Raw genomic sequence first — 72,089 nt, 5'->3', positions numbered from 1 at the left:
GTTAATATTTTTTCAAAATGTGGTATCCATCCTTCTTCATTGTAGTTTGTCTTTCATATTCCAAAGTTATTGTTATCTTAAAATTTTATTTTTATTTAAGCTTATAATTTTCTAATATGTTGTTTATCTTTTATAAGTTGAATTTGTGATTAATTTATATGTCTATTAATTATATATATATATATATATATATATATATATATATATATATATATATATATATATATATATATATATATATTATATATATATATAATTCCATCTCGAGATCATTACAGTCTTTTAATATTTTATTTCAAAAATCCATGTTGATAAAGTTTTAATAAAGAAAAAAAATAGGTTTCATTTTTTAATCTACCACTAATGTAAGCTTTTATTCACACTTTCTAACTCTTGTTGATAAAGTTTTAATAAAGAAAAAAAAAAATATAAGCTTTTATTCACACTTTCTAACTCTTGTTGATAAAGTTTTAATAAAGAAAAAAAAAATAGGTTTCATTATTTAATCTACCACTAATGTAAGCTTTTATTCACACTTTCTAACTCTTGTGCTAACAACTTCCGTGATTTATTTTTTCTTTCACTTTTAAATTTTATTGATGCGAGTAGATCATTAAATTTTTTTTTTCTCACACATGAATATTTTAGTGTGTTTACGTACAATTTTGTTTTACCAGAGACTGAATTCTTATAATGTTTCTTTTTTACAATTTTGTAAGTTATTTGCAGCTAGAATTCTTAATTTTGATAAACAAATTCTTAACAACATTTTTTTCTAGTTTTATAAATTTATATATTTATTTATAACAAATTACTTTATTCAAATTTTATAATTTTTGATAAAATCATGTTGATATAAATTTTAAAAATATATTTAATATAATATTTATAAATTAATTAGAAATAAAAAGTGTGAAAAGTGATTATAATAAATAAGATAATTTAAATGTATTGTAATTATGATAATAGTAAAATTATCATAATAAAATATTATAATTATGATTTTTTTTTATAAAATTAATTTTAATATATTTTTATTTATTTGGTTGAATAATTTATGTAATAAATTTTTGTGTGTAATAAGTTAAAAGAATAAAATTAAATAATAATATGATTGTAGGTAAAAATATTGATTTTTTTAAGAGGCATTGTTCCCACCAATAATTACACATATAACAATATCCAGGGAATCAAATTCTGAGTTTTTTTTTTATTATTTAAAATCTTTCTAAAAAGTGCAGAACAAATAAAAACAAATATCATATATATATATATATATATATATATAAAAGGAAATAATGTTTATATTTATTATTGAATTTTGTAAGGTAATATATTTTAATTGTATTTTTATTTAGGTAAAGTACATGATTTGATGAGTTAAAAAAATGAAACAAATTTATATGAAAGAGGTTATTTTAAAAATAATTTTTTATTGAAATAAATTGAGTTAAAATAATAAAAAAGTAAGAATTATTTTATTTGTAATTTTGTTTGTAATAGTCATCCTTCACTCTTGTCCAGTTAAATAAATTTTGTTAAAAAAAGATTCCAAAAAATAGGATGTATTTTTCTAATTTTTGACTTTAATTTAAATATCTAATAACTTAAACAAATAATTATCTAATTTGACTTTGAATTTAAATTTTAATTTTTTAAATCTATACCTTTTGTGTTTTAAAATTTTTATAAAATTCTATAAAGAACTTTTATATTTTGCTATATTTTAAATTTATATATTTTTCTAAATAAAACCTTTTAAGAAAAAAATCTATACTTTTTTATTATTTTCTTTAAATAATTATTTTATAAATAAACCTAATTTTTTTACATTATGTTACTAATTTTTAACTTTACGTTAACAAAATTTTCAAATATTTCCATCTACAATCATATTATTATTTAATTTATTTTCCTAACTTATTACACACAAAAATTACTTACATAAATTATTTTAACTAAATAAATATACATTTCTCAAAATTAATTTAAAAAAAAACCATAATTACAATATTTTATTGTGATAGTTTTACTGTTACCATAATTACAATATATTGAAATTATCTTATTTATTATAATTAATCTTCAAACTTTTTATTTTCTATTAATTGATAAATATTAAATTAAATATATTTTTTAAAATTATATTCACATGAATTTATAAAAAAGTTCAAATTTTCAATAAAGTAATTTATTATAAATAAATGTACAAATCTATAAAACTAGAAAAAAATGTTAAGAATTTGTTCCTAAAGAAATGAATTTCAATAACAAACATGTTTATAATCAATTAACCCATGGAAACTACCATCCAAAACTAGTTGTATGTTATAAATCATATAACTAGCATTCATCCATTTACCAGTTAAAGGTTTCAAAATTAAGACATAAGGTTTAGTCATGAGTGTGCTTCTCTTTGCTAACTCAAGATTTTCTCTCTCTCTTAATATATTGTTATTTTTCATCATCACGTCGTTCAAGTTCGAATTCCATAGCCCTTTTCTGGAATTCAATAAAAGGGGATTGGAGAGGAATATTGGAAAAAGAGATTAAAAAAAGTGAATACAAACGAATATAAATGTTTTTTCCTCTTAGTGTCACGGGTCTCACACATACTATAGAATTAAACTATGAAAATGCAAACAACACAATTTTTAAGAGTTTTTTTTTTTAAAACACTTCTTGATTGAGGAAAATTGATTAAAAATTGTAAAATCAAGGAGAAACATTAAATTTTATACATTTTAATTAATGAAGAAAGAGAGTACTTAAAAAACATAAAGTATTAAAGAATGATATTGCTCTTTTTTAAAATTATTTATTTAATTCTTAAATGGTGAAAAGTTACCAATTCAGTTTTTCAGAAAATAGTCTAATTAAACTGGTCTTTAATAACATAATTTAATGACAAAATTGGTTCTTATCATATTTTAATAATCAAACAATCTTATCAAAATTTAAGAATGCTGTGTGATGTAGAACTTCTTACATATTTAAGGATTAAAATAATTACATTATATTTTAAAAAGAATTTAAATTTACCTTATCTTTACACCGAATCATTGACTAATTGTTTTTTCCCTGAAATATTTTACCCAATAAATAAACGAGTATATTTAAGGATTAAAATAATTACATTAAATTTTGAAAAGAATTTAAATGAGAAGTAACTTATCTTTACACCGAATCATCGACCAATCGTTTTTTCCTTAAAATATTTTACCCAATAAAAAAAAATTATATTTAAGGATTAAAATAATTACATTAAATTTTAAAAAGAATTTAAATGAGAAGTAACTTATCTTCACACCGAATCATTGACCAATTGTTTTCTCCTTAAACTATTTTACCCAATAAATAAACGATTTGTTACATTTACCTTATCCAATAAAGATAGAATAATACAATGTAATATAATATATATATATATATATATATATATATATATATATATATATATATATATATATGTATAACAACACAACATAAAACACCTATCTGCTCCTTTCCTTGTTTCCATCCGCACTCACGATCTTTGTTGATTCACTCATCCACTGTGTGCCTTGCGATTGCGACAATGGGCGCCAGCAGCGACCCGACCCAAGACGGGTCAGACGAGCAGCAAAAGCGGTCTGAGATCTATACCTACGAGGCGCCGTGGCACATCTACGCCATGAACTGGAGTGTCCGCCGTGACAAGAAGTATCGCCTTGCCATCGCCTCCCTCCTCGAACAGTACTCTAACCGCGTCGAGATTGTTCAGCTCGACGATTCCAACGGTGAGATCCGCTCCGACCCGACCCTCTCCTTCGAACACCCCTACCCTCCAACCAAGGCCATCTTCATCCCCGACAAGGACTGCCAACGCCCCGACCTCCTCGCCACCTCCTCCGACTTCCTCCGCGTCTGGCGCATCGCCGACACGGACGCGGAATCCTCCCCTCGCGCAGTCGAACTGAAGTCCCTCCTTAATGGAAACAAAAACAGCGAGTACTGTGGGCCCCTCACCTCCTTCGACTGGAACGAGGCCGAGCCGCGCCGCATAGGCACTTCCAGCATCGACACCACCTGCACCATCTGGGACATCGAGAAGGAAACTGTCGACACACAGTTAATAGCGCATGACAAAGAGGTTTACGACATAGCGTGGGGCGGCGTTGGCGTGTTCGCTTCCGTCTCTGCTGATGGCTCCGTTAGGGTTTTTGATCTCCGCGACAAAGAGCACTCCACAATAATCTACGAGAGCTCTGAACCGGACACTCCTCTGGTTCGGCTGGGGTGGAACAAGCAGGACCCGAGGTACATGGCCACTATTATCATGGACAGCGCCAAGGTGGTGGTGCTGGATATTCGCTTCCCCACACTGCCTGTGGTGGAGCTGCAGCGGCACCAGGCCAGCGTCAACGCCATTGCATGGGCCCCGCATAGCTCCTGTCATATATGCACTGCAGGGGACGATTCTCAGGCGCTGATTTGGGATTTGTCATCCATGGGTCAACCTGTGGAGGGTGGGCTTGATCCAATTCTTGCGTACACTGCTGGGGCGGAGATTGAGCAGCTTCAGTGGTCGTCTTCGCAGCCTGATTGGGTCGCCATTGCGTTCTCTACTAAACTTCAGATTCTTAGGGTTTGATTATTATTATTCCTGTTTTATCCTCTTTTTCTTTGTTTCCTCCATGTGCAAACCGGACTTTGGGATAATTTAGACTTGAAATCACATCTCTATCTTTGGGATAATTTAGACTTGAAATCACATCTCTATCTCTGTTCCGTTTATTGTTGAAACCGATGATGATGATATGTGGCTTTTGAACGGAAGTAGTTTTATTTGGTGTTTAGTGTGAAATTCAAAGTTTTGCTTAGTGTATTTCTGCCACCTTAGTCTATGAAAAGATCAATTTTGGCGTCACCGGCATTGTTTTAAGTTTTATTGTTTTAAGTTTTCTGGGGCAGCATTGTCCATAAGTTTCTGAAATTTAGTAGCCTAGTTGCAACTGTTGACATTGCTGGAAACTGTAGACAAATTTGACTTATGAGGGTTGAAAACCTTGATATTATTTGGCACATTCTTGTTTACTAGGAAATGATCCGGTATGTAAATGTTTTGTTTGGTGAATCTTTAGCTCAATTAAATTCTATTATATGTGCCATAGAGGTTGTGTTATGTGTTTGTCACTGACTATTTGTTGTTTGGGTTTTGTGCCATTTTCTTGAACTGTAACATAATGTTCATGGTTATGTGGTTCTTGACTGTGTGTTTTTGCTGTTGGTGTTTGTTTCTTTGGATGATGGGTGCATTTCTGTTTTTCTAGATGCTATGATTTCTTTATTGTTTAATCTTCCTGGTGTGTCCTAATTAAGACAAAGCTGATCAAAGAGGGTACAAAGTGGTCTCTGCCGTACCAATTCCCTTTCTTTTCTTTTATCTTTACAGTGTGCAATGTTTGTTTCATTTCAACTGACTATGGTTCTGCTTTAAGATTTCTAGCTTTCCTTTTTGTACTCTAGACTTAAGGTCATTGAAGGGGAAGAGTTTACACTTAAGGTGGTTGAAGGTGAAGTTAAAGGGTTTAGACTTTAGAAAAGCATTCTGCACACAATGTTGTTGCCCGGGGTTTTGGTTTTTTGTTATTATTATAAAAAAATGAAAGCATCTGAACCGATGAACTTTTTTCCTTTACATATATGAAAAATATCCAATTCCTCCTTCAGTTGACTCCAAGTAAACTGTTATTGTTGACAACTACTGATACAAGAGACGGATGATGGATTTGGATTCTGTTAGCTGTAAAATCTATTGGATTTGCACTCAAGCAGTCATTACAGGAAAATTTCTTTAGAAATGTCTTTTTAAAATTCTAGAAATTATTGTTATATATTGTAATTGTGTGCATGCATGTGCACAATTTGATTGTTGTAAATGTTAAATAACTCACCTGATGGGCTTTGTGCTTGAAATCATGTTTTTCCAGATCCTTTAAGAATTTTGTCCAAGATGGTTAAACCTTGTAAATTCCCTTTAGTTGGCACAATAGGACTGGATCTTGAGGGCTGTTAGATTTTCAATTTCAAACTTCGTGCTTAACTGGATAATAAGTTAATTTGAGCAGCATTGTATGTGTAGAGGGTATTGTATTTGGAAAGTATCTTTAAGAAATGAAAATAAAATAATCTTTAATATATCCTATAACCTAATAGGTAATGTTCCGTGAATAAACCACGATTTATTCTGGTTAAAGAATACTTTTTTTTAAGAAATAATCCTTTGGTAACTCCCCAACAAGAACTGCAAGCCTTAATTGCAACATCAAAGCCAAAGGTATATGAATCGATGGATTTTAGACGTAGTCAGCATTTACTCTTAGTTTAATGGTACTGACTTCTGTTGGTTCGGAAGAGGTGGATAACCAGGAAATATATTGAATGACTTGATAAAATACCAATTGTTCTTTATTTGTATTATCTGTTATAACGGGCAAATTTTAGGATCCATTGGTGCTCTATCTGAATCATTTCAATGGGAGTGAACTTATTAATGGCCACCAAATTGGAGAGATGATTTGGACTAGTCTGATTAATGTAGTTAATCACCTGTTACTCTGCACAAACTTGCTCCTATTCTGCACAAACTTGCTCCAATGCAAAGTTTTTGAATGATATCTACTAGTTTATGATGACATGGATAGATGATTGATCATCTCTCGTCTTGTCTTGGTAGATTGATTGAGGGGGTGTAAACTTCTGACATCATGATCGGTGGCGTTGTGTGACCTTTAGATTATTTTAGTTTCAATTAACAAATAAATATTGAAGAACAGCAAGATGAGTCAAATTTACTGAAGAATTAGAGGGATATGTAGCTCTTCATGGATGTAAATAATAATGCTATCACTTTTGTAGGTATCTTGCATTTATATGAAAAACTTGAAACAAGGTCAGCAGTATTTCCATCTTATGAAAGATCGCTAAGGTTATAGTGGATCACGCTAAGGTTATAGTGGATCACTTTAAGTGCCCGGATGAAGTATCTAGTGAAAATGTTGTATATAGAAAGTTGTAAAAATAACCTCGAGCTTAAATCTTCATCTGAAAGTGATACTTCACAATTAAAAGAAATTTAAATACATAAAATATAAATAATTTAATTTCAAATTGTTTAATTTTTTTATTATAAAATAATTTAAAATTTCTCTAAGAACATGAATTACTATTTTAAAGTTCTCCGTTCAAATACACTAGTTAGTTTTAATAAAAAGAAAATAACAATGAATATTAGTGGTTATTGTATGATAGGAATTTTGAACACTCCAAACTAAGGGTAAAATTATTTTGGGTATAAACAATTTTCCATTTATTCCCATATTCTATACCATCGTAACTAATAATACTTGAATAACATTCCATTTTTTTTATTAACTATTAGTGGATACATATGTGTTATATTCACTTTTTCTATGTATATTTTTTTGTGATAAAAAAATAAAATTATTTTTATTCTTATTGTTATAATTATAAAATTAAATATAAATAAATTTTGTAAGTAATCTTTTAATTAAAAAAAATATTGTAAGTAATCTTTTAATTAAAAAAAATATTAAATTTAAAAAAATGGCCAAATTAAAAAAGTTGACTAAATTTAAATAAACTGTTACTTAGAAGATAATATTGATAAAATAATTAATTTAATTTAAAAAACATTAAAAAAAAAATTTAAATAAAAAGATAGTTATATAATATATATATATATATATATATATATATATATAATGTAACTATAATTGTGAATGGAAAATAATTAATGTAGGTTGTTTGATAAGAGAGATAAAAATAATAATTAAAAGTAAAATAATTGAAAAAAAAAACAGTGAAACTTTATGTTATTTTTATTTATCTATATACTCATCAAGTAGAACGTTAATGTCTATTAAAGGTAAAATTTATTAAACGATGTACTTATCTTTGTCCAAATATCTTTAATATATTTATATTTAATTTTTTAAAATTAATTTTATTAATATATTGTGCATATTCTATCTTTAATATATTTATATTTAATATATTTTAAATTAATTTTATTAATATATTGTTCATATTTAAGTGTATCTCGACCACCTAAAATGATATATATTTAATTTAAGAATATTTGATAAAATATATTTAAGTTAAGAAGAATTGTAAATCGTATTAGTCAAAGTTAATCTAACGTTATTAGACAATGTAGATTAATTAATTTCATTATGATATACAGTATAGTATATCAGATAAATTAATTACATTTATTCATTGCTCATTTAATATTGTTTGACGCACGTGACTGATTATAGTGTTTGAGTGTCTTTTATAAACATACCCTTCATTTGGCTTGAAAAGGACAAGTACCTAGATATCCCCCATCTAAGGAAGAGCAGTGATTATTAGAGTGAGTGTGAAGAGTTCAAGGTTGTCTTTGCGAGGTATAGTCGGCTCCATAAGGACATTTTGGCAATTACCACGGGGTCTTTGTGAAGATAGTACTGTATGGTATCTACGAGAAACATGATGGTTGGAGAGAATGAAGCAGAATCCAAAATAAACGAAAATGTAACAAGAGTTTATTGAATTCAGGAGTGTTGTGGAGATGAACGCCCTAAGGCAAGAGAATGTCAGACTTATGACGAAGGTGGAGGCTGGCGACAAAGGAAAGAAGAAGGTCACAACATCGAAGATCGACGAGGTAAGCAATAACAATAATACTAAAACACGAGGCACATTGAGTACTTCGTTTGTGATGCGAGGAAGTTGGCATCATCCTTTTGTAGACGACATCATGGAGGTTCCCCTCCCAAGTAATTTGAAGTCCCTCACTATAGACCAGTATAAAGGTAGAACTGATCCTAATGAGAGTGTGGATGTTTGTGTCACATAGGTCAGCTTGTATACCATTGATGACTTAATCATGTGTAGAGTTTTTCGCACAACTTTGAAGGGAGCATCGCTAAATTTGTTTACCCACCTACCTCCTTTCTCCATAGAAAGGTTTAACATCATGTCATCTCATTTTTGCGCTTAGTTTACCATTAGTTGGCTACACCATCTGACTTCGCTAGTGAATATAACACAAAAGAAGGGAGAGTCGCTGCGTGCTTTCATGGAGCGATTCAGCAAGGTTGCACTTAATATCATAAATCTCATGCTTATAGCTTTCAACCTAGACGAGTTGAGGCAATGTGTTGCCAAGTTCATGTAGCTTGAAGAATTGAGAGAGTTTAGAAACAAAGTGAAGGCAAAAATGATGCCTAGTGAGGGAAAACCTATTGACCAAGGTGGTGGGGTAAATACTTGAAAAAAATCATATGTTAAAGGGACAAAATTGTTTAAAGAGAAAAATACATTAATAAAGAATGTTCAACATTGATAAGATAAATATGTTTAAAGGGAAAAATACATTAAGAAAGAATGTTCAACATTGATAGGATAGATAATTAAAGGGAAGTTAAGAGTAACGGAGAGTATGCCTAAAACCTTGAATACAATTTTCTAAAATCTTCCACTCTGATACAATATCAATCTTAGCATATCATTTCATTTGCTCTGATACATACTCACATCTATTCAAGTACATTGTAACATGCATTTACATACATATTTTTTAGGCTTACTAGCTTACTTGGTCTTTATGTTAAGTGATTTTTTTTCAGTTTTGTACCCAGTTTTAAAAGTGCATACATTGGGTCCCAAAGTTTTCAAAATTGTATGAATGAAGTCCTATCCGTTAAGTTGGTAACAATGACGTTAACTTCGCGCTGACGTGGCTGCACTTTTTTTCTCTCTCCTCTACTCTTCCTGCCATCTTTTTCTCTCTCTTTTCTATTCCTCTCAACATTAACTAATTAAAAGCAGTAAGTGATATGATTATACATGTGTCATGTGATTGCGGTGCTTGCTATACAAATCACACAGAGAAGAAAGAAAAAAATCTCAGCGAAGAGAAAAAAAGAATTGAATGAACATGAAAAAAGAAGTGAGGAAGAAACATACAACTTTCAATATCTTGAGTATATTATCAAATTGAGCGGTGTCGAAGGCCCAATGGTTTGGCTTCTCAAGGCCAATACCTGTAATTGAATATAGAAGAGAATAAGTATAGTGATTGCAAGAGAGATAAAAAGGAAAAGTAAGATTGAAGAAAAAAGAGGAAGAAGAAACAAGTAGTGTCTTGTTTGTTTTGGACTCGAACGTGTCCTTTGATCCCCTGCTTCTCTTTTTCGAGACCTTCTCCTTCTTCTCAACCCTAACATTACACATAATACACTTGAATTCAATATATATGTCTAAAGTAAATAATGAATTGAAAAAAGGTGGAAGGAGATAAAGAGGATTCACCATTTGCTTCATAAGGCGAAAAGCAGCGGATTGCCTGGCGACACCGACGTAACAGAGAGGAGATTCAGGCACCGCCATGGCTCCCACCGCATATTGTTGTTGTTGCCTTTTTTTCTCTCACTTCTTCTCCTTCTAGTGCTTTATTTCAGAAACCCCAAACACAACTTCTCGTACCAACCACTGCTCGCTAAGGGTTTTCGTTTTGGTCGAGATTGAAACTAAAACCAAAAGCTTCTTCACTTTCAATAATCCTGACCACCACTCTCATTCTTCTCGTATTCTTCTTCTTCTCGATAAACCCTCATTCTCTCATTTCCACACCATGGAGGTCACTCCTCCTCGCTCCCTCACCGTGTTCCGTCAAATCCGATGGAATCCTCAATACCAATGTCTCTTCCCACAACACACTGCTCTCTCCATTCTCATCCTCTCTCTATTCCTCCTCCTCCACTTCTACATCCTCGTCACCACCGTCCGGGACCACTTCTCCCTTGAAACCACCAAACTGCAGAAAGAGATAAAGAAAAAAAAATGTCCCATAATTATGAAAATCATTAATATAGAAAGAGAAAAAAGTTGGACGTTGCAGAAAGAACAGATGAGAGAAGAAAAAAATCAGATTTTATAGCCACGTCAGCACGGAGTTAACTCTGTTTATGCCAATTTAATGGAAGAGACTTGATTCATACAATTTTTACAACTTTAAGACCCAATGTATGCACTTTTAAAACCAAGTACTAAACTGAAAAAAATCATTTAACATAGGGACCAAGTAAGAAATTAAGCCTATTTTTTTATATACATAGAAGCATTGCATAAATGATTTATGACTTATAATAAACAACATACATGCATTGCATAAATCACTTATGACTTATGGAAGTCATATATCATTCACACTTGATCTTGAATAACATGCTCTGATATCATTGCTTTGACATTGATATACTCTAATATGATGCTTTAAAACAAGTAAGGGGATACTGCTCATATATTTGGCAACTCTGATACATAAGTAGTATTATTGCATATCGTTTAGCCTAACACAATAAAGGTTTTTACTTGGCCTAACACAAAAACGACTAAGAGAAATATATTGTTTACTTTGATACAAACATATTCACATTGTTCAGACTTTGATTGACAATGTCGAAACATTTTCAAAATCAACAAAGACATATTTTGTTTAGCATGTGTATTTGATAAACATAAAAAAGGGAAAGATTGTTGAGACAAAATCATATAGAGAAACTAGATTGTCTAGCAACCCATGTTTTAAAGTTTATTAAACAATACTCAACGAAATATTGCTTCTAGAAAATAACATCTAAACAAATAGATATACTAAAAGATAATATTGAATGAAGTAAATGTTTGTGATCGTTTATTCAAAACACTAAACATTACAGTGTATGAGATGATTGAAGTTATTCTACCTAATATATAGCGTTTGAAATGCAAGGCATATACTTAAACGATAAGTTTACTCATACATAAACGGTGTAACATTACGGAGACAACTTTATGAAACAAGCATCTAGAAAATTTGTTATATACATCAATTTGTCATTAAACGATTCTTTAATTAAATGATGTTGACATATGAAAGAATGCTCTAAACACATAATGTGTTTGATGATCATCAACTGTTAAAACAATTAATATTCTACGAAAAAGTGTTATTGTGTTTACATGCCTTGTCCTCTTTTTCTATGCAGGAAATGGAAACACCTAGCTTTATAAGCTCTGCACAAAAATTAAAAAGACGTTGTGAGATAAGAAGGCATTCGTAGAATGTTTCTCTTAAAGCTTCTAGCTAAAAAAAAGATCATACAAGCTATTGGTGTGAAAGTACACTGTCACTCTACAACAATAATTTGAGTCTGAATAAGCTACCTAAAAAGGATATGAAGCATCTCTGGATGTCAAATCTATGCCCAATTATCATCTCTCGTGGAAGTCTATATAAAGAAGCCTAGTAGAAGAAAAGAAAGAAATGATGAAAGAATGCACAAGTTAGAGCAAGAGAGAATGTGAATAATAAGAGAGATGAGAAAAGAGGAAGAGAAGAAAAGAAGAGAAAAGAGGAAGAGAAGAAAAGAAGAGAAAAGAGAACTATCATTGCATAATTACCTTGTTGCTCTATCCTCAAATATCATAATCTCAACAGCTTCCATTCAAAGAAAAGAACAAAAGAGCTATCATTGAATATTTGCGCCAAGGCCTATCTTAGAGCTCATAGTGTCTAACGCTCATACTTAGAAAGTGAGAAGAGAGAAAAATAGATAGCAACTACTGAATAAGCACTCTATTCTAAGCTCACATCATCTAAAGCTTTTGATAAAAAAGAAATAAAAAGCGATTGCAAGCTTTCAGAAATATTTTGTAGTACTCATATATCCTCTCTAAGAGAGTTGTTTCTGACTACTAAGAAAACACTTGTAAGCCAGGAGTGGTTTAGAACACTTAGACTAGTCAAGATTGACTAGGAAAATCAGAAGTGGTTTAGAATACTCAAACTGGTCAGTATTGACTAGGGAACCAGGAGTGGTTTAGAATACTTAGACTAGTCAAGATTGACTATGGACATGTTTAGATAGTAGACGTAGTGACATGTTTTTAATAAATAAGAAAACTTTTTATATCGGTTCTAATTATAACCGATATAGATAGTGGACACAACGAAATTTTTGTAATAAATTGAAATCGTTTTATACTAGTTCTAGATATATTCGATATAGAAAGTAGATTCTATAACTTTTCAATTTCACCGTTTTGTCTACCTAAATCCCTAACTCTAACTTCACCTTCTAGCACAACTCTTTAATCTTTTTCTTGCATTTCCTTCTTCTTCTTCCTAATCTTCCCCATTCATTTCCTCTATCCATTAACCTCTTCATCACCTTTTATATTATCTCCCCACTTAACACCTTCTTTTTCCCTTCGTAAGTCGAAATGGTCCGCACTACCACACTCACCTCTCACGTGGATAGTGACCAGTGTCAATAACACTGGTTATGGTGGCATCGTCTTCGACCAAGGACACTACAACAAGGGTGGTGGCTCGACAGAGTAAGAACTAGAGTTAGCTCGCGATTCATCAATGGTTCGTGTTTTCTCTCAAAAATGTTGTTCATACTTTGATTTCTTTCTTCTTCTTTTTTACTTCGTGTAAATGTGTTTTAGTCTTTTTCTTGAGGGCTTGTTTTTCATGTTTGTTTTTGCTTAAGAGAAGTCCAGTCATCCTCAGATGCATGAACATTAGACCAAGTTTTTGGCTTTTTCTTATTTTGTTCTGAAATAGAAAAAACATTGGTTTGCTTGGTTTCTTGCTTCTTTTTTGTATTTCATCAGTGTGTATGTAAAACCAAGTCAACTTTTTTAAAAGTATAAATAGAAATATGAATCTTATTATAATGATGATTCTTCTTATTCTTCCTCTTCTTAAGTGTTAAATAGATTGTTATATGTGGATTACTTTGGAGATGAATGTGAGAAATGAGTTAATAGATTATCTTGGGATAAAGAATGTGAGAATACAAGCACTAATGCAAAAAAGACATTTAATGTCACACTTTAGACGTCTGACCCTCGAATATCCAACGTAAAAAATGACCGGTGGCATTTTTCGTAAATAAAACAACTATTTAGACGTCGGTTATGGAAGGGCCCGACGTCTAAACCCTAAAGAAATTTAAAAAGTCACTTTTTGACTCCATTTAGATGTCTGATCCCGCCACTCCGACTTCTGAAGCACTTTAGACGTCTGTTAATTGGGGGAACCGACGTCTAAACCCTAAATCCAGATATTTAAAAAGTCACTTTTTGACTCCGTTTAGACGTCTGATCCCGCCACTCCGACTTCTGAAGCACTTTAGATGTCTGTTAATTGGGGGAACCGACGTCTAAACCCTAAATCCAGAAATTTAAAAAGTCACTTTTTGACTTTATTTAGACGTCTGATCCCGCCACCCTGACTTCTAAAGCACTTTAGACGTCTGTTAATTGGGGGAACCGACGTCTAAATTTTTGCATTAAAACACCGTGAACGCGAGACAGCCGTTACGCGCACTCATTGTTCATCATCTTCGTCGCGTTTTCTCTCTACGGGTTACGCTTTTCAGGTTCATTTTCTCACTTTTGCACCGTTTTAAATTAATTTTACTCCGATTACATCACTCTTTGATGCATTATCTTTCATTTGAACCGATTAAAATGCGTTTTTGTTGGGTTTTGGTGCAGTTATTCTCGCGTCTTTAGGCGGCGTTCTATGGCGGCGATTTCTTTCATTTTGTACTCCTCCAATTCCCTCCACTACGTTTTTAAAACCATCCAATAAAAAATGTACAATACATTCTCTTCAACTAAAATATAAAGTTGTAAACTCGAATCACCATGAGTTAGGAGCAACCTCAAAGATGTCTAACCTGTATGGATCGGACGTCTATATAGACGTCGGACCTATATAGGTCCGACATCTATAGAGACGTCTGACCTAAAAGGTCCAACGTCTCATTAACGTCACCCATATAGACGTCGGACAAAGATCAGACGTTAAAAGTCCAAAATAACAAACATTTAAAGTCCTTTTTACACTAGTAAAGTAATAAGTTGATACTTTTTTTATACCACTTGTGGCTAGAATTGATATATAATGTGACCCTTTTTATACTAGTTCTAAAATTGCTATAGAAAAGTGAAAACTTTTTATACCTACTATTTTTACATCAATTCTGAAATTGTTATAAAAAAACTATTTTCAACTAGTATAAAAAGATTGTTCTACATTAGTTTTCATAAAGCTTCATTCTTTCTCTCAACAACACCATTTTATTTGGTGTTCTAATAGTAAAATAGTTTTATTTTATGCCATATTTTTCAAAAGAAGTTTGGAAATTTTCATTTTCAAATTAGGGAAATCGTCGCTTTAAACAACAAGAATTGACCAGCTAATTTTCATTTTGAACTTGTTTTATAAATTTATTAAAGATTGGAAAACACATCTTGTTGTTCAAAAGCTTTGCCCATATCCATTTAGTATAATTATCAACAATGACAATACCATATTGTTTACCACTCAAATATTCAATCCTTGTCGGTTCAAAAAGATCTAATTGTATATGCTCAACTGGTCTTTGAGTAGAAATATCGTTTACATTGTTTAAAGGACTTTTAACTTGCCTTTTACACATGATTGATAAAGAAGATTATCTTTGATTCACATATTTGGAAAGCCTCTTACGCTACTATGTTTTTATAGTTTAAAGTGAAGTCTTAAACATGCATGACCACACTTCATATGCCAAAGCCAATGATCTTCTTTAATAGTCATGAGACAATATACCTTTTTGAGCTAATAACTTGTCCATATCAATTTTATAAAAATTACTCTCTTTTTTTTTGTAGTAGATAATCCAATCTCATCCTTTATCAATGATACATTGATCTTAGTTAAAAATAATATCTCAATCATTGTCACACAATTAACTTATGTTCAATATATTGTGTTTAAGACCACCTACTAAAAGAACATTATTAATAAATATTGAAGCTTTCATAATTACCATTTCTAATTATTTTTCTATACTATCCTTCAAAGATTACCTTGTCACCTTTCTCATTTAAAGGTGTTGGAAAAAAGACATTTTCTTATCATGTGTCTCAAGTAAACACTCTCCAGATAATATGACAGGTGTAATTAATTTTGTTTTAGATACCCATATGTGTGAGTCTTTTGTTCATATAGAATACCCTTCTTATAGAGTTACTAGAAGATATAGTATTATGAGAGTTCATTTTAGTACAAATCTTTTTCTCCTATCCTATCCTTGTTTTATAACAAGTCTTTCTTGAATTTCTTATCAAAAGAACCAAGAATGTCCCACTTATATCATTTTCGAAAAGGGGTTTTCTAATAACAGAATTTTCTGAAATCAAATCGTTCGCTATACTTACTTTATGCTTAAACAAAATTTTAATTATTCATTAACTTACGTATATATAATCATTTTAGAGGACATTTTATCCTTTCAGTCTCTAGACTTAAAACTCCCTTATTCTACTTTATACCTATATATTTTTTAATTGGTTTTAGTTCACATCATCCAAATATATTTATTAGGAATTAAAACAATTAATTTCTAAATATAAAATTTAAGCCTAAAGATTATATGGATACAAAATTAAACAATGAAACCATAAGAAAAATATATTGCTTAAACAACACTCTTTTACAGCAACTTTCTGTATCTTTCAATCGTATATGTTTTCTTTTGTTATGTGTGTTTGCTATAAAATATCATATAAATTATTTATTGCATAAACATAATTCCTCTTAGAAGAAAACAACCTTACAATCACCAAGCTGGATCTAAATTATGAGCAAGTATTGAACCAAAAGCAGATGAACCCAAGTGAAAGAATGGCCATAAACTTCATTTATCCATTCGTGTCCTCTCACAATTTATTTCTGTCGTTTCTGTGTGTGTGGGGGGTCTCTTGTTGCCCACAAAATTCAACCTTGATATTTTCCTTTGAAGGTTTTGTACTCTGAAAAATAAATATTTTCTTTCAAAAGTTTAGAATTTGAGTGAATTTTATTGTCCACTGATGTAAGTGGAAAGCCCATAAGCTGGTCCACTTTGGACTCAAGGTTTAGATCCAACCATCAATATATACATATATAGCAGAAAAATAAGAGAGACAGAAAAATAAAGCACCAATCACAACCATTCATTGCATGAGAGGCTATCCATAATCTCATCCTCACTTACGCTCATGAGTCACAGCCACACATCCACGTTGCCTCCTCTTGCTTCCCTATTAAACTTTACAACACATAACAACATGGAACCTCATTCTACTCTACTGCTTCACTTCTGCTACACAAAATCCACTGCTCAAACATGGCTTCGGCTACTCTCTCTGTAGCCAAACCAGCTCTTCAGGTTCAATAACTTATCCATTTTCATTCATCCTAAGAAAGATAGTTGTGTTTCTTATTGTGCCATATTTTATAAGGCTAAGGTTGTTGTTTATGATAGTTTTTCATTCCTCTGTCTATTCAGGCAAATGGGAAAGGCTTCTCTGAGTTCTCTGGTCTTCGCAGCTCATCAAACCACCTTCCCTTTTCCAGAAAAGCTTCTGAGGATTTCCATTCTGTCATTGCCTTCCAGACTTATGCAGTAAGTTCCTTACTCTACTCCATTAATGACTGTCTAATTTTACTGTAAAGTAAAAGTACTAGGTAAGTGGATATAGATATACAACATATACAAGAAATTATCACATACATATATATATATATATATATATATATATATATATAGATAGATAGATAGATAGATATACTTCCAGAACTATGTAACGAAACCAAATTTTTCATATGGTACATTAGAAAGTCCTTTAGTTTATAATTTGGCTTTTTTAGCTGTTGATATACCACAAATTATTTATAATGTGTCTGAACCAAAAACACACACTCAATTCGCGATCATCATTCTGTAAGAGTTCTTGCTTTGAATTATCAGAGTATGAACTAGGCCTTTCAACATTTGAGCACAAAAAGAAACAAGGAAAGGAAACACCAGGGTGAACCAATGAATTGTTAATCATGCATACGATGATATGAAAGAGTTAATTAGAAAGAAAAAGAGCGTGATGTGTTTAACAATGTTGGTATTATGGGTACTTTTGAAGGTTGGAAGCAGTGGAGGATACAAGAAGGGTGTGGTGGAAGCAAAATTGAAGGTTGCCATAAACGGATTTGGAAGAATTGGAAGGAACTTCTTGAGATGCTGGCACGGTCGTAAAGAGTCCCCTCTTGATGTCATTGCCATCAACGACACTGGTGGTGTGAAACAAGCCTCTCACCTCCTCAAGTACGATTCTATCCTTGGAACCTTCGATGCTGATGTCAAGCCTGTGGGCAGTGATATCATCTCCGTTGATGGAAAAGAAATCAAAGTCGTCTCTGACCGTAACCCTGCCAACCTTCCTTGGAAGTAAGCTTCTTCTTCAGTTCCATGCAATTAAAGTCTCTTTGGATACAAAACTATAAGTACTTTTCAAAGTTTCTCTTGCTAGAAACAAAACTATGTTTGTGTCCAAACATGCTCCTAGTTTACTAAAATTTTGAAGTGGTTTTCTAAGAGTGAGATGCATGAAGGTGAACGTGTGGTTTTATTGCAGGGAGTTGGGGATAGACTTGGTGATTGAAGGAACTGGGGTGTTTGTAGACAGAGAAGGTGCTGGGAAACACATTCAAGCAGGAGCTAAGAAGGTACTCATCACAGCACCTGGTAAAGGAGACATCCCCACCTATGTGGTCGGTGTCAATGAATATGATTACAGCGCAGATGAACCCATCATCAGCAATGCCTCTTGCACCACTAACTGCCTTGCACCCTTTGTCAAGGTCCTCGACCAGAAATTCGGTAATGTTCCTTCTCACCACATTTTCTGTCAAATTCATTCCTCATATTTGATAAGGACATGATCAAACATCCTGGTTTGACATGTTTTGAAAGATGGTTTGACAATTTCTCACCACTATGGCAATGGAAACTGACAATCCATGGCAGGTATCATCAAGGGAACCATGACAACCACTCACTCTTACACCGGAGACCAGAGGCTTCTTGATGCGAGCCACCGTGACCTAAGGCGTGCTAGGGCCGCAGCTCTGAACATTGTCCCCACTTCAACCGGAGCAGCAAAGGCGGTGGCCCTTGTGCTGCCAACCCTGAAAGGGAAACTGAACGGCATTGCATTGCGTGTGCCAACCCCAAATGTTTCAGTAGTGGACCTTGTCGTTCAGGTGTCAAAGAAGACCTTTGCAGAAGAAGTGAATGCAGCGTTCAGAGAGAGTGCAGAGAAGGAGCTGAAGGGAATTCTGTCGGTGTGTGATGAGCCTCTTGTGTCTGTTGACTTCAGGTGCACTGATGTGTCTTCAACCGTTGACTCCTCGTTGACCATGGTGATGGGAGATGACATGGTGAAGGTGATTGCTTGGTATGACAACGAGTGGGGCTACTCCCAAAGGGTTGTGGATTTGGCAGACATTGTTGCCAACAAATGGAAGTGATGATCAAAGCTCGTTGCTATTTTATTATGCACCATGCAAGCCCTTGTAATTTTGTATGCTACTACAACACTTGTTGCTTCATTCCTTCTAAACACCTACTGAGAAACACAGCCATCAATTTTCTCTGCCTTCTCATTGTCCAATAAAATTCTTACCTTCAAATCTCAATCTTACACATGCTCGGTTTCAGATATTTTACATTTCTAGATTCTTTTTCTTTGCAAAACAATTATAAATGGTCCGTACAGAGATTGCATAAAAACAGAGCTTCAATAAGTTATGATCTCATTGTGCCCCAAGTTTAATCTTCTTTAAATTTAATCATGTTCAAATTTAACTCTTAGTTCCTCTTTTGGGAAAGTAACTTTGACTCTTCATAAGTTTAATACTTTGATTTTGATTTATATATTCTTAAAAAATCGATGGTTTTGGTTTGCATAATTTTCATTTCTTAATTTTTATTCATGCACTTAAAAAAAAATATGGTAACTTTAGTGCTACGTTAACTTACTTATTTTTCGTTAAGTTAAATTATTTAATATGAACTATTAAATGAACTGAGGTAAGTAAATTAGGAAATACACTGAAAAATAAAGTAAAATCACGTATATATAGCGAGTATCAACTTCAAAGAAAATCTCTAATGGGATTATCACAACATCAAAATCGTTAAAAAAAAGGACGAGAAGTTAAACATAAAACTGGAATTACTCAATTTACCCTATGTAGAAGAGTTTCTGATAATAAAATCTTAAAAACACACCATGATCGATGTTGGAATTCACTATTTTTGTTCCAAATTACATCATGTACAAGTATCACACATTGCTAAGAACATCATCCCGAATGTGAGCTCCACCAACATTCTTGCGAACTATTGCAATGATTTGCACTCTGAGCCATGACAAAGTGATAACAATAGAGTTTTCTTATTAAGGAGTTCAATGAAAACTTATGGGACTAATGTGAAATGGATTTAGACTTGAAGTTTTTTTCTCATTAAAATTGTTAAATAATTTTGTATTCTCCCGATGTTTTAGTATTAAAATTAGGAGTTGATGTATTTTTTTTTTTTAATGTTTAGGAGTTGATGTAAGAGCCAGAGTGGGGTTAAATTTTAAGATTTTCATATCAATGTATATAAGTCGTTATTTACCATTAAAAGTAGCAACGAATTAATATTAATAAGAATATATCTAAGTCAATATATATTATAACTATTTTTGTCTACTATTCTTTAATCATATTTTCCAATTATTATAATGCATATTTGTAGATATAACAAATAAACTAATATATATTTTAAGATATTGTCTAATTCCATTTTGATTTTAGTAGGAAACAATTATATTAATTAAAAACATATATAAATAATGATAATATAAAACATTTTAAATCAAGTACTGAGAAAATATGTCAATGTATATATTTGCCTAATATCATTTTAAGTTATTAAAACATTTTAAATTTAGTAGATAACCTAACAAAACTTAATTTCACTATTTTTTTTTTAATCCTTGTCTTCGTTTCATTTAAAGAATTTTTTTTTGGCTTAGTTTTATTTAAAGAATCTTTTTAGAGTCAAACATGGTTTTAGTCTCTAAACTTGATAAGAAATTGAAATTTATTCATGTTCCAAACTTTGATATTTTAATAAAAACAATTAATAAATATAGTCTTTTTAGTCTAACAATGTTAACTTTTTTTAGATGTTGAATGGTGTTTTAGACTAACATTTGTATTGAAACGTCTTAAACTGTGTACAGTTCAAACACCAACTTCAAACCTCGTTTACCTTGTCAAAAAATTTCACATAGTTGGCTTTAAAAGATTATATATATTTATTTTAAATTTTGAGGATCAAAATGTATCAAAGTTCGAGACAACGACAAATTACAATTTTGCGCCCAATTTTAGAAACTAAAAACATATTTATGTTGTACAATTTTTCTTTGTTATCTCAATTGGATGACTCATTCGATATTCATCAAGCTATTCTAATTTGTAAGGTATTTTTTCTATCATCGTATCCTCAATTATACAATTTTTGTATGGTTTCATTTAAATAATATATTGTGTGTCAAGAAAAGCATATTTAATCTTTTAAATATTTGATTTGTTATTTATATTAAAAGAAAAATTGATATTATAGACAACCAAAAAACTTGTCAATAAAATGTTTGTCGATAAATTTTACTAACAGATTGAAAAATACGTCAAAAATTACCATCAATCATAAATTCGTTAGTAATTATAGACGAAAAAATTTATTGATAAATATTTGTCTGTAAATATCCAGTGGTAATTACGGATGGATTTTTTTCGTATGTAAATATTGCGATTTAATTCATCTTCATCCTCATTCTTTCTTCTTCTTCTTTCTATTCTTATTTTTCCTCCTCTCCTACTTCTTTTCTTTCGGCAAAGTTGTTGCCAATGATGTTGGCTCTTCGACTCTGTCATTGTCAACTCATCCTCCTCCTTTTTCTTCTCATTTCCTTCCTTCTTTTCCTTCTCATTCCCATCCTCCCTTTTACTCTTCCTTTTTCTCCTCCATTACCACCACCACTTCCATCACTATCGTCATTCTATTGTTGCCACTGCATCGATGTCATCGTCGCACCGCTGTCGTTGTCCCTTCACCATTGCACTGCTTATCGCTCTTTTCCTTCTCACTTCCTCCACCTTTTTCTCCTCTTCTTCCTTCTACTCTTATTCTTCTTTTTCTTACAAATATCTAATTAATCTATAAATATATTTTTTCATATGGGACGGGAAATTTGGCACCCAATTTACGAACATATTTTTCATCAATAACCAAAATTCAATTTTACCAACAAATTTTATCGATAAATTTTAAGAAATGTAAACACTGACAGATTTTACCATGAAATTGTCAAAGCTCAAAGTGAGAGCTTCATTGACCACCACGACAATAACTTATGCTGAGAAGATCAACAGAAGGATCATATCATCCTCAAGAACTCTTGTGTTGCTTTACTGAAATCTAATGTTGTGTTCATTTGGAGTTATTTACTGTTGAAGAAAATTTGGGCATATAGATTTGGAGGTTAATTGATGTTCACTTTAAAGAATTTGAAAGCAAGGAAAAGATTTGCGAGAAAGTAACTTTTTAGAATCATTTCTAATGTCTAGATATTTGAAGAGAAATTCAATTAAATATCACTTTTACCCCTTACACATACATAGCTTCAATTTAGAATATGAAATAATAATAATAATAGTAATAATAATATTATTATTAATAATAATAATAATAATGGAATTTTAAAAATTATTTTTTATTTTTTTCTCCCTTTATAATAATTTTTACAATTATATATAATATTAACCATTATCATTGTGTTTTAGTAATTTTTAATTTCTATCAATTAAACAACTTTTTTATCTGTCACATCCGTCAAATTTTACACTAATTTTCACAAAATTTACTTTCAAATTCACTCTCACTAACCTCCAAATCCACTCAAATAAAAAACAATTAATTCATCCTCAAATCTCTTCAAATTCATCCTCAAATCTCTTCAAATTCATTTACTCATTCTCCCTCAAATCTTTCTTTCAAAGTAAGCAGCCTAAATTATGTGTTGAATTCACATTTGGGTGATTTTCTTACACATATTTTCTAATGATTGATACCTGTAATCAATTTTTATTTGTGAAATTTGAAAGCTCTTTAATTTTTTAATTGTTTTTCCTAAAATAAACTCATTAAAAAAAACTTATCGAAATTATCTCATATCTACTTTAATTTTTCAAAATAGACTAATTTACTTTGATAATAAAATTCTCAATGATAAATAATATCACTAAATTTTATATTATTTTCATTTTTTCCATTAATTAAAAGAATTAAAAATAATAATCGAAATTTGATAAAAAAACCAAATTCCAATTGATTTTTTCAATTCCTTTTACAAATGAAATAAATTAAAAAGAGTGTGTTGAGAATTCAACATTTCAATGTTCGAATTCCGAACATAAACAATAAATATATATAATTTTCAAAATTAAAATAAGAATTAATTTATTTCAGTAAATTTTTTTAAAATAAATTTATATTTATTTTCATCTCAATGTTCAATCTATACTTGTTGATTGACAAAGTAATTCACTTGTCTTGTATGAAAATCATAAGAATAAACACATCATCACCTGCCTTTAATCTGTGTTTTACTTTTTTGGGTCGATGTTAGAGAATAAATTAACATTATATTAAAGAAAAATATTACTATATCAAATGGTTAATGTTCTTATAATACACCTTTACAAGAAACACTCCTTAGCCTCGAGTTCTCCTATAATTTGATATGCGTCCAGCTTCCTTACACAAACAGCTAAGACGTTCTCTCCAACCCGAATACATCTAAGGTGACACTGTTGGGTGGCTGCAATAACATTTTAACACTCAAATTAAATATGTATGTAAACCAACAATAAATATAATAATAAATACATAAATATTATCTCGTTAATAATATTATTTATAGTATTATTATGGAGTTTTATTTGAGTATAAATTACCTAACTAAAACTGATTTTGCCTTAAACAATTAACCTCCCAACGCACCGACAGATGGAAATAATTTAACATTAGAGATGGATTGGTGCAGAATAATTGAAAATTGAAGGCATGGTAGGTGCAGAAGTTTTGGTTATTTGTGTTGTTTACTTTGAAGCTTTTCTGTGAAAGGTGAAAAAAGTGATGGACATGGTCCACCACGTTTGAATTTTGACCATCAAATACTATAGGTGGCAGACAACTCCTCCATAATTCACATCCATGTCCACGAATCTAACTTCCCAATATAACTCTCCTCGATCACGTGCTTTCTTTTATTTTATTTTTTCTATCAATATTTCTTTTTTTATCATTTCGATTCAAATATTTCAGTTTAATTTCCATATTTTACTATTCAACTTTTAACCCATATCCAATCATTTAATATCAAATAAATTGAAATATATTAAAAGTATTCATGATGATATAATTAATGTAACCATCCTAACATAAATATTATCTATTATGCAACTTAGAGTTTTATTGTAATTTTATTCTTAAAAACATATAAAAGAGAGTTTAAAAAAGAAAAAATATATCTTTCAATCTCAAGTTATTAGAATCAATAATCTATCTCATGTATTTTTTTTTAAGTCTCAAATTTTATTTCAGTTTTATTTTTAAAAGGTATTCTAAAGAGTTAAAAAGAAAGAAATATTTAAAATGAACATTAATATCGATTCATAAACAGTATACAACTATTGAAAATAATAGAATAAATTTCTCAATAAAAGTTAGAAACATTTTTATTCTCCAAATCGATCTCAACGTTTCAATCTAAAATTTATTAAATAACATTATAATTGACCACTCCATCCCACCATTAAATTTTTAATATTTTTTTTACTTTCAATTCCTGCTTCAATTCTTTATGTAGTTTTTTTAAAGTGTAAGTTGAATTTTATTACCAATTTTTATCATAATAAAACATATTTATCTTTATTTAAATTTGGTATGAATTATTCACAACATGATACCATTTTCAATATAAAATTATAAGATTTTACTATTTCTGAGTTTTATTTTTCTTATATATTCCTCGACACTTTTACTTACATGATATTTTCAACTTATACTAGAATAATAATTTTATAGTAAGATGAAAGTTATTTGTTTTTTTCAGATGAACCAAAAAAGAATTTTAAATGTATAGGTCAACATTAAATAGTTAAATCTCCTTATCAAACCTTTCGTCGCGGCTTCTAATAGTGCCACTGTGCCGGACACAATGGGCACTGTTTCAACATCTTTCAGTCTAACTAATGTCCTAATTCTTTTCTACCCAGTCAAACTTCAACCCATTACAGGAAAGTTAAAACGAGTTACTTACAAATTTGTATTTTTTCAAGACAAAACATGTACTATTTTACTTAGTTACAATTACAGCTACGATGTAACTTGTAAGCTGTTTGCTTCTTTTGTTTTAATTTATAAAACCATGTCTTGTAGCAGTTACAGCTACACCGACCGTCTTTCTCGACAGTGTTTCCTGTGTTAAAAATTTAAAGTTTCAAAAGATACAGTCACAATTTCAAATCTTAGTTTTATCTGTCCTAGCCTAGCTCATGCTTTACTCATAATACACATTATAAATGCATATGCCCACGTGCCAAACCGCAATCAAACCACGTTAAACATCGAATAATGATGCTCTAGACAGCCTTTGAACTTAGTCAAATCTACCAGTCTAAATATTTAGAAATTATTAGACTTTTTATCAATAATATAATTATTTTATATAATTTTTATTTTGTTTGTCTTCATTTCTATATATCAAAAGTATTTAAGTATTGTTTCAATCAACACTGAAAATAGAATTTTAAAAGTCAACAGTAACGAGGCCATATTTTTAAATAATTGTATTAAACTATTTGTTTATATTAATTTGTGTAATTATATTAGAAGTGTTATTAAAAATGAAACACTTTGAGTATCAGCAATATTAGTTTAATTGATTTTCCACTCATTTTTAGAAAGAAATGAGCAGTAATTCGTGTAACCAAGTCCAAACAAATGAAATAAATTTATCAAATTGTTCCTCCACTTAAAATTTATTCATAAAAAATCAAAAACTCCATATTAAAACATTAAACAAAAATGTAAGAATGTATAGGAAGAAGCATAAGAGAATTTAAACATTTTTTTTCCTTCAATTTTTTAAAAGTAAAAATAAAATCATAAAAAACTTCAAACTCCAAATTAAACACTATATGACAGATTAAAAAGATATTTGGTTAAATTATTTACTGCGACAATTCTGATATGGCCTTCACATGGGGTTCGCCCAGTGGTGCCACGTTAACGGGTCCAGTGTCTTTTCCGCAACAAAATATTGAATAGCACCACTTTTACTTTTACATTTCCGGGACCAGAGATCATAACGCAGATCTATGATTCACCTAGAAAACCGAAAGAACACAGATCTCTACAAAAAATATACAACTGGCTCTGCAAGATGTCATTATTATCACCAAGAACCAGTGGAATAAACCAGCAACAATAATATTAATAATACCACAAACCTGTGGCTGCACTTCAAAGGATAAACATGCAGATTAAAACCTTTTTTCTCTAAGAAAAACTGTGTTTATTTATTATTTTTTTATCTGAAGCAAATTTCAATTCATAAATAAAGTGGCAATGGATAGATTTGACGTGATATAAAATTGTACATGAAAGTGACAACAATCTGGTAAAAGTAAATGGTAACAGAAGTATGTGAAAATTTAAATGTCGCGGTCTCTACTGCATTCAGGGGAAAGTTGAGGGTAGCGTTTTCTGTCAGTGCAGTAGTTGTAGATGGTGAATTTCTGACGCACCCATTTGAGTCTTTGCCATTGAGCGGCGTCAAGGTCACGAAACTCTGGTTGGTCCCACCATCTCTTGCCCTGTGTGTCGCAGAACTTAGCGTTCACAGAGGCCTCGCACCCATCGATGTGGAACCCCTTGTACGCTGCTACGAAAGGAGCTTTCGACCAATCTGTTTTCTCCAAACCACCCCTTGTTGCCCAGTCATCAGCATTCCACAAACTGTTGTATAGCTTCATAGGTTGGTCGAATGGAAACTTCACTCTCAAGTCCTTGCTGTTCTTGAACACTCTGATCGGCACATCGTCAACAAAGAACCTGCACACCCCACATTTCAATCTTTCTCATAAACAAAGTTACAAACAATGAACATCTTTCAGTTTAGGCTTTTTATGTTATCTTCCGAATTTATTATAGTTGAAAGTGGTGACTGATAAGTCTGTAAACACGACCGTTTTACTTGTAATATGGTTCATTTGGGACTAGATTTAAATATATGAAGAATATTGTTCCTTTTTTCCTGGTGAAACTAACTCATCTCAGCAAAAATTACTTCCTACTATCCAAGAAATGGTGAGAACTGAAAAGGGTTTGAAAATAGTTGAGTGAAGTGAGGTGCTTACACAATCTGATACAAGTTCCAGAGAATAGAGTATCTGTGATATGCTTTGGTGGGGTCAAACCAGAGATAGATTCTTTGCTCTCTGTCACCCTTTCCTCCGGTGAACACATTTGTTTGCAAAATGTAAGGTTGTCCTGTTCTGTTCCCCAAGAACTCAAAGTCTATCTCATCGTGCTCCGCGTTTTGAGAAGATAACTGCAGGTTCCAACCATAACAAATGTCACATTCAAAGACTCCATAGAAACTAGTTTTGAGAAGATAACAGTAGGTTCAGCTCACAACAAAGTTCGCATTCATATCAGAAAGTAAATTTAGAAGTAAAAAAGAAGAAAAAAACTCATTTTTCTTTTTTATTCTGCCCTTACATAGAAGGCAGTGACTGTGCCAGCTGAATCTCCAGGAACCATCTTTATGTACATGCTGAAATGGCCAAACAAGTATGACCCTTTGGACTGAAAGCCAGTACCTGTACAAAGTTGTTTGGAAAGCTGTTATATGATTCAAATCTCACTTTTAACATAACTAAACAGTGTTCAAAAACAAAAAGTTCTTATCTTGAAATTTCAGCATGAACACATAACTTGAACTGAAAAGTATGACAGTGAAACTTCACTATTTTGGCCAAACTATGCTTACCAGTGTACTTGTCAAGATGAAGCTGAATCTCAGAACCACCATTGAAGTATTTGATGTGATCAAAAGCCCATGTAGGAACGTAGTTTCTACCGAATTGTACATCCACTGGCCTCCTCGGGTTGGCACAAACTGCTGCAGAGGCCAGCGATGCCAATATCAGAGACACGGTCCACAAAGAAGAAACCATTTTCTGTGTTTATCTGTTTGTGGAAGCTAATGGCTAAGAAAAGGGTATATATAAGCACTGCACCTAGCCCAATACCCTTCTTCCTCTCTCTTTCCCTCTACTTTCTATCTTTTTAAATATTCAACATAAATTTATATTTAATTCAATAATACATGCTTCATCATTTAACAAAAACGATCAAGTTTATGCTTGTTATAATGATTAATGATATATATTTAAGATTTGTTTTATGTCAGATGAGAGAGAGATGAAGACAAAGAATCATGCATTTGCTTTAGTTAGGATTTTGTGTTGGAAACAACTAATAGAGAGACTATTACGCGTTTATTTAAATTGACTGCTAGCTAATCTTTGTAATCATCAATCTCTTTCAGATTAGAGTATTGTTGTTTGCAATAATGATAAATTTTCGAATGCATTTTAGGCTATTTTTTGTAGATAACTTCGTGATTATGTAACTATTTCGTGGCACTTGATGATTATTTACTCCGTTTAAATTAACAATCTCTCCTTCTGGTGGCTCGTTGCAAATCAAAGAGGTGTATTTTAAATTTTATTATTATATTTATATATTTTTATATAATATTTTAATGGAGAAAACTGACTAGATAGGATTTATGTAAAAATATAAATAATTTTTTTGTGTACGAAATAAGTGATAAGTTCAGTGTATGTAACTTTTTTTTGTATATAATGAATTGTTCTTTTTATTTCTTTATTAAAAAGTTGTACCATAATTATGAATGCCTGAATACTCGTAATGTCTAAAAACTAAATTTGTTTTACTTTTAGATTTACATTTACTTATGCTTTCGCTGTCTTACCTTAACTTTACCTTATTTAAGATAGTTTTGTAGTTAATATATATATATATATATATATATATATATATATATATATATATATATATATATATATATGGGGTTTGGTAACGCGTGTACGTCTCTTTTTAGTTGGTACATTTGAGTAATATGTATCAGATTTTAGTAGACAAAAATACCCTTATATATCATAGATTCTAAATTTTAAGGTTAAGGGTATTTTAATAATTTTCATTCTCAAAACTAAAAAAAAAACCCAAACTCTTATTCACCTCTCTCATTTCTCTCAATCCTTTCTCTTTCATCTCTCTCACTCCAACTTTTTCTCTATCATCCCTACTATAGCCCTAATTCAAAAAATCAGAAACATGTGTCGTTAAACAATCTTACAAAAAATGATTTCATAATGAGTTTTCATTTTATAATTTTTGTCTTATCTAATTTTATCCAATTTTCACAAGTATAAAGGAATTGGTAATTGACCTGGAAAAAATCAGAAATACTCGCTGTTAAACAATTTCTTACAAAAAATGATTTTATAATGAGTTTTCATTTTATAATTTTTGTCTTATCTAATTTTATCTAATTTTATCTAATTTTCACAAGCATAATAACATCAAAGGAATTGGTAATTGGCGTGGAAAAAATCAGAAACACTCGTTAAACAATTTCTTACAAAAAATGATTTTATAATGACTTTTCATTTTATAATTTTTTAGAGATGATGATTCAACACATGTAGATGATGAAATTAGAGAGGTTAATGAAGATGGTGAAATTGAAGAGATCTTGAGTGAACCTTTTCCTGAAGGTGAATATGTCAATGACTCAACTCTTTACAAAGGCAATTTAACGGCAAGTGTTTCTGATTTTTTCAATTGGGGCTAGAGTTTCTGATTTTTTCAATTGGGACTACAGTAGGGATGACAGAGAAAAGGTTGGAGTGAGAGAGATGAAAGAGAAAGGGTTGAGAGGAATGAGAGAGGTAACTAAGGGTTTGGAGGTTTTTTTTTTTTTTTTTTAGTTTTGAAAATGAGGTTTTTTTTTTTTTTTTTTAGTTTTGAGAATGAAAATTATTAAAATACCCTTAACCTTAAAACGTAGAATCCATTATATATAAGGGTATTTTTTATATATATTATTAATGTCTAAATACAAAGTTTGTTTTATTTTTAGATTTACATTTACCTTTGCTTTCGCTATCTTACCTTAACTTTACATTATTAAGTATTTAAGATAGTTTTGTAGTTAGAATATATCGACAATAACGAAAACATGAATAAATAGATATTATTTAAGGAATTTAAGAAGGAGATATTACTATAATTAAATAATAATAAAAAAACTTCAAAACGAACATCAAAATTATCAACAAATGATGATATTTTATAGAGAGAAGGGAGAGTTTTTAGTGAGAAGGAGGAGAAATAAAATTTTCAGAGTTTGGGGAAGAAGGTGCATGCAGAGAGTGTGACGTGAATTTTCTGAAAAATCAAGTTTTGCTTCCCACGTCAAAACGAGCGTCCGCTCATCTGCCGACACCTGCCTTCCACTATCTGATTTCCGGATCCTCTTCGCTTGACACCTGACGTCCGTTCAGAAGGTTTTTGGGTGCGTTTTAAATGAGGTCTGGCAATATGTATCAAAATAAATTATTATATGTAATTTTATTTTAATCAATTTTTAACTATTAACATCTAATGTTATTACATGTATCAAAGACCATTTCAACCTATATACGAGAGGTTATCTTATCAATCATATGTAAACATCTACTTAACATTATGTGGGTATGTAATGACTAAACTCATCTCTATTTATATGTACCAGAGATGATTTTGGCTCATACCGATCAAGAATCATTTTAAATATTCATGAACACCTACCTAACATTATTTCATTTTGTAATGTTTAAGATCACATTGTAATAGTAAGGATCAGTAAAGGTTAAGAGTTAAAAGTATTAGCAAGATCACTAAACAAATTAACCATGATGATTATCTATGTAATCCAAGCCCAACAGGTAAGGACCCATAAACCTAATATAAATAGTCTTGTTCACGAGGTAATTAATTATGTGTTCATTATTAAAATATTTATTATCATCAAAGGCACACTCCTTACTTGAGCGTCATAGTGTCTTTTACAAACACACTTCTTCTCGCTTGGAACGATACCTAGACATGGAAGAATATGAGCTAAAAGGTTGAAGAGTAAAGAGAAAAACTTTCTCTGGAATCTTTGCAGTATGTTTTCTATCCTGCAAGAATAGTTAAAAAAATGCATTTCATTATCATTTCTATATGTTCATGTTTTTTGTTATACTTTTATGACTTAATTAGTAGAATTTCATTCTCAAATCATTCTAAAATAACTTGTGGATAGAGATCATGGTTCTCTGGTTGGATTTTAGTTGTTAAACTTAATTTGATAAATCTTAAGTTCAAATCTATTTTGTGTCTATATTTAATGGTGATCATTGAAAGAGATCATTATGTCTAGACGGGGGAAGAATCCCACGAAAAGAGAAGCATTGTCGAGAATCCCTAGAAGACTAACCCTTCAAAGAATGTCAACATCATAATTAGACCTGTCAAATTAACCCATTTTATAAGAGTTGGCCTAGCCCACATGTATTGGGACCAAATATGCCCACAAGGTCAAAACAATCTCTTATTAAAAAAGCCCATAGGATCTAATATCCATAATGTCTGGATTAAAGTCAGCCCATAAGCCTTCCATTTTAGCATGAAAAAAAATAATAAAAAAAATCTAAAAATAATTAAATAGTCCAAGAACATAAAATTATAATAAAGTGGGGATCCATATCATAAATATAAAATAAAACACATTATTCATAATATACCAAATAAAACAAAATATTATAATTTCGGCTTTAATCTAATCATGGGGAAAAATTATCCATATTCCACTTGTCAATATCCTCCATTATATCATACGGAAGAAATATCCCTGCCACTTTGATATTGATACTTCTAATAAGATATTTTCAGTAACCAACATGTAATAAATATGTACATTTTGGTCTTAATAGTAACTTTGTCATTCATCATGGTTAACACAAAAAGTGTCTGAGTAACTATCAAGACTAAACGAACATATTTATTAAAAACACAAATAAAACATTTTCTTAGACTCTTTGAAAACAATTTGAACCTTTATCCTTGATTGTAATTCTCCATCCATAGTATAGATGAATCACTAGTGCCAGGTCAAATGAAATAAACCATAGGACAACAAGTGTGAAGCCAACCACACTAGTGAATCCAACTGACTAAACATATAAGATTTTGAACTAATTAATTCAGTTGAAGAGAACACCAAAATTTTGAGTTTATTAGGAACATGAGGAAAGTAAAGAATCTGCCGAAAGAACTACACAATTGAAAAATACAATGTCAACTTAAGACATATTATTTCAAAAGTAGAAAAAGAAAGCAATGCTAAGAAACTTCAAGCGATTCTAACCCTTTTATTTTGCTCAAATATTACATCTTTGGATTTTGGATTCACGTTTCTCTGTAAAAGTATAAAAAAAAGTGAAAATGAGCTCTAATAAAACAAGCTTAATTAAGAACATCATCAAGTCCAATTCAAACAAGCTTAGAGAGTTGTGTTCAAAATCAACAAAGCAGCATAATTTGTATAACAAGTCCATTATAATTCAAGTTTAGTGGGGCAATAGGGAATTAAGCAAAAGAATGGAGATTTCTGGTATGTTTCCAAGAACATATTCAAGTCCAATTCAAACAAGCTTAGAGAGTTGTGTTCAAAATCAATAAAGCAGCATAAATTGTAGAACAAGTCCATCAGACTTCAAGATTGATGGGGCATTAGGGAATTAAGCAAATGAGTGGAGGTTTATAGTATGTATCCAAGTGAAGTGAAGAAGTAGGTGAAGGAGATATGCATATAAGAAAGTTGTAGATGAACTAGTGAAATCCAAGCGAAAGATGAAAACTCAAATATGCATTGAAAACATATTTATGGAATAAGAATTGGAAACTCAACTACGCATTGAAAACATAAAAGGAGTCACTAAGTACAAAATTAGAAACCCTTCCCTCACCATCTCCTCTCATTCCACCTTCCTTTATTACTCATGTATTTCCCTTTTTCTCCTAATAGAAAGCTAACAACATGTATCACAAAGTCAAAGTAACTCTTCTCCTGTCCCATTTTTCTTTTTTCTAAGATATAAGTCCCTCCAAACTTTAGTCTACTCCTTGGTTGACTTATAATAAGATCACACATTCACCTTAAGAAACTATAAATTTAAGCATGCATATGTTCTTATTTAGGTATCTACATTGCAAAAGATCATGGTTCCAAATGGAAAAACACCCACAAAGAGACACACATCATCTCTCAAATTTACATCTTAATATATTCTTTCCTATAACCAACCAGAATCCTCTTATCACCAAAATTACACCAAAATTACAAAGCACTTTTATAGCAAAGAAGACAAATCATGATTTACAAACTTTAAATTTGCACAAATGTATATACAAAATCAGAAAGTGGTATATAAAATTTCAAAGGAAAAATAAAATAAGAGTAATAATTTAATGCACAAGCAAAGATGGAAGTAAAAGACAACTCTGTTGCAACAATGAAGAACATAGCAAAAGAACAAAAGGGACTCCACAACACCGGTGAATCGTGAACCAATACTTTAGTTGTTAATGCCCTTGAAGATGATGGATGATGTGGAGGAGCATTAACGGACGAAGGAGCACTAACGCACGAACGAGCACTAACGCAAATGAGCACCAACTAGAGGGGTGGCGACGCGAAGAAGTAATGACGCAGAAGAGCACCGAGGAATGCGAATTAGAGTAGCACCTAAGAAGGAGTGAGAAGAAAGAGTTTCAGATACAAGTAGAAACATCTCATAGAAAATCTTGAAAGGAAGTGAAATTTTGGACTTACGGTAAGCCCCACCCTAACCTAGTCCTAACCCACTTCTCATGGGCTTTGGACCTCGGGCTTTAGAAAAAAAAACCCATATTGAATAGGCTAAAAATACAGGGCTTAGTTTTAAAGGGGGTTAGGACCATCCCATGAGCGATGGGTTGAAATGATAGGTCTAACCATAGTAGGTCAGGAGATAAAACTACTAACTCATCTTAAAAATGACATTTATTGGGCTATGTTCAATTCTCCTTCAAGAAATTTTCAAGGGTTCTACTAACCATCAATTTTATTACAATGAGTATGAAAATCATCCTAGTTACAAAGAGTACAAAAATCACTCATGATTATCCTTCTTAATCTCTTTCTAAAATTAATAACTTAATCATTTTTTGTTGTCACTTTTAACTACAAATTAAGTAATAATAAACATGTGATAATAAATTATTTGTTCATGAAACCTTTTGTTAAATAGTTCTCGAAAACTATCAAACATGCCGTAAGTTGTGGTGACTTATGCTTGTTGACCATAAATACAGTCTTTATATACATGATCGTACACATTCATGCATAAACACTTATAATAGATAACACAATTGACTAAAACATAGATCAACTCAAAGTCAAATTTGTGACATCTATGAGAATCGTCAAAAGAAAAGAAATTGACTATGATTAGGCATTTGTTTTTGTATAAAAAAATGTAACACACTATGATTTTCTTGTAATTTTTGTTGTTAAATGTACATCAAATGAAATGGAAGTGCATGATGCTTTGTTCATAATTACTTAATTAAGGAAGTTTATAAAAGATTTCAACTCTCAAAATTACAAATTCTTTTACAAGTTGTTGAAAAAATTGTTATATGATCTAAAACAAACTCTTGAACGATGGTTTGCAAAACTATTAAAGAACTATGGAATTTTACAATTCTTTACAAATTATTTCTTATGCAAGAAAAAAAAGTTGATATTATCATGTTAGTTTATGTTAATGACTTATTATTACACAAAATGATAGTGGTGCATTGATAACTTTTTAAGATTACTTTGTAAGCGAGATGCTAAAAAATTTTATGCTCTAACTTTAAAGGTATATTAAGATACTATTTAAAATATTATTTTTAAGAATAAGATACATATTTATGTATATATTTTGAAAATATGTATTTTTTTAATTTAATCTTTGTATTTCAAATGAAAATATATATGACAGAAGGATGTTTAGGAGAATAAAGATTATCTATAATATATATAATGAAAGTAATATAAGAAACTGATGAAGAATTAATCATTAATTAAAATGAATATATACTTCATACTAAAAGGAGCAAATAAAATAAACAGGAACGACCTCGAGATCGGAAATGAATGCAGCATCAAGATGTTGTTGTTACCATTAAGGAACAGAACATGCTTTAAGTACAATAATAAGAATTCAATATTACATTATTGGTGGTGCCAAGTATAAGAATAGAATTACATAACATACGTAGTTTTATTATAGAGTTTCCTCTGTATTCAGACCCAAGGCCTTAATTACACATTCCAAACAATACAATGGTAATAAATAATGGTAGGAATAAAGTATGGTAACTGGTAAATGATGAATGCAGTGAGAAAGTTGTTGTAGAACACAGAAATAAGTGATAAAAACAGCAGATGAAAATTTAAATGTCACGGTTTCTTCTGCATTCTGGTGGAAGTTGAGGGTAGCGGGTTCTGTCAGTGCAGTAGTTGTAGATGGTGAATTTCTGACGCACCCATTTGAGTCTTCGCCACTGAAAGGAATCAAGATCACGAAACTCTGTTTGATCCCACCATCTCTTACCCTGTGTGGCACAGAACCTTGAATTCACTGAAGCCTCACACCCATCAACATGAAACCCCTTGTACTCTGCTACGAATGGAGCTTTTGACCAATCTGTTTTCTCCAAACCACCCCTTGTGGCCCAATCATCAGCATTCCATAAACTGTTGTAAACCTTCATCGGTTGGTTAAAGGGAAACTTCACTCCCAACTCCTTCAGGTTCTTGAACACCCTGATTGGGATGTTATCCACTAGGAATCTGTGTAATTTCAAACATGCTACACTTTAATTACTCATGTCTGTGTTCGTTACTTTTATATACCAAAATAGAATTGAAATACTTACACAATTTGATACATGTTCCATAGTACAGAATATCTGTGATACGCTTTTGTGGGATCAAACCAAAGATAGATTCTTTGCTCTCTGTCACCCTTCCCTCCAGTGAACACATTTGTCTGTAAAATGTAAGGTTGTCCTGTTCTGTTCCCCAAGAACTCAAAGTCTATCTCATCGTGCTCCGCGTTTTGAGATGATAACTGCATGTTCCAATCGTAGCAAATCAACAACTGCATGACTCATATAATCTACTGATATAACAATGAGACTGTACTAGAATAAAAATATGTGCTTACATAAAAAGCAGTGACTGTGCCAGCTGAATCACCAGGAACCATCTTTATGTTCATGCTGAAGTGACCAAACAGATAGGACCCTTTTGTTTGGAAACCAGTGCCTGTTCAAATTTGCGTGAATTAACATTAAAAATACCAACTTTGTTAGAACTAAGTAGATGATAAGGCTGAACTTTGTTCATATATTACGTACCAGTGTACTTGTCAAGATGAAGTTGAATCTCAGAACCCCCATTGAAGTATTTGATGTGATCGAAAGCCCATGTGGGAATGTAGTTTCTGCCAAATGGAACATCCACTGGTCTCCGTGGGGCGGCACAGAGTGCAGAAGAGGCTAGCGAAACCAGAACAAGACACAAAATCAACAAAGAAGAAGCCATGTTAACAAGGGAAAGATGAAAGTGTTGTGAAAGTCTTTGAGGCTAATGGGAATATATATATAGACACATCACCGTGCTTTGGAAGTTTGCTTCTTCGTTCATCTCTGCCACAGGAGTTTTCTTTCTGTTCATTAGGTATATTTCTGTTCATGATTATGATCTTCGAAAGCTAGAAGTAACAGGTGTCATCATGATATTACGCGTTTATTACACCTTGGGGCTCGCTAATTAGCAATCATTTTGTACCTAATAGACATGATTTTTAAATGAATGTTAAATTCAATCAAATATATAATTTAGTATGCCTAAGAAATTTTCTTTTTAATTTGGTTAAGAACCGAATTCTATAAACAAGTAAAATGAATTGCTTCTTGATATTTATGTGTATGAAAACATATTAACTAGAAACCATTTAGATTTAATTGTATTTTTTATCCTCTTAAAATTTCCAATGTGATTTTTATTTACTTTTAAATTCTGTACGCTTTGTTTCTTAATTTCTAAATTTAAACGGTTTTAATCATGTATTAGTTTATTATTCTTTAAATCATGTTGCTTTCATGTTGATATATGACAATACACCTAATACTAAATGGACTATTGACATATTTAATTTATATAATACTGACATGCTCACCTGTATGCTAAACTTATTAATTATAAGTTTTTTTTTTAAATTTTAGAAAAATAAAATTTAAATAACAAATTTTATAATTAAATTAAAAATATTTGATAAATAATTTATTATCTTATCTTTTAATATCTTTTTACTTAATTGTAATTCTGGAATTTATATTTTATAAAATATGTATTTTTTTTTGTCCATATTATTTTATGTAGTTTTTAGTCCCTCATTTTATAATATTCATTATTTTGGTCTGTGGATTTTCTTTTACCCAATTTGTATATTTTAGTTTTTAACGATCATAATGTTGTTCAATTTTAAGATCAATTATCTATAATTTTTGTTACATTAAACATAATATAATAAGATTGGGTAAAGTATATAATGTGCGTGGTCTTTTAGAAAATTGAGAAGAATAGAATGCAGGACTTTAATGTAAATGTAATAAAATAGTGCTTCAGTATAATTTCAAAATTGAAAATTGAATAAAGTTGCATATAATTAAAACTTTAGTAATTATTCAAGAAATTCAAAGATTAAAGTTACGAATGATTAAAAATTAAAGAAGTCAAATTTAAATAAAAAAAATTAAGAACTAAAACTAATTTTTTTATAATATATAAAATCTAAAATTACAATCAAATATATATTTTATGCAAAGAGATAGCAGGTAAAAATATCAAGGCAGTTTAAATATATTATTGATCAAATGTAATTGTTTAATTTCCTGTTATTCAAATTTTCTTATTATAATGGTGCTAATGATATAAAGGTTTAAACTAAGGTGTTTTAATAACTTAATTGGGATATTTGGTGTTCTAAATCCATTGACTAGTAGGCATATCACTTTTAGATAACTGGCACTTAATTAACTTACATTTATTTCATTAAATATTATTTTAGATATGTGAATTGTATGAGTGTTAAAAAAGTGTGTATGTTTACTAACACAAAAAAAAAATTTTGTTTGTTATTTTAGGTTTTCTTCTTTTTGACGAGAGGCAAATTAAGTTCTTCCATGTGACGGTATTGTGTTGAAAGATTAGTATTCATGTATGTAATATGTGTATGTTTATGATGAAAATGTGTGATATTATGATGATGTATATTTCATGTGGATACTTTTATGATGTTATATATGATATTGTTATTTTTTGAGTGTATGGTGAGAGATGATATTATGTCTCAAGAGTCATGATATTATTGATAGTATAAATCATTATGTAAATATGATATATTGTTTTGTAGGTTATAGATTATAAGCATTAAGATATTAGGTGACAAGAATAGAAAAGACTTATGTTAAATGAATTATCTAACTTTGAAATAAGACGATATTTTCTATATATTTTCCTTGTTACATGTGTTTAATATGAATCCTCTAAATATATCAATAACAAATTACTTTGAATATTGAAATGTAATTAAATATTTGTGTTCTTAAAAAGTGAATTAGATAGATTTTGTTATAATTTTATCTGTAAACTAATATATGTATATGTTGTATGATATACCATGTTTGATTATTTAAGTGAGTACTCAAAACGATAATATGACTTTATATGTAAATTTAAAGAAACAATATGTAGGATAATTTTATCTTCTTTTATTTTTGAAATATAAGTATATATTATATTAGTTTGAGTAACATATATAGTATTTCTAACATGTATACATTGATATATGAAGAATAGTATTATCGATTATTATAACATGTTTTTCTGATTAAAAAAACATGTTTTTTTATGGAGTGTCAAAAGGTCCTATTTTTTATTGTTAACATTTTTTTCGAGATATTTTATTAAAAATATGTTTTGACAACTAATTTAACAAAAACATGAAACTATTTTATAATTACTAATGAATTTGAAAATTTGTATGTAATGAAAAATTAAATTAAAATTTTCATTCTTTTCAAAAATAAAATTAATAATACAGGATCAAATTTTATTTATCCAAAGTTTATTATTATTCAATGGAAAGAGATAATTTTCATCCTAAATATTTACATGTATAAAAATAGGATTTTGTTACTAGTAATAACGATAGTTTAAAGTCACAATTGTTGTTAAAGATGCAATGGTAATTGCCTCTTTTTACATGTTTTTTATGATAGTTGTTGAATATAGTGAAAATTATGTATAAGATTAATCTCCTTTATGTTGAATATACACGTAGAGTCTTTTATTTATAATAGAAGAAATATGTACTAAGCCCAAAATACAAATAATAAATAATAACAAACTAACTAAAAATAAAAGATAAATATAAAATAAAAATAATATATTTAACACTCCTCTCAAGCTGGTACATACAAATTGTATCTATCAAGCTTATTACTAATATAATCCATAAAGACTTCCCTTGAGAAAAAAATTGATCACTCTTTTTCCTCTTTCATGTTAAATATATTATTTTTATTTTATATTTATCTTTTATGAAAATATATTATTTTTATTTTATATTTATCTTTTATCTTTAGTTAGTTTGTTAATTTATTATCAATTTATCTTTTATCTTTTTTAAATTATGACAATGGTTTAATTCATTATCAATTTTTTGAATTTATAATGACGGTAAAAAATAAACCGTTGTCTGAAACTCATTTTAACCGTTGTTAAACTTTTGCAATAATAATTATCCATTAAAACTTATCAAGTTTATATAATTAGAATAAATTAAAATAATTCGTAAATAATTAAACTTTTAATCAACATGTGCATTAGTACGTAGACATATGTTCGTGACATGAAATATGGAACGAAGAATGAGATGAGTGGGAATGGCTAGTATGTTTCACATGTCCAAAGAAATATACAGTTATTTCCACACAAGAGTTCAATTGTATTTAAATTGAGGTAACACTGATATACATTTGATTGGACTTATTTGAATATATATATATATATATATTTTTTTTCCATAAATAATGAAATAAAAATTTTACTTTTATAAAAAGGTAATTTATATATAAATTAATAAAATAAGATTTATTATACAAGATGAGAGAATTATAGAATTTACAAATTAGTTTATATATAAAGAAATTTTAACGTATAAAAAAATTATAAAAATATTTAGGCCATTATCTTCAATGTGAGAAAGAAACAACATTTGCAAATAACTATTAAAAAAATTGATGAGAAATTTTTTGATATCAACATCACCTATAAATGATTTATATATCTATTAATTTTGCTAATATAAAAGTTATATAGTTTTAAAGGAATAATAGCATATGGGATTGGGACCAAGTGTCTGTTGGTTTGGTGCAATGGCCCCTGCATGCCCTTCCTTTCTTTTGTTTCTCTTACTTTTAGGGTTTAGGCTTCCCAAACCAATCTTCCATTTCGAATCATTTTCCTAATTCATATGTCGGGCAGACCCAAACTTCCATTTGCCTTCAAATTTCCCAATCAAATTATAATATTTTTATTTGAGTGCGTAAAAGATTTATATACAATCAAATTATAATACATAAATAAGTTCAAATTTATTTTGTAAGATAATTTTTATAAAGTTAAATTAAAATGAAATACATTTATAAGATAATATCATAATTAATTTTAATAATAAATTGATCGAGTGTATTTATATCATGTTGTTATACTTATTGTCAACAAAGTAAGAAAAAATAAGACTGTGTCTGAAGAAACCGTTAATGTCGATATTCATAGCACTTTGGCAGTTGAAACCTGACACATAAATCTGAAGAAAACTTATAAAAAAGCATTGCATGTGGGATCATGAGTTGGGTGCAAAGTTGTAGGTTTTAATAATTTTGGAAGTAGTGAGTTGGAGGAACCTACAAACAATCTCACATGATGTGATTAATTAAGATGTGTATATATAAGCCATGTTTAGGTGTATTATTAACTGCTATTCACCAATAATTACATTATTATTAGTTCACACACATACATACATACATATATATATATATATATATATATATATATATATATATATATATATATATATAGAGAGAGAGAGAGAGAGAGAGAGAGAGAGAACCACCTTGATTTTATGTTTTTCATTTTCATGATCTTGAAGTGACACTATATATTCTGATACATACGTAGAAAGCTCGGAATCAAATATCAAATACCAGATAATGTTCTCATAATTTATTGTCCACGGATAATGTTGTTGTTACATTACAAGATAATAATAATAATAATAATTCGATTTTTTTTAAAAACACTTAACAACCATGAAAGTGGAATGGAAGCTCCTATATGTTTGATATGGGAAGAGAAAAAGAGAGAGAAAATACAATTTTGTATTGAAGGGAAAGTTTTAACAAATAAGCTTTTTTATTTTCTATAATTTTTTTCTTCTTTTCTTTTTCCCGATCTTCTTCTTATTTTCATTTTTAAAAAATATAATAACATGCATTATTATTTATTTTTTATTTTCTTTTTATCCAAAATATTTCCATCATAAGGATCTATTGAATTTGGAATTTGGATGACAGTTGATGAGGACGGGAAGATATTGAATGGAAAGGGAATATTTCCTTTCATTTCACTCTTTAGGAAGTCTACAACAGATACATATGAAAATGAAAGAAACAACAACTTTATAATTCGTCTAATAAATTTTATCTGATAAATTTAAAATGAAGAAAATTAACACCTTTTATTGTAGATTTTGCATCCTTACAACACTTGAGGGAATGTATTTATTACTGTATGTATCTTAAGGTTTTTCATTCAAACTAAAATAAATAAATACATTTTTCTATTTTTAATATAATTTTAAGTAAGGTACTTATGATACCTCTTTCAATATTTTTTAATGCATATTTAAGTGCTATTAGATTCATTTATTTTTATACTTAATTCTGTACTAATTAAATTAAGATATATTTAAAAAAAATATTATCTTATAATTTATACAATAACAAATAAAAAGGAACATTCTTTTTCGGTTAAAATCCGACGAGATAAGAAAAGGAAAGTAATACCTTTTTTTATGATGATGAGAGAAATATTGAATACGACTTCTTCTGTTTCTTATATTATTCTCTTTTTTCAAATAAAAACGTGTTTCTTTTTATCAATAGTTAAATGTTTTCTTTAATTTAGTAAAAGAATAAAACATAAACAAACTATTTTATGAAAAAAGAAAAAACTAATTCATTAGCGTTATATTTTTTTTCCTTTTAGATTAATATTTTATTCAAACCAAATATGTCTTAGTTAGTTTTTGTTGTAACATATCATTTTATCAGCTTATAACTAATAAAATAAGAGATGATAAGATCGATAAAACAAAATAATTTATCTTGAATTATATATAATATTAATATAGTTATTTCAAAAAATAAATAATTATAATAATAAATATATACAAAATAATAAAAGATAATTTAAACATTTTGAAAACTCTTTTATAGGATAACTACTAGAAATTAAAGAAGATTATTTCATTAAGACTATTTTGTTGCATCATTGTTTTCCACCAAAGATGTATCAATATCTATCTATCCATCCTTTGTTCACATTATAAGGTGATCATTGCAAAAGAGACAAACAAACATGAAAATAAGTAAATAATCATAATAATAAATATATATAAAAAAACTAAGCATAACTTAGTGTTTTTGAAAACTCCTACAATGAATAACTACTAGAAATCAGAGAAGATTACTTCGCTACACCAATGTCTTCTACCATATATGCATCAACGTCTATCTCTCAGTTGCACACATGAATAAGGTGATCATCGCAAAAGAAACAAACAAACAAACACAAAAAATATGAAGAACACAAAAGGGTAGGCTAGCTAGTTCACAAAATAGTTATCATGCATAGTTAAATCATGTCAAATACATAGAAGCATGGATAAAATAATTACATATACACACCAAGATTGACATTTAAACTCAATTATTTAGATACATGTCCTTGGCATTGGAATTCACTAGAGGCGTCCATTGTAGTAGTGTTTACGCTTTGCAAAGTCAATAAATAAAAGGGTTATCACCCTACTACTCACAAGGTTAATCTCCTGTGCACATAGGACCAAACAATGTACATAGACTAGAACATCCTACTACTCTTCATGACATAACACATTCTACTCTATTTGAGTGTGAATGGTTATTAAAGTATCTGAGTACCCTCTTTCTAAATCTCATATGTCAATACCAAAGTTATCACTACAAAGAATTTCTCCTTAAAATTCCTGCAACACCATCACCATACATGTTCATAATCATATCATCACCTCAATTAATAATAAACAATATTATAAACATACATAAGTTCCATCACAGATTTATCTCAAACAGTCAAAGAAGAAAACATATCCAATCATAAAAACTGGCACTCAGATGGCGCTTAGCGCCATTCTTCTCGTATAAGTTGTGCTCAGTGGTTTCCAATTGTTGCCCAACACCAAGGCATTCACAAATATGACGCTCATTAGTACAAACTTGCGCTCGGAAATCGAGAGCTAAAATGCTCTCAGACCTACACAACGAGGCTGACACTCAACGTCACTTTGTCACCGCTCAACACTATACTAGATATCAACAATTGCATTTTGTGTTTTAAGGGAATTGGACCTTTCCAATCGATCAAATCAGTACTCCTTTTTTAGTGCATTAGTTCAAACTAATTTTATACATTAAAACTCATACTAATTTGTCCAATCGTTCAAATTATAAACTCTCTCAATCACACAAAACCAAGCAAAAACAATTAAGCACGAAACAATCATCTAAATCATACAAATTAATTTAGTCACACACTAATTAGATTCGTCATAACAACCAATTTCATTCTTAAAATAAAATCAATTTTCAACATGAAAAACATCAAATTTATCAAACTCATACACACCAAAACAACTTGCTAACAATTCACAATATCCTAACTAGCAAAACTCCTCTCAATTTACATATATTTTATCTATATACAGAAACATCACAAAAACGATCAAAATATATTATAATATTACTAATTAAGAAAGATTCATAAATGATTAAAAAGACATGAAAAAAAAACTCACATATAACAAATATTAAAAAAGGACAAAAAAATAAAGAGCAAAGATAATATTCTAAATATTAAAATATTTACTATTATTTATTTACCATTAATATATACATAAATACCGATTATGAATTTTATGTGCAAATACCTATATATTTTAGCTATCTATCCTAATAATGAATTATATGCGATGTTGATTTAAATCAAATTTTAGGGATAAATTAACGGGGAACGTGCATTGTCTTGAACCTGATGATCACCACACGTGTGCTTTCTTCTCCGACAAAATATGACACCACAACAACATCTATATTAATTGGTGATTAATTATGAAGACAAAGAGACTGACCAGTATATTCAAGTAATATATATGCTAACTTTATGCACTTTTGTGATGAATTCTTTACATTTTGAAATTCAAATGATAACAAATTAAAATTAAACTTTAATGTTAATTTCTGAAATTAACCTCAATATCGTACTTTGATTATAAGTTACCAAGCATAATAAATTTATTAACTTTTAAAGAAATGATGTTAAAAAGTATTCCCACAAAAGTTTTCTTATTGATTTACGTGTAACACTATGTTATAATATTATGTATCATATTCATGGCCTTAAGGATATGATTTATTGTTTTTTTTTTAAATACTCTCATGCCAGGTTGGGATATCCATTTCTATTTTATCTATCATTGAGATTTGAGAGTCCATTAATGATTTCTTTTATGGTTAGATGATCACAAGTATATTTTTTTCGCATAGTTTTATATATTGTCGAATATGTAAAAGAAAAATAATTTTTCTTTCATTTATTGACGATGAAATTAATTTAATATTATTATGATTAATAAAATCATACTACGAGAATATGTAAAATTATTGAAAGTATAGGTAATTAATTGATAATAGTTTTACTATATATAGAAATATGTGATTTTTTATTCATTCGAAATTTTTCATTAAAGAGTTTATGAATAAGAGAAAAATAATGTATTTCTTTATTTTAATTTCTTAATTTTAAATTAATTGATGTACTTTTTTAATTAAACACTATTTTTATTTCTATTTTGTTCTTACATTAATTATTCTATGTTTTTAAAATTAAAATAAAAGGGAAGTATTGAATTGACATTTAAAAAAAAGTAATTATTATTTTTAAATATTAACTCTTTTGCTTTATTCAATCACGATTATCATAATTCTTTTGCTTTATTAACATATTTAATTTTTGTCTTTAGTAGACGTTTAATGTTTTATGTAGTTAAAAAAAATTATGAGAAATAATAAAATTACTTATTATTTTTAATAATAACCGAGTAATAAGTCTTAACTGTAAAACTCTACATGATGTTTTTTTATGCAAGAAACTTTTGAAATGTGAATTGAATACATCCCATATACAGTTTCATAACTAGAGAAAGATTATCCAAGTACAATCGTTGTAAAATGAAATTACAATTTAAAAAAGTAATTTAATCAATTGAAAAAGTAAAAATTAAAATTTGACAAAAAAAAAATAGAAGTAGAAAAAAAAATTGGAAAAACAGTTTTTGATTAAGTTAACAGTTGTTGAAAAAGGAAATTCTTCTGTCGACCTTTTGTCCTCTGAATAAAAATATTATAAAAAAGCTGAAAAATAATTCAGCTGGTTACAACTGTTGTGGAAAAGCGACAATAATTGAGGTGTTGTGCTTGATTTACTCATTGTGCATGTAATCTTGAGTGGAACATTTAATGAGCTGTGTCTCATAATCCTTACCCTAACTAGAACAGAAACAACTCCTACACCACATGATCTTTGCAACTCCCAACGCACAATCATATCCACACTACACCACATACTTCTACCACTCTTCAATATACTAAACCTTCCCAACATGCTATCTAAACAAAATTAATCTCAATTTATATTATTGGCCTTTGACTTGCACAAGAAAATTAATCTCAATTTCTATATGTGAATCCGAGATGGCTGTACATGTCAAAAATAATATTATCATAAGTATTAAGAATTTCAACTCTACATCCGATCTAATTTACAAATAAAATAATCTTGAAATGTACTATATTTTTATATTTTATTCATTTAAACATAACCTACTTCTTCATTTACTCAAATTTACTGACCATTATTTTAGTTACCAATTGTTGCTATTTTCAATTGATTTATTAAATTAATGACTGTTTGGAAAAAAAATATTGTGAAAAAATAAATATTCACCAGAGTTTATTATCGTGTTTATTTGAAATCTCAATTAAATTATTTGACTTTTAATTTATCTCAATTATGTTCTCATTATTTTTTTAAAGAATGATACAATTTGGTTATCAGTGCAGTACTAATAACATTAATTTATGTATTATGTGATTTGTTTTAATTTTTTTATAGAATTTATTTTTAACTTTTTAATTTTCCTTTTCAAAAAATGTGTCAAAGAAGAATTATACTATGAGAGAGACAATGTGACTTAGTAATGACAGTATTATACGTGACTGTTAGAAGAAATGTTTCGGAAAAATCTCAATTTATCCTTTTATTTTATTTTATCTGATTTTTTTTTAAATGGAGAATTTCATGTCTTTATAAATTGAGATTAAATTTAACTTTTATATAAATGTTATAGTAATATATTTATGAAAATTAAATTTTTTGTTAAAATTAAATTTTTTATTAAATACTTTTAATAATATTAAGTTTTTTTAAATTTATGTAAAAGTTAAATTTGGTAAGCATGAAATTGCTCTAGTTAAAAAAAAAATAGAAACTGAAATAAAATCAATAAAAAAAAATAAATTAAGATTTTTTATACACATTTGTTCCAAGAGTAACATGTGATATTGTCACACTATATTACATGATAGGATTCTCATTCAACATATAACAATATTTTTCCTTTTTGAAAACAAATAAAAAAAAATTAAAAAAAAACTCACAAATTAACATGTGACACATGAGTTAATGTCATTCAATAATACAGTACTAACGAAAAAAATTAAATTGTATCACATTTAAAAAAAATGAGAACTTAATTAAGATCAATTAAATAAGATTTTCAAATAAATACAAATACCAACAAAATATTTAAACCTATTTATCCCTGTTTAGAATAAATTAGTCTCTTATAACCGAGATGGTCCATAACATAAAGACCAATTTCAGGTTGCTTCTTCTTACATTCCATTTTTTCTTTCTGTACCCCTAAAAAATATAAAATCCCCAATTTATTCTTATACCAAAAAATTCTAAAGTTCAAAAGCTTCACCTGCCTAAGTCGCTGCATCATCATCATGTGATTCAATTTCTATACTCTCATATCTAGACTAATCACACTTCTTTAGGATTTTCATTTATTTTATTTTACATTATTAGTGTAAATTTTGCATTTTTTTTAGGAATTTATTTTCAAAGCTAAAAATGGTGCAAAAGTTGAATGGTAATGTTGAAAATTTCATCCTGAGAGCTTTGAGCATTGTCGATTGTTTTGTGCATAACTTTCCTCACACGTGCTCAATTACGTTGATTCCTTTTGTGTTTAATTCTAGACTTACATAGCTTTTAATTTAAATATTAGAACATATTTTTTAAAGCTTTAGTCTAGTTGCACTTCGCGACAGAAGATTAAGACAATTTGAGAAGGCAAGTCAACTTTACTCGGGTTTTCTAACTGTTTGGGTCATAACTTTTTTTCATATACTTCCAATTGAATTTATTCTTTTTGTGTTGAATTTCAGCTCAAAAGGATTTTTGAGTGATAGAAAAAAAAATACTTTTTGAAGATCTCTAAGAGATATAATTTTATTTGGAAGATAACATACATTTACAAGAATTGACTACTTTTTAAAATAATTTTTAAGTTTTTCTTGTTTGTAGAAATAATTTTGTAATTCACTAGGGTGTATCTTTCTTTCTTTCATACTTGTATTGTGGGTTGAAGATGAATGACCCAGCAGATAAGAAATTAGGTCAATTTTGTGTGTTTGGGAAAGTTGACAATAGCCATAGGGAGAGAGGCAGAATAACACCATGTGTTTGGGAAAGTTGACTTGTACTTGCAGTTTATTTTATAGTTTTGCTTTGTTGTTACAAGTTTACATTTCTGGACAATTTCTATTACTGCACCATGTCTTTAAGTTTCCTTTACTCAATTTCTTGCATTTCATTTTCACTTTTTAGATTGCACTTTGATTTCTATTGTTCATCTATTATGTTTTATATATTTCGAAATGTATTTTCAGATTTAAAAATAACTTTCGAAATATTTATTTCCGAATTTTTTTTAGACTGAAATAATTGATTCCGAAGGTATTTTCAAATTCAAAAGTACATTCCAAAATATTTCATTCGAAATGTAATTTTTCATACTTTCTGAAAATGTCTGCTAGAATATTTATTCTGCAAAGTTTAAAACAATAAGGGAATGTAGAGATTTCTATTATAATTTTAATAAGGGACTGTATGGAGATTACAACTTTTATGGGGTGAATGAAAAAAAAGGGGATGCGGGAAGAAAGATCCCAATTTCATATGTAGGCCCGTTTAATGTCCATTGACCTAAGCTTAACTTTTTCCGATGTATAATATTTTTGGGATAAATATCTATAACCAGATTTACAATATACTTCACAAAATTTTAAATGAATTTTTTTGAAGTTTTATGGTAGAAAAAACCCTTAATGTAATGTCATTTATATGCTTTACTTATTCCACTAGTTGGACTACCATATTGCCGGATAATATATATGAAAAAAAGAAAAAAGTTACCATTTATATTAAACCACTTCTTTATAAAAAAATTTCAAATAACAACTTTTTTAGGGAAAAAAATTAGTTCTAATAAAGTGAGAAGAAAGCGATTCCTTAAAAATATTCTTAATAACTACGATATAATTTCAAGCTCAACTATTATCACATTAAACATTTCTCATTAATGTCATTTTATAATTATACTAGTTAATATTAATTTAAAATAATTTAACACTTTTTTACTTCAGTCATTTGAAAACTTAAAGATTAAATATATTAAATTGTAAGCATTACGATCCTTTATTTAATTAAAACGATTAGACCATGATTCGGTATTCAAATAAATTTATTTGTTCTAAGTATTACCGATAATCCCATTTTACACAATTTTAATTTATAATGTAAATTATATCTTTTATGTCCTTTAATCTAACATGATTCTAAATTTGTCGAATAACATTATTAGAGTTAAATAATTTTCATAAGAATAATTATTCATCTCCAATAGAAGGTTTAAGGAATTGATAATTCATATAGAATCTCTAACTATCAACATTACAGTGAACACCAATGTTCTAATTCTAAATTTGTCGAGTGCTTAAAAGGATAATGCTTCAAGTGCCTCCATGGAGTCGAGTGATTGAATACGAGAAAAACTTTTGCCTAATAACTGATGTTGAATCTTCTAAAAGTAGCTTAAGTGATCTCGATTCTATTAATGAAAATAATTACTATCGATTGTTTGATGTATTCACTTGACTACTTGAAGTATTATGTGATGACAATGTAACAAGTGTTCTGGAATCAATATTTAATGCAGTTTCAATTCATGAAGTTATGCATGTTTCACTTGATTAAAGAGATAACTAAACTCCAAAGATTTCTTCTTGATCCTAAATGGTATGTTGGACACTATGGATAAATTTAGCATAAGGTTTTGTAATATTTAGAGTCTACAAAGAGAGTTTGCTGAAGATTTCCATATTTCTGCCTTAGAAAATCCTCGAAAGTACTTACCACCATTGGATGTGTCGGAGATTATTTTGGTGGGCATTGTCAAAATTTTAAGAGGATATTTTGTCAAGATTTTATGGAGTTGAGAGAATGGGTAAACATAGTTTTACATGCAACATGTTTTTAATAGAGTTAGCGAATTGCAAGCTGATGTTCGGGATAGCATAATGCTATCAGTTCTAGAAAATTTGGCACTTTTGTCCCTTGAAGATGCATATATTAGGGACTCATTGAAAAATTTGAAATCCATACCAACACTCACTGGTGTTCTTAAGTGTCTTTCAATTTTGTATGATCCTTGTAATAAAGAACTATGCATTACTAAAAGACTCAGATAATTTCCCTACCGATGCTCTTCGAGAATCTAAAATACTTAATATTCTATGAGGGCTGGGACTTAGAACTTGTGTGTCTCCTGATACTGTTTTAGAGCGTTGATGCATGAGGATCAACAAAAGGCATACTTAAGAGGGAGGTTCTTTTCTCTTACCTTGAAGTTAATGAACTAAAGTTGCTTCTTGATCAAGTTGTTGATAATAAAGGAACAGTTAACCGAATATTGTCACGAGCAAGAATTACATCTTATAATAAAATTTATTTATGCCTTATTGAGATCAATGACAATTAACAGTTTCAAAATAGGCTTGATCCAAGATCTAATGGTCGACATGAAAATTCATAAATATAAGTTGAGATAAGAAAAAAAAAACGTGACTTAAATTAAATGAAACATTTTCTGATCCTACTCATTTAGTCAAATTAAATTGCAATGATGTATTTGGAAAATCAACTCTAACACACTTTTTTACTTTAATAAGAGAGATTCTTCCTGTTAACACCTATTATAACAATGACATTAATGTCAATTAAACTATTCTCTATTAACAAAAACTTATAATAAAAAAATAAAAATTCCATAACATGTTAAAACTTTCTTAATACTTTATTTATTTTCATATTTTTCATATTGATTGCGTTGATGAAAAACTTTAAATACATTTATAATAATATTAATCACTTATTTTAAAATTAGTTAAGTAAATCAATTTAAAAATTATACAATTTTCCTTTTAATGTGTTTTATCTGTCACAATTACAATAATCTATTAAACCTAATTTTTCCTATATTTTGAATGTATTATTTTTTATAATTAATTCATGCATGTATGTTTTTTTAGTCTTTATAAATATATTGTCCCCCTAATCTTTCATTTTAATCTTTAATAACATCATATATGTTGATTTTAGATTACATAACATATGACAACATCGTTACATTTAACTTTAGCGATCAAGTTACTGATAAAAACAATTTAAAAAATGTCAATGACAGTAAAAATTTAAGCCTTATTTAAGACATTATATATATATATATATATATATATATATATATATATACTGTCGTTAAAATCTAAAAATTAGATTGAACTTTCCGTATTATCCAGCAGTAAATTGAGCAGCACGTGCACGTGCTCCACATGAGCACTCTTCGCATTCTCACCATGGCCGCAAGGCAAAACACACATGTGGCTTCCAAGCTCTTCTTCTCCAGATTCAATCGTCTACACACTCTGACGGCGTTGTTATCAAAGACCAAGCTCGACGACGACGTCGTTGCGGCACTGTGCAATTGCTTCAGAGAGCGACGAAACTGGGACTGCATAACTCGCCAGTTCGGTTCTCTCCTCTTAAACGACTCGTCGGTTCAACAAATCCTTCTGCAGTTCAATTCCCCCTCCGATGCAAAAGCCGCATTGGGCTTCTTCCATTGGACCGCAACTCGGCCCAGCTCCACCTTCCAACCCACCACTCGCTCCTACGCCATCACCATCAATCTCTTGTTAAGAGCCAACTTACTCATCCACGCCCGCGCTCTTCTCCGCTCTCTCACCAAAACAAACACTCACTCAGACGTGGTTCCTGCACTCGTCGATTCTCTTCTCGCCGTCGTAGCTTCAACCTCTCGGGATCTCGCCGTGAACCTTCTCATCCAAGCCTACGCGCAAGCCAGGCTACCGGACGTCGCGTTCCACGTTTGCCGTTACGCGGAGGAGCACGGAGTCTCCGTTACCGTCTTCAGTTTTAACGCCTTGCTTCACGCGGTACAAAGGTCTGAGAAATGTTTTCTGGTTTGGGAGGTTTACGAGTTCATGATTCGGAGAAGGATTTACCCTAATTTGACGAGTTTGCGAATCATGACTGATGCGTTGTGCAAGGAAGGTGAATTGCAGAAGATTGTTGACACGCTGGATCGGATAATGCGGAGGAGTACTTTCCGTTCTCCTTCTATGATCGTGAATTGTAGTTTGATGTTGAGGATTTTGGATAGGGGAAGCTTGACGGAATCGGAGAGTGATGTCGTGGTTTTGTTGAAGAGGCTGTTACAGAAGAATTTGCTTCACGAGTCCGTTGTGTGGTCTCTGGTTCTGCATGCGAAGGTTGCGTTTGGGGATTTGGATTCCGCGTGGGGATTGTATGGGGAGATGGTGAGAAAAGGGTTTGAGCCAAACGCGTTTGTTTACACGTCCTTTGTTGGAGCATTTTGCAGAGATGGGAGAGTTGAGGAGGCTATTGGTTTGGTGCGTGAAATGGAGGGGAAGGGGCTGAGGCCATACGGTGAGACGTTTGGGCACGTTGTTGTTGCGGCGGATTCAGAGGAGTGTGTGAGGGCTTTTGATGAGATGGTGAGGTTTGGGATTGTGCCTGATTGTGTGGTGTTTAATAAGGTGGTGGAGAGGCTGTGTGAGAAGGGTAAAGTGGAGAAAGCGAATGGAATGTTGAGTGTGTTGATGGATAAAGGGTTTTTGCCGGATGATGTTACCTTTTCTCTTTTGATGCAGGGTTATGCTAGAAAGGAGGAGGTTCAGGAGGTTTTGAAGTTGTATTATGAAATGGAGTACAGACGTGTGAATCCAGGGTTGTCGGTTTTCGCGACTGTTGTTCGGTGTTTGTCTCGTTGTGGAAAGGTTGAACATGCTGAGAGGTATTTGAGGGTTATGAAAGAGCGGTTGGTGGCTCTGGATGCGAGTGTGTATGAGGAATTGATTGATGGCTACATCAAGAAGGGCGATACTGCTAGGGCCCTTTACCTTCGTGAGGAAATGGCTTCTTTGGAGTTGTAATGTGACGACGTTATTCTAAAAAGAGGTGAAAGGACTGTAGTGCGAGATTTTTCGCAAAATGAAGATTCTTGCTAACGAGTATGCAGAACCTGAAATTGGATCTGCTGAAGCCCAGGATGTGTTCAATTTTTTCAAGGAAAGTAGACGTGTTGGAATTAATAGAGTTCAGTTTCTGAAGAAACTAAGCCCATCCATTGGCAGAAATTTGCCTTATAAATGCCAGAAGGTTGTAATTACTGAACAAAGCACATCTAGTCACAGTTCACACTATTGGATAACCACAAAATGTTTAGGTGATGGGAATGCTCAAAAGAAAAGATCTGAAACAGCTAATAGTAGTTGTTACAATTTTGTTCTATGGGCATGTGTTGCTGCATATTTGAATTCTGTCAAGGTTGACATTGACCTGGTTGAAAGTTCAAAGGGGAGAAAGATTGCACGGTTTCTCCTGACCTGGTTGAATTATCGTCAAATGGCAGGGATATTTGGTTTGATTCTGATATGGCTGGTGGGGGAAGAAACCGCTCAGAGTGGAATATTTTCCTCCTTGAAAATGTTCTTGCCCCTGCATATGGTCGTTTGCTTGAGAAGATAGCATCAGTGCCCTGGAAATTTGTTCTTCTCGTTATGGCTAATAACATTAGGGTTAGAACCTTGGGCATCAGCAGTACGGAAACTCTATCAATTTGTTGCTGACTTTAATCTCCGTGTATTATATACAGAAGCTGGAGAAGGACAGTGGATTTCAACCAAACATGCTGTATTTCCTGATTTTACTTTCCCCAAGGCAGCTGCTGAGCTTGTAAAAGCGTTGTCTGGGGCTTCTCAACCTGTCGTTACTCTTCCACAGTCACTTTCTGAAAGGTTTATGGAAATCTCTTCGTCATTGCATTTTATGACTCCTAAACTGTTAAGGACTCTTTTAATCAGAAGGAAGCGTGAATTCAAAGACAGGAATGCAATGATTCTGACTCTTGAATATTGCTTACATGACTTGCAAAAGTCCTTGCAGTTTGATTGCCTATGTGGCTTGCCTTTGTTACCAGTTGCAGATGGTTCCTTTACATCAATTGATATGAAGGGAGTTGGAGAAAGAGTTTACATTGCACGTGGTGATGAATGCGGCCTTCTGAAAGATTCTATTACTCATCAACTTGTAGATTGTGCTATTCCTGAAGAAGTTCATAGAAAGCTTTGTTACATTGCCGAAACAGATGGCACACACATTTCTTTCCTGTCATGCCAGTTGCCTGAGAAACTTCTTGTGAAATTACATCCTGTAGAGTGGCAACATGCTCAGCAAGTAAGATGGACTCCTGGAATTCATTGCCAACCAAGTGAAGATTGGTTGCAACTACTGCGGAACTATCTCAAATCATATTGTGATGATCTTATCATGTTTTCTAAGTGGCCTATTTTTCGAGTTGGGGATGACAGCCTGGTGCAATTACCACAAAAGTTGAATGTGATAAGAAATGATGGATGGAGTGAGAAAATGTATTCTTTGTTAGTGAAGGTTATATGTTTATTCTTGAGACATGATCTGTTATTGGATCACCCTAAATTGGAATGCTTTGTGCAGTCAGCAACAGCAAGAGGTGTACTAAATGTGTTTCTGGCTATTGCTTTGGAACCACAGAAGATTGAGGGGATCTTTATAGATGCATCTGAAGGGGAGCTTCATGAACTAAGAAGTTTTATTCTCAAAACAAAATGGTTCTCTGAAGAGCAAATTGATGACACACATATTGAAATTATCAAACATCTTCCAATATTTGAGTCTTACAAAAGCAGAAAACTGGTTAGTTTGAGTAGTGCTATTAAATGGCTTGGTCCTACTGGTGTTTCTGAAGATCTCTTAAATGATAATTTTTTAAGAACTGAATCAGAAACAGAGCAAGTCAATATGAAAAGGTATTTAGGAATGAAAGAACCAACTAAAGTGTAATTCTACAAAGATTACATCATATGTCAGAGTTCCTTTCAAGGCAAGAAGTTGTTTTGGCTGCATTTGATTGAAGAGGATCTCTCACTCAAGTCTTCATTCACAATTTGTTCAGGCAGCCAATGGATCTTGGCAGCAACCATCAAGATAATATCCTATTTACTAAAATAAAATTTCAACAACTCTCAATAAGTTATCTTCCTTTATTGTATTTTAAGATGCATGCAGTTTTTGTGATTTTGCTTCTAAATCGTCAGTACGAGTATGAGTTTTTCTTAGATGAACTGAACTGAGTGAAAAGAGAGAAAGATAACTGAACATGAACTGAATTTTTATTACGTATTTTCACATCTGAAGGTATGGCTATTTGGCTTTCTCACTGTCAAAGATGTACTCAGCCCCGAAGCTCTCTAAAAAACAATTATTTTCTATACTTTCTTAACATTCTGGAATAAATATGAAGATGTGATGCGAATTTCAATGGTCTATACTAAGTATATCTCTCTAATAGTTATAATTCAAGGAATGGCATTAACCTGCAACCTCAATTTCATTGGAAATTAGTGATGCTTTGATTTGACATCATATATTTTTGCACTGATGTTGAAGTTTGACTTAACTAAAACAAGTCATGGATAATTACTTGATATAATTGTAATTAGAAATCAAAGCAGTTGTGAATTGTTCCAAGTAATTTATGTAAATAAACACACTGAATGTTCAGCTGCAGCTTTCTTGTACTGTTGTTTTATCCTTGGATGGTTTTGATTAAGTATTTTACTAATATAAAAACTGAGATTTGGATTGCTAACTAGAATCTTATTGACAACGAATCATTTGTTTTCCATTTCAGAGAAATACTACGTTGTTGTACGAATGATGAGGCAAAAAGCAACCAAAAAACATTCCTAGAATATGCCTATATCTCTTAACATCTTTTTGGATCAGCACAAAATTTAAAATATAGCATTTCGTTCTTGGTAAGATTTGCACAACTAAAGAGGCACAACAATAAAGAAGAGAATTATTCACCTGATTATTAGAGACATCGAATCTAAACAATAGACATTTTACTATAGCGTTTAGGATAGAGTTTAGCGAGATATTGCTTAGTGAGTTATCCTAGATTGTCTCTGCGATAAACACTATTTCGATGGATGATTTTGTTAAACTTCAAAATAAATGGTTTCTAGACGATATTGTCTTAACATTCCCTTATAAATATTAGGCTTATAAATATATGGAAGGAAAAGGTTAGGGAGAGAGGTTTAATAGAAACAATGGCAAGTCAAGGAAAAAGGGAGAACCTTTTGGGTTTTTACGGAGAAGAATGAAAAAGTGAAGAGTAAGAGGTAGGGGGAATTTACATATATTATTGTTTTCTTTTCTTGCATTGTTGCTTGTATATCTACATGATGAGTTGAGTTAAATTGGAGTTATTTTTTGTTTCATTCTTTTGAAGTTAAAAGAACTTTTATTTGAATTATGTCAAGATTTTGAAAAAGATGATATTTTTATGGAAGTTTTTATTTTTAAATTATGATTTTAAAGTTGGAATTTATAAATGTCTTTTTATGTTTGTGTGTGGTAACTCGGTGAAAGGTGGTAACTCGGAGTAGTTATACCGAAAGTAAACTTTCTCGAGACTCTTAAGAGAGTAATGAAAAATAACATGTATACTTTGTCGAGGCTTCCGATGAGAATAATGGAAAGTAATACCATTGATAAGTTGTGTGCGATAGTTGCAACTCAATTTCCCAATGCTAAGATCACAAGTGATTGTATTGTGTTCTGTGAGACAATATTTTTGTGTGCATTTGTTTGAGTTTATGATTTTTTGTTGAAATATATATATATATATATATATTTTGAAAACTAAGATTTTTGTTAGTTTTAGATTAGCTCATCATTTGTTTGTGATTGTGGTTTTCGTATGCGATAATTTTATACAAGAACATATGGTAATATAAGTGTTGAGAAGATGCACAACACTAGAAAGAATGATCAATATCGAAAGACATTTGAAATAATCTTATAGTCTTAGAGTTTATTTTTTCGAACAAAGTTTATGTTTGTAAAATAATATTTTTTTTTTGTTTATTGAAATTTTCAATAAAATAAAAATGAAGTTTTATTTTAAATTATATAATTTCGTATTAATTATAAATTTTAAAAAGTACAAAATGAAATGTTCTGCTGCCCCTAGAAGAAAGAAAATGACCATGGTCCCTTTTCACCCTTAGAAGAGGAACAATCTCTTGAGTTGGATTGCATTTTTTTCCATTCTCTGGGGCACAAAATAAAATTTGATTAGCTGCTTCATAAACAAATTTTACTTAGAGGAACGAGTCAACCTTAAATCATGTGAATATAAGGATCTTTTGGAAGAGATAAGAATAAGTAGGATGTTGTCAAGCCATTGCCCTACATAAATGAAAGAGTGATTAGAGAGTTTTATCCATTATCAGTAGTAGTTATTTTGTTTGAGTAGTCACGTAGAATCATGTTAGCTTGTTGTTTGTGATTTTTTGTCATGTCTTTGGTAGTTTTTTGTTTTCCAAGTTCAATGTTGACCTATAATTTGAGAAAAATCACCTCTTGTCATTGTTTTTGCATGATTGAAAATTGAATTTCAACTGAAGAATGTTATTATGTGTGGTAGTGAAAATAGGTTAAAGAAATTAATGACTTATAGAATAAAATTATTGTTCGGTTATTGAAATCTAAACTCGGCGAGTTCTTTTAATTGAGTTATCATCTTTGAATCTCAACAATTAATCTTGATAGATTCTCTCATCATTATCCATATTTCAATCTATAAAATTCCAATCACTTTTTAGAAAATATAGATTTGGATTGAATTCCATTCCATTTTATTTAAATTTTATAGATTTTTTTTCTCACTTCTAACTAGAAATGAACTAATCAGGTTATGAATTTATTAGGAATTCTGAATTGTCCAAAACTAGGAAAATGAGTATGAAAATGAAGTATATAAAAGAATTTTTTTGATTTACTCTTTAAATGTATAATAAGTGTATCAAATATTTCTTGTTAAATTTTGTAACACCACTTTAACATAAGTTATAATATTTAATGACTTATTTGATACTAAGTTATATTTTTATAAAACCAATTTAACATTAAATTATAAATTTCAAGAACTAATTTATCGTTAAATTATATAACTAAGAGGTAGTTGCTGCAATTTTTCCCCTTCAGAAAGAGGCCCATGTAGATTCCACATCATTGGGCCAGATGTCAGATCACGGCCCAGTACACTGTTTTGCATTTCAGGCTTTTTAGGATCTATATTATTACTTCTATTCAATTGGACTCATCTTTTTGGGCAATTGCTTCCTGCACCTTACCAAAATTCATCCGACATCCTTTCACTTCCAATAAACATTTTGGAAATTGTTTTCCGGAAAGCAATTACTGTTTCCTATTACGGAAATTATTTTCCGCAAGGAGTTTTGATGGAGTGGAGGAAGAAATATGATAGAGTGTAGGAAGCAACAACCATCTTTTTGTCGTGTTATTTGAAGCTGAAGTGGCAACTTTCTACTTGGAAAGCATGTGATTGTGATTATATTGGTAAAGTCACAAAATCTTCACACCTAATTCTGTGTTACTAGAAAATCTTTAACTCCAAAAGGTAAGTCTTTTGTATTCTTTGTGCCATTTTACATCCCCACCATTACTATTAGCTCTGAAGAAAGTTTAGATTAAGAATAATCATTCTTTGATAAATATTAATCATTAATATTACATTATGTGAGTTCTTCACTATTCCTCTCACATTGAAACATATACATATTATACAACTAAATATTTTTGGATGATCAAATAATTCATTAGAAACTCTAATAATAATAATCCTTAAATCTAATTGAACTCTGTAAAAGTTATTTATAGCATCAAATTTGCACTCATTATTAAATTAATTGACCTTATATCTAAAGTCTTTTACAATTCAACTCTGTAAAAGATACAATTCAATTACATGCAGTTGTGGGAAATTTCTACGTATTTTCTGCACCAAGAGAAAAAAAGAAAGTGTACCTTAAGCAAAAGGGAAACAAGTAATTTATACGAAGGAGATTTAAGAAATGACCTTAAGGACGAAGCTCCTTCAGGCTTACTCTCAACATTAAAAGAATAAAGAAAGGAATAAACCAAGAGAACATAAAGTGTTTATATTCTCCATTTTTTTTTTGTGCTTAAACAAAGGAAGATGTTCTTCTTTTTTATTATATCCTCCTAATTGTCCCAAAACTAAAAGTTAATTATCATTATTAAATTTCCCAATGCATCCATAGATCAGCCCAAAAACTTAATGCTGCATCTTCATCATCTCAAACTCAATGGGAAAACGAAGTAAACATTTACAAAGTGAAGCTTAATTAGAAGTGAAGAGAAATAATGAAAGAAGTTTAAACTTTAGAAAGCTTTACGCAAAGAAGAAATTAATCAATGTCATTCCCAGCTAGACTATTGGTGTTTCCTTTGCACCTTTTGATGCATAATATTCTCTCTTTGCTTTGCTTTGTCTCCTTCAATGCATAATTGGTGCAGTCTAGAACCTTTTGCACCTTTCTTTCACATGAGTTATTCTACTATTAGCTGTAGGGCCATTTTCCCTTTTACAGGATGGAACACTTTTTCCAACCCATTACTTCTTTTTCTCCTTATTCTAGTACCACAACCATATAATTAATTATCTGCATTCAAATTTAATTTATTACTATTTATTTATATTTATGATGATATATGTACATACATCAATTAGCTCAGCTTCATATGCTGCAATGGTTGCAGATTTTCAGAGTTAAAGCAGCAACATGTGTGCTTTACCAATACAACATCTACAGTAACACAGTAACATCTTCAATATTTGTTCTCTTTCTTTTATTGTACCACCTGAAAAGAGAACATGGATGAAGTACACTATGGCACCATTCAACAGTAAAAAAAAAAAAAATACAAAAATAGAAAGAACAAAATCCATTCACCCTGGTCAGTTTTTATTTTTTTGGGTTATTGCTGTCATAATTAAACCAGTTAAGTACCATAATATCTCTGATTTAGCAAGCTAGCTGTGCTTGCCGGTTTCTCCCTTATTCTAAAAAAAAACCATAACAAAGGGAGATGAGATTCAAGGGTTGAGCTTTTGTGTTGTTGAGCCAACCATGATGAATATATAAGCAATCAAATCAGGGTTGAACTTGATTCATGCACCTTTTTTCTGCATTTCCCTCTTCCTATTGAAAGACTCTTGCTTCTGCAAATCCATTTGTCTGCGAAACTTCATGATGAAAAGGTCAGCTGCAAAGTCAATCTCATCCTCCAGTTTAAACTCTTTCCCTGCCTCTTCCTTGGAGTTCTTCACCAAGTCAATCACCGACCCTCCAAGATCCAAATCCTCAGAATCAAAAAGGGTGTGTGTGAGATCCGGGTACTTGTCATCATCATCATCATCATCATCATCACCGCACTCATAGTTGTAGTAACCTTCATAGCCATCTTGATCTTGCTCCTCCACCACCAGGGTTCCACTGGGGTTTGGCAAGGAGAGTGAGTTGTTGTACAACACTATGGCCTTGCTTTGGTCAGTGCCATCTTCCAATAAGCAATCATTATCCTTGGACTGAGAATCGTGCCCCCACACAGAATGAAACTTCTCTGAGAGGGAACTCATCAACAACTTTTTGTTCTTCATCAGGGAGAATATGAGCAAACGAGCCCTTATGGCATTTGTTTTGGACTTCAAAGCCATGGTTTTTGACTTTGCCATTGAGCTCAGATTTGATATGATCTGCTTCAGAAACCCTGATGCTCGGTTCTTCATGTTGTCTTTTCTGATATATAGTACCAACTAACAAGCAACAAATAGTGAAATAAGAGAGAACAAGAACAACAGTAACAGAAAAAAACTAATGAAGCAAATCAAAGGTAGGAAACAAAAAAGTGAGTGTGAAGAGAGTTTTTTGTTGTTGGTGTACAAAGTTGTACGTTAATAACGCAAAACAAGTGTTTTGGGACGAAAGAGTACAAGATGGGTACAAAGGTTTATATAGGCGATGGTGTTGCAGGATTGTATAGAGTGATGCTAGCTGTTTATTCTTGTGAGGGAAACACTTACACTTTAATTGAGGGTTAAGAAAAGAAAAAACAGTAAAAGTGACACTTGGCTTTTGCCGATAGGTGTGAGGTATTGCTTCTTGGGTGAGTATTAGACCACAATACCTAGCTGCACTTTTTTGGTGGCCGGAAATCATTTTTTGAGAAATATATTACTTTCACATCATATATAATAAAAAAAATTGGATAAATATTTTTCAATTATTTATATATTTTAATTTTACAAAATAATAAATCTAGTTATTTTGCCTCTTATTATATTTTTAACGTATTAAATGATGTTACAAATTACCATTTAAGTTAGAAGGTAGAAATTGTGTAAAAATGGTGTTTGACGCAAAAAATTTTAACAATTAAATTAGAAAAAATATATTTATTTATTCTTAGACATAGACGAATTTTAATTTTACAATAAAATTTAAAAATTAAAAACATATTTAACTTTAAAAAAATCACTTACCATTACTTTTAATAACATATTTATTATTTTATATGAAAATATAAAATAGATATATATTCAAATATTAATATGTTGAGTTGGGAAATTATTATATTTTTTTGTTATATCATATTTCAAATGTCATGAATTTATATGACTCATCTAAGTGAATATGTTTATATGGGAGTCTATTACCTTCCAATGATGGTAATTAAGTAAAAAAATACCTACTTCTCTATATAAACACATGCATTATTGGCATTCTTTAATAACATTTTGGTCTATCTCGACCAGGTTTTTTGTAATTTGAATTGGCTCATCATCCTCTTCGATATTCCAATCATCACTCTTATTAAGCATATTAGCCATTTTTAAAACTAATTTTAACTATTTCGTAAAACGAGCTTTCTTAGAGGTCAAAAAATTTGGAATTGCCACAGAACTATTATGAAGTGAATCAAGATGTTGTAAGTCTTACAAACTATTGATAGGACCATGATATTTTAACAACTTTTTTTAACAACCTTTTGACAACAGACGATGTGTCACTATTTTATTGGTTAGTATATTTAAAACAGACCAATTACAAACTACTACATAGATTGTTGTTAAAAAGTTGTCAAAAATATTTGTCAAAGAGACATTTTCCTTTCTTTTATTCTACATCACCGATAAAAACAAATTACTTCTTTTCACCAAAATTTTATTAAACAAATTAGATAACAAATAAACATAAACTAATATAAGTGCAAATAAGCATTTAAGCTTATTTTTGTTGTAGTGATTAAAAAATCGCCTACTTCACAATTTAATACATTAATATTTTTTATTAGAATACTTTTTTAACTTAAAATATCAATATATTTATTGTTGTTGTCACTATGTGATGAGCCGACCGAGTGGTTGGAGTGTGGAGAAGAACGACGTAGCCGGTTGGGAGCAACAACCCTTTAACAGTTAAAGTGCAATCATTACTATAATTGCTATTAAAGAACGATTAATATTGACATTAATGACCATTAAGATGTAAATTAATAGGTTTGATTCTTGTAAACCCCATAAGTAGATGTTTAATTTTGGGGTAAAACACTTTTTCATAACTTAATTACATTGAACCTTCATACGAAAGATATATGACGCTCGAGCGTCATAGTGTTTTCTGCAGATTAATCTCCTCAAATTGATCGGTCACGTAGAACAGTGAGACAATCAAATATTCGTCCAGTCAGGAGAAGTGCGCAGGATCTATCCTCATCTCCATCCAACATAAACAATTATTATTATTATTATTATATTATTATTATTATTATTATTATTATTATTATTATTATTATTATTAAAGTGGGTTATAAGATGGGTGTATATTTTTGAGAGTGTAAAATGTTATTTTGTTTTCAGTTTTTCATGCTAAATAGGAATGTGATAAATTCGCATTTTGAGAATTATTTTAGATCTTTACGCCTGTATCAATCTACAGATATATATTTTAATCGTTTGTTAACACTTTTAGTTTGGGTAACATTTAGTAGATTTTGGTCAAATTGTAAAGGAAATTGATATTGAAAATAATCAACTAATTGGTTGTGAAATATTAGAAATTAAAGTTAACAAAAGTAGACAAGAACCTAAAATATCAAAACCCACATGATGGAACTGTTCTCAATGAAATGCTACAACACCTCAAAATCTGAACAAAGTGCCCATTCTTTATAGGCTTAATCGTTTTCAATTCGCCCCTTTCAATTATTTGACCTCTATTATGGACAATCTTTCTGGCTTTTGATGAGTGAAATGGGAACACAAAAAGACTAACCTAACTCGAGTAGTCTGGCCGAATTTTTAAAAGTTGTATATTAAAATTATAAATACATTATTTTAGTTTTTCAAAACTATTGATCGAAATTTGTGGTTGTATAATGAAAGAATTACTTGGGAAACACTTGAAGATATTTTTTGGTGATGAATATGACAAAGACAAAATAACCATAACCTTGGACCATCGATACGGAGTTTCCTTCTTTTAAGAAATGAAATGGTAATGGTACCACAGACATTGGAAGAGGGCCATAATCTGATGTTTTTTTCTTGAAATTTTACGTGTATACGAGAAAGGGTTGCATCACGGAACTGTTTGGGAAATTATGCGCCACTTGTTACTACAGTAACGGATTCCAATTAAATATTTAATGATTATATCTCCACTTTGAAAACTTAGCCCCTAAGATTGCATCCTACGGGTTAACGTTTGCCCTCGGGATCTACTCCACTTTTTATTTTCTCACTCTATTATCTTTAAATGGAAATAAAATAAACATTTAATTTAAAAGGTTCCTCTGCCTACGGCTCTGATCGGATCAGCGGCAAAAGCAATTGTAACGTCAATCTTGTTTAGTCTGATTACTTTGAGACTCAGATGATTTAAAATAAGCAAAGTAATGTTACTTAATTAACTAATATTATAATTTGTATATTCAATTACTATACTGGTAAATCATGTGAATTAAATTTCAAAAGTATATATTTTACTTTATAAAATTTTGGGTTTTATGAGAGCATGTAAGTAATTAACATAGTATGAATTTTTAGTGCATAACATCTTAAAAGAGAAATAAAAGAATTCATATTGTTTCGGTAGAAATTTGTGAGACCGAGACACTAACTTTCGACTGGTGCGCTCCGTTTGTCTGTTTCCAGCTTGAATCAATCGGTCACCTTCAAAATTGGCCGCTCGGTCCCTCTCTTTGTAAAAGAGGGGAGGTACCTGCAAAAGGCACTCCTTGTCTGCTTCCAGTTTGAACCAATCGGTCACCTTCAAAATTGACCGCTCGGTCCCCCTCTTTGTAAAAGAGGGGAGGTACCTGCAAAAGGCACTCCGACGCTCAAGTTAGGAGCGGTTTTATGAACTGTTTGTTACAGTTAAATATTGAAGTCCTAATAGGACGTAAACAGGGCATATGGTAGTATTAGTTGAATCTGTCTTTACCTAAAACCTAAACCCTTATTTATAGAGTTTAAAGGAATCTGACACATTAATTTACCTCTTAATGGTCATTAATGCAAACCTTAATTGTTTAACGACAGTCGTTATAACATTCATCGTACGTTACATCTGCTTAATAATTGTCGAGACTGAACGACTGAGAAGTTAGCCAAGACCGAACGGCTGAGCAATTGGTCGAGACCGAACGACTGAGCAACTGGTCGAGACCAAACGACTGAACAACTGGTCGAGACCGAACGACTGAGCAACTGGTCGAGACCGAACGACTGAGCAACTGGTCGAGACCGAACGACTGAACAACTGGTCGAGACCGAACGACTGAGCAACTGGCCGAGACCGAACGGTAGAGACCGAACGGTAACCTGCGGGCCCATAGTAACACATATTAGCTTTAAGAGCTTGTTTATTTAACTTGAATAAGAGATATGAGAAGTCTTTTACAAAATTTTGTTTATGTAGTTTTGATAACAATCTCAAGCTTATTTGACACATTTTCTATGTTACAGACACTGATTTTCATCTATAATTATGAGGCGAGATTTTTTTGGAGTTGTCAATTCAGTCATGTTAAATTTTGTAGAAGTTTTTTTGATTTTTTGGAGTGAAAAAGTTTGTCATCTTATTTATTTATAATAAATTAATTTTTTTTATCAAAGATTACATCATTATCATTGTCATATAATTGGCTTATGTTTAATGTGCTTCAACCATAAACTAGTAAAACGTTGTTAATGTACAAAAAAGTTTGACACTTAATTAACTAGTTTCTATAGTTTTATCATGCTAGTATCCTTGAAAATATGACTTTTTTTTCCTTTTTTCCGTTGAAGTTTTAGGAATATAGACATTTTTCCTCTCATGGATCGTAAGCACCCATTATTTAAGTACCATGATAGGAGTTTCTTTTGTAGGATTAAATATATCTATGATGTGAATTATTTCAAATTTAGACACCCAAACTTATTTGCATTATTGGGGTTAGTTTTTTTTTTTTTTGTAAAAACTTCTTTCTTTATTAAAACTGTCATAGTTTTTGTTTTATTTACATAACCAATTTATGTTTTGTCATGTGCCTTCCTAAAGCTTTTAAGAAGCATATTCAAGGATTTTTCATTTCAACTAATTTGTGATAGAAGTTTCCTTATTGCAACATTTTCTTCCTGTCTATTTCATATTTATATAGTCCTATAGGTTGTTTGCTTGTGCTCTACAAAGTTAAAACTAATTCCTTTTCAAGTTCCTTATTAGCGATATCATGTTCTATTAACTTCTTTTCTAGTTTTACCTTTTATCTATATAGGATACTATTTTCTATTTTCAATTTTTCATTATTTCATTGGTCGTAGATAGTTTATTTTCCAGCTCTTTACATCTTTCTCTAGTGTTTCCATTTAATGTTTTATACATTTCTTTAAGTTTACCAGATCTACCTCTTTGTCATCAAAGTCGTTTGATGTGTTGTAGTATGTGTCTTTCATGAACCCTATGTGTGTTTCCTCATCATCTAAATCAGAAGCATCCATGTCTTCCCATCTAGCCATGAGATTTTTGTTTTTCTTCTTATCCTTCTCCTTACTCGTCATATTAGGACATTCTGATCTATAATGACTTGGTTTCTTACACTCAAAGCATACCATTTTCTCTTTCTCTTTACCTTTGAATTTTCTATTTTTTCCATATCCAAGCTTCTTCAAGTTCTTCTTGAATTTTTTTGTTAGAAGATTTAGCTCTTCATCTCCTTCAAAGTTTGAATCCTCTTATTCGTCATTTAATGTCTCCATTACTCTAGATGGTTTGCTCTTCTTACCTTTATGCTTAGTTTTAAGAGCAATATTCAACCTTTTGACTTATTTTTGTCACCTTGTAGAATATTCTCATAAACAACGAGAATTCCTACAAGTTCTTCTAAAGACATTTTCTCAAGATCTTTGGAAACTCTTGTATCCTACGCACTCCACTTTGGAGGCATGTGCAATATTTTTTCATACATCATAATTATAACATATGGTGCCAAGAGACCTCAGACTATTAAGTTAAGTTTACAAACGTGTAATCATTGATTGTATTGACTCATTTTTCTGTATAGTAAAATATTCATATCGATGCCTTAGTATAGTTAATTTACCACTTCTTACTTCTTTAGAGCCCTTGTGAGCTAAAGTATCCCACATTTCTTTAGCAAAAAACATGGCATGTACTTTATAAATTTCTTCTTTAGACAATGCATAGATTAAACAATTTTTTTATTTAGCATTTAACTGATACAAATACTTTTTAGCATTACCTAACTTACGTTATGGTAATATTTGCCCTTTGTTATCTAGTAAGGAGGGAAATCCTTTCACAATGATATCTATGAAGTTTATATTCTTTGCTTTCAAATATGCTAGCATTTTCAATTTCCACAAATAATTTTTTTGACCTTTGAATAATGGAAGGCAGTTCATTGATTTATAAGTTCATTGATTTATAACTACCTTCCATTGAATTTTTTTGTTAAGGAGTTTCCTTAAAAACCAGCTATAGTACCAATTATTGTTTGTAAACAAATTTAAACAACATGCACAAAAAAAATAGACAAACTATTCAAATTAAAGAATAAGGATAAAAAACACACACAAAAAATTTATATTGGTTCACCTCTCTCTAAGGTTATGTTTCACCTCTTAAGTAATTTGTTTAAGAAATTACACAAATCAACACCTTTGATCAGTAACTAGTATCACTCTTTCTAGGCTACATGAGTTTCAATCACTCCAAGTACACGAGTACAAACCTCTCTAGGCTACATTGAGTGTCAACCTCTCCAAGTATCCTTCTCAATCTTTCTTTTAAGATTAAGAACTCTTAATTACAATGAATAGTAAAAAAAAACACTCTCACAAATGGAGTGCACAATTCTCCTTAGAGGTTAATTACAACTTCACTCAACGAAGGATTTACAATATTTAATCTTTCAAACTAGTTCACTAATCACTAATGATATGACAATTCACTAACGTCATTTTTCAAGACTTTAATTCTAAATTTGTTGATGCTCTTAGGATATCTTCTTTCCTTTCTTAAGCGGACTCATACTTGATTTGAATTCTACTCTTTCTTCAACATTCAAAATTGTTTTGTTAAGGAAACTTTGTGTAAGTTGATTATACATTTGAATCATTAGATCTATAATACAAAATATTTCCTTAATGCTCATATTATTTAACCGTTAGATTTTGAAAACTTCTTTTAAAATGTAAATTATCACAAGATAACTCTTTAAATGACATAACTCTTAATTATTTCTCTTTTTCAAATGATCATATTAATATCAATTTGAATGATCAACCAAAGATTAAAAAGGTTAAACATCTAACCACATATCAAAGTGCATTTTTGATTCGTTTTATATAAAACTGACTTCTACTATTCAGGTCATCTAATGCTTTTAGCTGTTTAATGGCATGGTTGCATTGGCTTGTTTAACCATTTGAGTCTTATAACACCTTAGTCGTCTAACACCTTGTGTCATTTAGTGACTTAGGTTCGTCTAACAATTTGAGTTGTTGAATGCTTAAACCTTGTGATTTATGTTATTTAGACTCGTCTAATGCTAAGACTCAACCTTTGGATTTGCCATGCTTGCTACTTATACTATCATAATAGTTGAATATCAATCATTTAACACATGAAATCATAAGTACAAATCACATATATTTTTATCTTCAACACATGTATATCAATTAGACATTCTCTTATAGTCATCTAATGTTGTTTTACTTCTAATAAAAAACATTATCATCTTGGTAGAGTGTCTTTTTGATTATCAACAAAACCTTATTGGTTAATGTGGCTTGTATACTTTAACAATATATATACTATGTGTTTTAGTTCGTTGAGGTTTTAGTTTATCTTTTGAACAAATGGTAATTGTGATCATATATTGTTTTCCTTATTGTCTATAATATTATGTTTGATTGATTATAGGTTGGGTTTGTGTAAAAACGTAATTTTCATCTAAAAAAATACATATAAATTGGTTCTAGCCATAACTGATGTAATATCTCTCACTATAAGGACACTACGTCAGTATTATGCTAGAATCAATGTTATATGTGATTCATGTGGGACATATAACATTGGTTTCATCCAATGTAGTATGCCCTCTTGATGAGGAATACATTAGTTATGACAAGAACTAATGTTATATGTCCCATCTAAACCATATATAACATTAGTTTCATCCATAACTGATGTAATATTCTTTACTAGGATGACATAGTACATCAATTTTTGCAGGTACTGATGTAATATTACATGGCTAATTTCTGTGTAGATTGTTTCACTTTTACAACAATTTATAATGTAATATGTTTTACACTTTCTACATCTTTGGTATCTACATAAAAAATTTAATCGATATAATATAAATAACCAATGTAAAATATACTTTCTATATTATTATTCATACATATAAAAAGTATACACATATGTAATAAAGGTTTAATATGTAAGATAATTAAATTACTCTTACACATGATTTTTGTTAGTTTCAATTTACAAGAAAATTATAATGCAAAATTTTGGATAACATATTTCTCATTGTGCTTGCTATATTCTTTCTATACACTAGAGGAAAATATATATTTAACACTATTTAGTTAATAATATTAGATTTGTGTAGCCCGTGTAATAAACTCTAAATTAATTCTAGACATTTGAGTATCATTTTCAAGGAGTATCAATTTAACCAATGCTAATTTCTTACTAACTTTTAAATTGATTTTTAATTAAAGTAGTTTAAAGTTGACATTAATCTCTTTTTATTTTCAAGTTGACACATCATTTTTATTTTAAAATTCATGTTAATGGACTTTTATTTTAAAGCCAACACTAAATAAAATCTATTTTTAATATTAATTTGATTTGCATTGGTTCGATTGATGCTAATGAAAGTAATTTAAGAAAATAGGTTTCTTGTTAAATGTCTCCATCTTCAATAAAATAAAATGCAAACAAAAATATATAAAACATTGTAGAGAATCAATGGAGATGAATGTGAATAAAATAGATGAGAAGATGAATGTGGATGAAGGATATGTATGTGAATGAAAGAAATAAGTTTGGGTGAAGGAAATAAACACGAGTAAATCAGATGAGTGTGAATGAAAGATGAGTGTGAAAAGACTTATATAAAAAGTGAGAAAATATATCAGTGAGAAAATTTGCCTTCTTAAAATCTAGACTTTAAATTATAAGTAATCTATGATTCATATTAAAATCTAGGTTTTATATTTTAAATAATCTATGATTCCTATTTGTTATCACAATATATTCAAAACGTCCACTTAAACTATACTAACTTAAATAAATATTAAAAATATATTATATTAATATGAGCCTAATTAACATTAACTTAAATAAATAACAAAATAAATAAAATTAGCATTGACATAATCAATACTAAATTAAATAAATATAAATACTGAAAAAAGAATTAACATCAACTACAACTATGTTAATCTGTTTTCTTTTAATTAACGTAGACTAAACAAATATTACTCAAACACTACCATCAATATTTTTAACGATAAAATGTAATTAGTGTATCATCATAAAGTTGGCAGTGTTAATTAGTATCCAATATTAAGCTAAACCAATGTTAATCAACGCTAACAAAGATATCTATTTATTAAAAAAATTTAAAAAATAGTTAATGTCTCAAAAATTAAATAATTAAAAATTATTTTACATTTTAACTTTTTATAAAAATAATATTTTACATCAGTTAATTTAAAAATAATGTCAATTTAACCGATACGACACAGTATTTAGAAGTTAAATTGATATTTTTTTTATAATAATACAAAATTACCTAGATTCATTTTAAAGTATCTCAATAATGTTCGTATGACAAATAATTCATGTTTTCCTCTTTTAATTCTTTTGAAAACTTTTGCTCACTCTTTAAATTTTTTATTTAAGTAATATGAATTTTGAATTATCTATTAAAAGATTAGTATATCCTAAGTTAAATGAAAAAAATAAAAGAAAGAATTGATCTTAATTTCTATGACGTTAATATATTTATAATTTAATAATAATTAAATTAAATATCTTTATGTTGAAGTCTTATTTTATAAACTACATGAACCTTTATTAAATAAAAATAATTTCAAATCAAAATATTCATTAGTATATATTCATATTTTTTATAAATAAATACATAAAATTTGAAACAATCATATATTTTACTCTGCAAAACTTCTTATTCTTTCTTGTGGCACATGCAAACCCTGCAAATTGAATTTTATCGTCATCTATGTTAAAGCATCTTGTGGCAGCTTTAAACTTTGCAAACTCACTATATATGGATAAAACATATATACATGCATGAACCATATGTACAATAATATTGGTCCCATGCAATAACTTGTTGTTACTTCTTGTACGGGTGCAGCAAAATATAATCGACATGTGAGCACATGACGTCTTGAATAAAACACGAGCCTCTTGTATGTGTGGAACCTACCACGAAATATCAACGAGTCTTATCAATGAATCAAAAGACATGTATATTATATTACACGATTTTGCAATACCTTTTTCTCCTTTGAACTTTGCTAGATTTTACTTACGAGTTTCAATAATTAATTGGTTTCGGTGCAACTTGATAAACTATATATTATAAACCTAATATGGCAAAGCTAAACTTTAGCTATGGGTTTAGTTTTGGATGCTTTCATTATAATTGGTTTTCCATCAAGCAAGTTGCTTAGCGCATGCATGCATTATTTTGCTTTAGTTGCCCACAGATCTCAATAATCTCATTTTGACCTATAAAAAAGTTCGACAACGTGGTAATTTAGAAGAATCGTGAAGTTTAAGTGGTGCAATCTAGTCTGTAAAGGAAGATTAACAAAAAAAAGTTTGTCATAAAACTCAAAAAGTGCATGCACTGATAAAAAAGACGACAATTTAAGTCCAAATCACCTTATGGTTAACTAATGTGTCTTGTACTAATAAAACTAGTGTATTTCATCAATTGGAATTGCTTTTTTCTCATATTAATAACATGCTTAATAACTAATTAACAAATGCATGAATCATGCGTTAAATATATATATATATATATATATATATATATATATATATATATATATATATATATATATATATATATATATATATATATATATT

General features: G+C 30.1%; 6 protein-coding genes across 6 annotated transcripts; 3 read left to right on the top strand and 3 right to left on the bottom strand.

The window, feature by feature from the left end:
• The first annotated feature begins 3,474 nt into the window (after positions 1-3,474).
• Positions 3,475-4,759, top strand: LOC108326865 (WD repeat-containing protein LWD1). Its single transcript, XM_017560457.2, has one exon. The coding sequence runs from the start codon at positions 3,578-3,580 to the stop codon at positions 4,631-4,633; it is 1,056 nt and encodes a 351-aa protein (XP_017415946.1). The 5' UTR covers positions 3,475-3,577; the 3' UTR covers positions 4,634-4,759.
• Positions 4,760-17,152: 12,393 nt separating this feature from the next.
• LOC108329548 (glyceraldehyde-3-phosphate dehydrogenase A, chloroplastic) lies at positions 17,153-19,615 on the top strand. The gene is made up of 5 exons (XM_017563807.2): positions 17,153-17,309; positions 17,430-17,546; positions 18,061-18,365; positions 18,553-18,797; positions 18,945-19,615. The coding sequence occupies exons 1-5, from the start codon at positions 17,268-17,270 to the stop codon at positions 19,445-19,447; spliced, it is 1,212 nt and encodes a 403-aa protein (XP_017419296.1). The 5' UTR covers positions 17,153-17,267; the 3' UTR covers positions 19,448-19,615.
• Positions 19,616-26,592: 6,977 nt separating this feature from the next.
• Positions 26,593-28,363, bottom strand: LOC108329690 (xyloglucan endotransglucosylase/hydrolase 1). Its single transcript, XM_017564028.2, has 4 exons — positions 28,096-28,363; positions 27,825-27,925; positions 27,461-27,654; positions 26,593-27,155 (listed from the first exon to the last, which is right to left on the bottom strand). Exons 1-4 carry the CDS (start codon positions 28,280-28,282, stop codon positions 26,756-26,758), a joined length of 882 nt encoding a protein of 293 aa, XP_017419517.1. The 5' UTR covers positions 28,283-28,363; the 3' UTR covers positions 26,593-26,755.
• Positions 28,364-35,520: 7,157 nt separating this feature from the next.
• Positions 35,521-36,911, bottom strand: XTHB (probable xyloglucan endotransglucosylase/hydrolase protein B). The gene is made up of 4 exons (XM_017561528.2): positions 36,681-36,911; positions 36,488-36,588; positions 36,198-36,391; positions 35,521-36,111 (listed from the first exon to the last, which is right to left on the bottom strand). The coding sequence occupies exons 1-4, from the start codon at positions 36,865-36,867 to the stop codon at positions 35,712-35,714; spliced, it is 882 nt and encodes a 293-aa protein (XP_017417017.1). The 5' UTR covers positions 36,868-36,911; the 3' UTR covers positions 35,521-35,711.
• Positions 36,912-51,758: 14,847 nt separating this feature from the next.
• Positions 51,759-53,378, top strand: LOC108329639 (pentatricopeptide repeat-containing protein At1g66345, mitochondrial-like). Its single transcript, XM_017563951.2, has one exon. The coding sequence runs from the start codon at positions 51,759-51,761 to the stop codon at positions 53,376-53,378; it is 1,620 nt and encodes a 539-aa protein (XP_017419440.2).
• A 6,776-nt stretch (positions 53,379-60,154) lies between these two features.
• LOC108328122 (uncharacterized) lies at positions 60,155-61,412 on the bottom strand. The gene has a single exon (XM_017561931.2). The coding sequence runs from the start codon at positions 61,172-61,174 to the stop codon at positions 60,557-60,559; it is 618 nt and encodes a 205-aa protein (XP_017417420.1). The 5' UTR covers positions 61,175-61,412; the 3' UTR covers positions 60,155-60,556.
• Positions 61,413-72,089: the final 10,677 nt, after the last annotated feature.

The sequence above is a fragment of the Vigna angularis genome, chromosome 2 (assembly GCF_016808095.1).
Source record: "Vigna angularis cultivar LongXiaoDou No.4 chromosome 2, ASM1680809v1, whole genome shotgun sequence".
NCBI classification, from domain to species: domain Eukaryota; kingdom Viridiplantae; phylum Streptophyta; class Magnoliopsida; order Fabales; family Fabaceae; genus Vigna; species Vigna angularis.
This window is presented reverse-complemented; position numbering and strand designations above follow the sequence as displayed.

What these genes read in the sequence shown, in the direction of transcription:
- LOC108326865 (XM_017560457.2), top strand. Translation starts at nt 3,578, where the DNA reads ATGGGCGCCAGCAGCGACCCGACCCAAGACGGGTCAGACGAGCAGCAA.
- LOC108329548 (XM_017563807.2), top strand. Translation starts at nt 17,268, where the DNA reads ATGGCTTCGGCTACTCTCTCTGTAGCCAAACCAGCTCTTCAG. An exon ending in CCTGCCAACCTTCCTTGGAA is followed by an intron (nt 18,366 to 18,552) that starts GTAAGCTTCTTC and finishes GTTTTATTGCAG; the next exon opens with GGAGTTGGGGATAGACTTGG. An exon ending in GGTCCTCGACCAGAAATTCG is followed by an intron (nt 18,798 to 18,944) that starts GTAATGTTCCTT and finishes AATCCATGGCAG; the next exon opens with GTATCATCAAGGGAACCATG.
- LOC108329690 (XM_017564028.2), bottom strand. Translation starts at nt 28,282, where the DNA reads ATGGTTTCTTCTTTGTGGACCGTGTCTCTGATATTGGCATCGCTGGCC. An exon ending in TCATCTTGACAAGTACACTG is followed by an intron (nt 27,926 to 28,095) that starts GTAAGCATAGTT and finishes AACTTTGTACAG; the next exon opens with GTACTGGCTTTCAGTCCAAA. An exon ending in GCACAGTCACTGCCTTCTAT is followed by an intron (nt 27,655 to 27,824) that starts GTAAGGGCAGAA and finishes TGGAACCTGCAG; the next exon opens with TTATCTTCTCAAAACGCGGA.
- XTHB (XM_017561528.2), bottom strand. Translation starts at nt 36,867, where the DNA reads ATGGCTTCTTCTTTGTTGATTTTGTGTCTTGTTCTGGTTTCGCTAGCC. An exon ending in GCACAGTCACTGCTTTTTAT is followed by an intron (nt 36,392 to 36,487) that starts GTAAGCACATAT and finishes TGGAACATGCAG; the next exon opens with TTATCATCTCAAAACGCGGA. An exon ending in TGGAACATGTATCAAATTGT is followed by an intron (nt 36,112 to 36,197) that starts GTAAGTATTTCA and finishes GAAATTACACAG; the next exon opens with ATTCCTAGTGGATAACATCC.
- LOC108329639 (XM_017563951.2), top strand. Translation starts at nt 51,759, where the DNA reads ATGGCCGCAAGGCAAAACACACATGTGGCTTCCAAGCTCTTCTTCTCC.
- LOC108328122 (XM_017561931.2), bottom strand. Translation starts at nt 61,174, where the DNA reads ATGAAGAACCGAGCATCAGGGTTTCTGAAGCAGATCATATCAAATCTG.